Source organism: Musca domestica, unplaced genomic scaffold, assembly GCF_030504385.1.
Source record: "Musca domestica strain aabys unplaced genomic scaffold, Musca_domestica.polishedcontigs.V.1.1 10, whole genome shotgun sequence".
In the NCBI taxonomy this organism is placed as follows: domain Eukaryota; kingdom Metazoa; phylum Arthropoda; class Insecta; order Diptera; family Muscidae; genus Musca; species Musca domestica.
Window position 1 is genome coordinate 13,094,101 of NW_026712115.1, and position 58,710 is coordinate 13,152,810.

General features: G+C 34.2%; 5 protein-coding genes across 10 annotated transcripts; 2 read left to right on the top strand and 3 right to left on the bottom strand.

The window, feature by feature from the left end:
• The first annotated feature begins 16,061 nt into the window (after positions 1-16,061).
• Positions 16,062-22,003, top strand: LOC101892702 (ragulator complex protein LAMTOR2 homolog). Of its 4 annotated transcripts, XM_059126776.1 has the most exons (4): positions 16,275-17,208; positions 17,270-17,362; positions 21,370-21,562; positions 21,792-22,003. In XM_059126776.1, exons 2-4 carry the CDS (start codon positions 17,343-17,345, stop codon positions 21,915-21,917), a joined length of 339 nt encoding a protein of 112 aa, XP_058982759.1. In that variant the 5' UTR covers positions 16,275-17,208; positions 17,270-17,342; the 3' UTR covers positions 21,918-22,003. The 4 variants fall into 4 exon arrangements, with proteins under 4 accessions (XP_005191674.2, XP_058982746.1, XP_058982740.1 ...); XM_005191617.4 differs by lacking the exons at positions 16,275-17,208; positions 17,270-17,362 and adding an exon at positions 16,062-16,225; XM_059126763.1 differs by lacking the exon at positions 21,792-22,003 and having other exon boundaries at positions 16,232-17,208; positions 17,439-21,442.
• Positions 22,004-24,221: 2,218 nt separating this feature from the next.
• LOC101892021 (pre-mRNA-processing factor 19) lies at positions 24,222-57,528 on the bottom strand. Its single transcript, XM_005191613.4, has 4 exons — positions 57,345-57,528; positions 56,238-57,253; positions 55,836-56,176; positions 24,222-24,505 (listed from the first exon to the last, which is right to left on the bottom strand). The coding sequence occupies exons 1-4, from the start codon at positions 57,361-57,363 to the stop codon at positions 24,361-24,363; spliced, it is 1,521 nt and encodes a 506-aa protein (XP_005191670.1). The 5' UTR covers positions 57,364-57,528; the 3' UTR covers positions 24,222-24,360.
• LOC131804225 (eukaryotic translation initiation factor 3 subunit L-like) lies at positions 27,053-29,003 on the bottom strand. Its single transcript, XM_059126787.1, is given in 2 exon segments — positions 27,053-28,473; positions 28,476-29,003. Coding segments are annotated over 2 exon segments (1,497 nt in total). The 5' UTR covers positions 28,711-29,003; the 3' UTR covers positions 27,053-27,211.
• On the top strand, positions 32,343-46,175 carry LOC101892529 (uncharacterized). 3 transcript variants are annotated; one of them, XM_020039657.2, is made up of 10 exons: positions 32,343-32,493; positions 32,758-32,834; positions 43,987-44,096; positions 44,392-44,524; positions 44,576-44,767; positions 44,824-45,036; positions 45,092-45,190; positions 45,377-45,510; positions 45,575-45,794; positions 45,847-46,175. In XM_020039657.2, exons 1-10 carry the CDS (start codon positions 32,448-32,450, stop codon positions 46,024-46,026), a joined length of 1,404 nt encoding a protein of 467 aa, XP_019895216.1. In that variant the 5' UTR covers positions 32,343-32,447; the 3' UTR covers positions 46,027-46,175. The 3 variants fall into 3 exon arrangements, with proteins under 3 accessions (XP_019895216.1, XP_058982784.1, XP_058982776.1); XM_059126801.1 differs by having other exon boundaries at positions 45,871-46,175; XM_059126793.1 differs by having other exon boundaries at positions 44,600-44,767.
• LOC105261977 (zinc finger BED domain-containing protein 4) lies at positions 49,707-52,558 on the bottom strand. Its single transcript, XM_059126741.1, has 4 exons — positions 51,776-52,558; positions 50,215-51,721; positions 50,008-50,157; positions 49,707-49,939 (listed from the first exon to the last, which is right to left on the bottom strand). Exons 1-4 carry the CDS (start codon positions 52,087-52,089, stop codon positions 49,745-49,747), a joined length of 2,166 nt encoding a protein of 721 aa, XP_058982724.1. The 5' UTR covers positions 52,090-52,558; the 3' UTR covers positions 49,707-49,744.
• Positions 57,529-58,710: the final 1,182 nt, after the last annotated feature.

The following is a 58,710-nucleotide window of genomic DNA, read 5'->3' on the forward strand; positions in this document are numbered from 1 at the left end:
GCTTGTGATTTTGTACGGGCACATCTAAATTTTTGCTCAAAACATGTTTGTATTAGATTTGAAGCACAGTCATTCGAACGAAAACTGTGGTTTTCTTGCACTGTGTGGTACGCCCACGCATCCTCCGCTGCAGCTATATCCAAGTCTTTGGAAGTCGCCAAATTTGTTCTTTTAAAAAAAGAAAGCATTGACGAGCTTGAAGCGGCAGCTTGATCAGAAAGCTTATGTTTTTCCGATTTTAAATGCTTCTCAATATCACTGGCACCACCATGTCCAACACTAAAATCAGTACGACATTTTTCACACGTAACGTCTGATTCACCACTTCTTTGTTTTATAAATGGATACTTATTTTGCAAAGAAATGTTAAAAGTACACTTGCGTTTAGGCATTATTGTAATGTTACAATCACTAACATTGAAAATAAATAGTTTGACTTTGCTCGCCTTCTCCGACTCTGCGATGAAAAGATACCAGAACAATTTAGAGCGTCTATGCTTAGGGTACTGACAGAGTGACAGAAACTTTTTCTGTTTTTATAAGCATTTTTAATTTGGTGATTTCCCTTGTTATGCTGGAGTTAATGTCAACGCCGTCGACGACGCCGAAAAAGTTGAAACAGATTAAACTTTTTCGGCGTCGAATTTCTTACGGCGTTAAGATTAACAGCTCTCATAAAATTTCATACGCTTCAATTTTTTTGACATTTGACGCCGTCGACGACGTCGGCATTAACTCCAGCATTAGCATTACAAAATCTTTCGAGTTAATTTTAATGTTAATGTTGCTTGAAAAAAACTATGCAAATAAATTATATGTTCACGGGGAAAAAATAACTGATGTATTTTTCATCAATATCAATATCCAGTATTTTCGAAAGCGGGACATTTTTGCTCTCGGTGGGGACAGCGGGACAGAGAACCTCAAAGCGGGACGTATGGTCACGTTAGTATTTGGCCATTTAAATCCACTGGGTTTACTAAATACGGTGAACTGTAAACGTACTATTAGTTAAAGTTGTGTTTTGTTATATACAAGGTGCGATAAGGAGGTAGAACAGTTTTGAAAAACTACAGCAATATAGCTCCGAGGCTATGCCCGCTTGCTGTCAGAATTCAAATCATTTTTCAAATAAGTTAAATAGCGCGAAAGATGAATGAAATGGCCGAATTTTCTTTCAGAAATATGATCCCAACTTTTTAATCTTTCAATTACATTGCAAAACTGGTTAATACGCGCCCTGCAATATATACATCTTCCACTCATGGTTTTGAAAATATTTTATTTTTGTTTTTCAAAACAAAATTAATAGAAGTCGGGCACACTTAGAAAAAATTTGAAATCATTTATTTATATGAATGTTGCCGAAATACGTCGGGCGTATGAAATTTCAAATTTTTTCATTTTCAACATTGGAAGAAATAACTTTTCTTTTTTTGTGTGTTGTAAATGACAACAAATAAAAGAAAATATGAGAATGTTTGTAATTTGAAAATATTATTTTTCATATATTTTTCAGTAAGGCTGTTTCAAATAAATTATTGTGAAAAAATGTATTTCATTTTTTATTTATTTATTTATTTATTTAATCTATTAGTCTATGGATAATTCCTTACAGACTATATATGTACATAACTAATAATTGTATAATTAAAATTAAGAATTTAAAAACATTATTATTTTACTTTTTATAGTATTAATATCCATTGTAAAATCGATAAAATTATAAAACGCGTTAAAATCTTTTAAAATTCTTGTTAAAGCATCAGCATTTGCATAGTTCATCCTGGAGAATTGAATTGCTAGTGGTGCATAGTGGCGGGTAGTACGTTGAGGAACATTGAAATTTATGTTGTTAACAAGAAAACCAGCAGAAATATCACCCATAATCACATTATAAAGAAATGAGACATTTAGCAATTTTCTACGGCTTTCCAGAGTTGGCAGCTTGATCAGTGAGAGTCTATCAGTGTATGGTGGAAGATTATCATATGAAAAGTTCAAACTTCGTAGACAGATAAGTAGGAATTGTTTTTGAACAGACTCGATGCGGTCGCTGTGTGTTTTATAAATTGGATCCCATATGACCGAAGAGTATTCCAAAATTGGGCGAACAATTGACATGTATAAATTTTTTGAAACATAAGGATCTTTAAACTCTTTACTCCAACGTTTCACAAAACTAAGAACTGATTTTGCTTTGTTTATAGAAACAGAAATATGAGATTTAAAGTTAAGTTTACAATCCAATACAACTCCAAGATCAACGAATGTATCAACTTTTTCCAGAGAATAGTCACCGAGGGTGTAACAAGTATCCAATAATTTTTTTCTTGTGAATCTCATAAGTTTGCATTTCGAATAATTAATTTCCATAAGATTAATGTTGCACCAGTTAACAAACGAATTCAAATCATTTTGAAGCAACTGATTCTTACATATCTCCGAAATGCTAAGAAATATTTTCACATCGTCGGCATACATCAAAATATTTGAAAATTTTATAGATGAAGGTAGATCATTTATAAATAAAGAAAATAGGATTGGTCCTAGATGACTTCCTTGTGGGACTCCAGAAGAAACCATAATACTCTTCGAAATGGCATTTTTAAAACATACTTTTTGTGTTCTATTTTGTAGATATGAAAAATCCATTCGGAACTTCTATTTGTAAATCCAATGTTTTTAAGTTTTAATCGTAATAATTTATGATTAACTTTATCGAATGCCTTGCTGAAATCTGTGTAAATTACATCAGTTTGCTTTCCTTGAAGAAATCCTCGATTTATAACTGTAGTGAACTGAATGTTCATATGTTAGCATGTGATTATCTTATATAATTTTGCAATGATAAATGTGCAAGTACATAAAGAACTGTTTACTAGTTTAATTCATCGGCTGGCTTCTTCGTAAAAGAACTATTTGCATCTTCCAGTACCTGTAAGAATCTACTAGTTTTGCAATCATTGTCGATATCATAGTAAACTCTTTTACGTTCTTGCCGTTCTGGTTTTTGGAGGCTACTTTGGAGTTACTGAGAGCTTTTGATCATATATCTTAAATTTATTGTATTTGGTCAATTATCAAAGTAAATTCGGTTAGATATTTTGTATGTAAACGTACTTTAATGGCTCAATAAGAAAGGTTGACCAATTTCAAAGAAGCTAGGAAAATGCAACTTTGTACCGGAGTCTTAGTATTCTACATTTTGAAATTTTGGGAAACATGAAATATACAACTATATAACCTAGGATTCCGTAACCGCGAAAAAAGTTTCCACACCAACGCCGTTAGCGTTTTGATAGGTATAATAGAGAATTTTTCTATTATTAGGCAAAACTATGTTTACATTGCCCTGCAGTGATTTGATAACAAAAAATATATACCTATTGTATTTTCATGGTATAATGTAATAAAGGTATCCTGATTTTAGCATTAGCATTAGAAAATTAGCATTCCCAGCTCTGCATTTTCTGTAATTCACCTTGTCAAATTTTAAGGCGTAAAAAACAGTTCCCATCTCTGATGTTTTTGTATATACAATGGATTTATGAATATAGATTTTAGCAATTAGATGTTGTCAAATGTATAAATTTGAAAAAAAAAAAATTAAAACATATCATTACATGACTTTACCTTCTTAGTTCTACCATGTGTATATCAAGAAATGGAATTAAATCACAAAACGTCATATCATATTTGAAAATAGGATTACGATAGAGACAAAGAAGCTGGGTATAATTATGCTACCATTGTATCATTGCTTATCTCTTATAAAGTCTATATGTCCCAGATAATTGAATCGCAATATATCGAACTACATAAAACATACTTTAAATTTATTGTGATTGATAAATCCGGATTGAGATTTTGTATGTGAACGTACTTTACTTTTTAATTCATAGGTAGTTTTTCTTTGTACCCAAGGTACAATAAGGAGGTAGAACAGCGTCGTAAAACTACAGAAATACAGCCCTGATTCACTGCCCGCTTTCTGTCAGAATCATTCTTTGTGCAATAATTTTTTATTTATTTGGTAATTTTCCTCATTTCTAAAATCAGTTAAATAGTGCTACAAATGAATGAAGTGCTGCGATTTTCTGTAAACAATATGATCCATACTGCTCAATCTATCAATTCCATGACAAAACATGTTAATGCTCGCCCCGCGTTGTACGTTTTTTATAATCACTGATTTAGAAAATATTTTGTTTCCATACCCCTCAACCATACATAGTATGGAGGGTATATGAAGTTCGTCATTCCGTTTGTAACTCATCAATTTTAGCCAAATGTTTCAATGGACTTGTCTTAACATCCACAAACGGAGTTCCGTGTGAGTACATTACCCCCTGGAAGAGAATTGTCTACATAGGTCCACGATATCGTATAGCCCACATATAACGGTACCACCCAATATTCGGTACTTTGATGATTTCAGCCAAATTTTTAATGGAATTGTCTTAAAATCCTCACAAAGGGTTCCCCCTGAGTACTTTTACTCCCAGAAGAGAATTATCTAAATAGTTCCATGTTTAAGTATAGCGCCTATAGCGCCATAACGGTACCCCCAGATTTTCGGTATTTTCATGATTTTTATGACATTATTCACTGGAATTGTTTCAAATTTCGTATATAAAGTTTGGAACAGTTACTACAGCCCATGGTACAATGAAGAGAAGGTAGGCCAACTTTGAAAAAATTGCAAGTATAGAGGTCTACCTGTTTGGCTTGTAATGTCAAAATTAGTATCAAAACAATAAAAAATCAAACAACTTGTTGCATTTATTTTGAATAAATAATTGAAAACCGCGATAACTGAATGAAAAGTCAACACTTCTTTTCAAAATCATGTACTATATATCTCTTAAGGATTATTTCGCTACAAAAACTCTAGATTTTGTCGATGCATACGTTGAAATAATTATTTTGAAAAATCCGAATTTGAATATTTTCTGAACAATTTTTTTGTTATTGAAAAGAAAACACATACATAAACAAATAAAGATAACATATTAAGAAAATAAAAAAAATTAAAATCATATGGTATCATAGCCCTACCTTGATATCATTGTACCATGCTACAGCCTATGACACAAATTACATATGCAGGACTATGTCTTCGTATATCCTGCATATAACGGTTTTCATTTGAGCGGTATTTTTCGACGGCAGTTTTTTAAATTGTTGAAGTTTATTTCTTAGCTGATTTTTTACTTATTACAAACCATGGCAGAAGAACACTAGCATACTTATGCTAAGTTCACATGGCACGTGATTCGCTCTCTATACCATGGTAGAAGAATATAGGTAGATGCATCAACGCTTGGAAACATTGATATGTCAAAGTTATTAAAATGTGTATTTTTATTTTTATATTTAGTATATTTTTAAATATTTTCTTATACGACACAAGTCGGTGTTTGTTATAATATGAATTTTTCAACAATTTTCATACGGCACAATTCGTTATTCATAGTAAAAAAATTCTTTTTTTAAAAAATTTTAATGGGCATTTATACGAAAATAAATGAAATTCTCAATAATATGAATAGAAGAAATTTTTGTTTTTCTCCCAAGGATTTATTTTATAATTAGTTTTACAAATTTCATTCACTTTTTGTGTAAAAATTTACATTTTGAACAATTTTTTTTAATTTTTCTATTTTTAAATTCTACTGGAGAGACACTTGTCAAACATTTTTTCTGCTGATACATACATTTTGAAAATATGGCCTCTTTTGTTTGCAGTTTCTGCGGAAATTTCAACTCGTGGACAAAATGCGCACCTCGGATGAGAGAGAATACAAAATTTACTTTCGTTTGAATGTACATACGCCATTCAACATTGTAGTTTTCATTCAAAATTTTCAGTCTTCCAAAAATTTTAAAATTTCATTAAATTTTTCTATTTTGAATTTTTAAATGTCATAATTTGTTTTTCGATAAATGCTTCTGAGAGTGATTTGAATGGAACAAAGAACAAAAATCTTCGTTCGCTCAGCAAATTTTGTGTGGGGAATTAAGTAGATATTTCTTATGTGGCGTTTCCACTGCACTTGATTCGCTCTCTATTCGTTGTTTGACCCTTAACTATGAAAAAACTAATTAATTATTCACACAAAATTTCTGAGCAAACACTCATATTTGTACATTATTCAAATCAAACCACTCTTAGAACAACGAAAAAATATGTCCCATCCCTAACAAATGAGAGCATTTATCGAAAAAATAAATTATGACATTTAAAAATTAAAAACTGAAAAATTTAATGAAATTTTAAAAATTTTTGGGAAGACTGAAAATTATGAATAAAAACTACAATGTTGAATGGCGTATGTACATTCAAACGAAAGTAAATTTAGTTTTCTTTCTCATTCGAGGTACGTATTTTGTCGACGAATTGAAATTTCTACAGAAAACTGTAAACAAAATAGGCAATATTTTCAAAATGTTTGTATCGGCAAAAAAATGTTTGACAAGTGTCTCTCCAGCAGAGTTTAAAAATAGAAAATACAAAAATATGTTCAAAATGTCAACATTTACGCAAAAAGTTGAAAAAGTGAATGAAAATTGTAAAATTAATGATATAATAAATCTTTGGGAGAAAAACAATAATTTCTTCTATTCATATTAGTGAGAATATCATGTATTTTCATATAAATTTCCATTAAAATCAACAAACAAAATTTTTGAAATAAGGAATTTTTGAAATGAGAACATAGCATTAATTAATGGTCGAAAAAGCGTACCATGTGAACTTAGCATAAGAAATACCTGCTTACATGGTAGAAGATACAGGTAGTCGAATCGACACTGCTGCTGGGACAATGAACTATTAAACCAATTTTGGAATTGAAAATGAATGAAAAGTTATTGAAAAAACTATAAAAAATTGTTGAGAAATGCTTATTATAACAACATCTCATTTGCATCGTATAAGGAAACATGTAAAAATATACTTTCTTTTGACAAAACATTTTAAAAATTTTGACACATCAAGCGTTGATGCATCTACCTATACTTTTCTACCACGCCTACTTAATTCCCACACAAAATTACAATGTTGAATGGCGTATGTACATTCAAACGAAAATAAATTTTGTTTTCTCTCTCATCCGAGGTGCGCATTTTGTCCACGAATTGAAATTTCCACAGAAAACTGGAAATTAAAGAGGCAATATTTACAAAATGTTTGTATCAGCAGAAAAAATGTTTGACAAGTGTCTCTCCAGCAGGATTTAATAATAGAAAAATATAAAAATTTGTTCAAAATGTCAACTTTAACACAAAAATTAAAAACATGAATGAAAATTGTAAAATTAATTATAAAATAAGTCCTTGGGAAAAAAATAATAATTTTTTCTATTCATATTAGTGAGAATTTCATGTATTTTTGTATAAATGCCCATTAAAATCAACAAACAGAATTTTTGAAAAAAAAAAAAAAGATTATTTTACTATGAAGCACGAATTGCGCCGTATGACCGGGTTAATTCGTGTACCCAATTCTGAGAACCATTGTAGAAGAATACAGGTAGATGCATCAACGCTTAGAAACATTAATATGTCAAAAAAATTTAAATGTCTTTTCAAATATAAGTAGATTTCTATATGTTTTCTTATATGACGTCACTCGGAGGTTATTATAATACGCGTTTTTCAACAATTTTTACAAATTTAAATAATTTTTTCATTCAATATTTTTAATTCCAAAATTGGTTTGACAGTTTATTGTCCCAGCAGCTGTGTCGATGCGTCTACCTATATTCTTCTACCATGCTGAGAACATAGCATTACAATGAGAGCATAGTATTACCTTCTTATTGTACCAAGGTTGTACCAATGGTGACAATATGGGCGAAATCATTATTGTTGTAATGTTACAATCACTAACATTGAAAATAAATAGTTTGACTTTGCTCGCCTTCTCCGACTCTGCGATGAAAAGATACCAGAACAATTTAGAGCGTCTATGCTTAGGGTACTGACAGAGTGACAGAAACTTTTTCTGTTTTTATAAGCATTTTTAATTTGGTGATTTCCCTTGTTATGCTGGAGTTAATGTCAACGCCGTCGACGACGCCGAAAAAGTTGAAACAGATTAAACTTTTTCGGCGTCGAATTTCTTACGGCGTTAAGATTAACAGCTCTCATAAAATTTCATACGCTTCAATTTTTTTGACATTTGACGCCGTCGACGACGTCGGCATTAACTCCAGCATTAGCATTACAAAATCTTTCGAGTTAATTTTAATGTTAATGTTGCTTGAAAAAAACTATGCAAATAAATTATATGTTCACGGGGAAAAAATAACTGATGTATTTTTCATCAATATCAATATCCAGTATTTTCGAAAGCGGGACATTTTTGCTCTCGGTGGGGACAGCGGGACAGAGAACCTCAAAGCGGGACGTATGGTCACGTTAGTATTTGGCCATTTAAATCCACTGGGTTTACTAAATACGGTGAACTGTAAACGTACTATTAGTTAAAGTTGTGTTTTGTTATATACAAGGTACGATAAGGAGGTAGAACAGTTTTGAAAAACTACAGCAATATAGCTCCGAGGCTATACCCGCTTGCTGTCAGAATTCAAATCATTTTTCAAATAAGTTAAATAGCGCGAAAGATGAATGAAATGGCCGAATTTTCTTTCAGAAATATGATCCCAACTTTTTAATCTTTCAATTACATTGCAAAACTGGTTAATACGCGCCCTGCAATATATACATCTTCCACTCATGGTTTTGAAAATATTTTATTTTTGTTTTTCAAAACAAAATTAATAGAAGTCGGGCACACTTAGAAAAAATTTGAAATCATTTATTTATATGAATGTTGCCGAAATACGTCGGGCGTATGAAATTTCAAATTTTTTCATTTTCAACATTGGAAGAAATAACTTTTCTTTTTTTGTGTGTTGTAAATGACAACAAATAAAAGAAAATATGAGAATGTTTGTAATTTGAAAATATTATTTTTCATATATTTTTCAGTAAGGCTGTTTCAAATAAATTATTGTGAAAAAATGTATTTCATTTTTTATTTATTTATTTAATCTATTAGTCTATGGATAATTCCTTACAGACTATATATGTACATAACTAATAATTGTATAATTAAAATTAAGAATTTAAAAACATTATTATTTTACTTTTTATAGTATTAATATCCATTGTAAAATCGATAAAATTATAAAACGCGTTAAAATCTTTTAAAATTCTTGTTAAAGCATCAGCATTTGCATAGTTCATCCTGGAGAATTGAATTGCTAGTGGTGCATAGTGGCGGGTAGTACGTTGAGGAACATTGAAATTTATGTTGTTAACAAGAAAACCAGCAGAAATATCACCCATAATCACATTATAAAGAAATGAGACATTTAGCAATTTTCTACGGCTTTCCAGAGTTGGCAGCTTGATCAGTGAGAGTCTATCAGTGTATGGTGGAAGATTATCATATGAAAAGTTCAAACTTCGTAGACAGATAAGTAGGAATTGTTTTTGAACAGACTCGATGCGGTCGCTGTGTGTTTTATAAATTGGATCCCATATGACCGAAGAGTATTCCAAAATTGGGCGAACAATTGACATGTATAAATTTTTTGAAACATAAGGATCTTTAAACTCTTTACTCCAACGTTTCACAAAACTAAGAACTGATTTTGCTTTGTTTATAGAAACAGAAATATGAGATTTAAAGTTAAGTTTACAATCCAATACAACTCCAAGATCAACGAATGTATCAACTTTTTCCAGAGAATAGTCACCGAGGGTGTAACAAGTATCCAATAATTTTTTTCTTGTGAATCTCATAAGTTTGCATTTCGAATAATTAATTTCCATAAGATTAATGTTGCATCAGTTAACAAACGAATTCAAATCATTTTGAAGCAACTGATTCTTACATATCTCCGAAATGCTAAGAAATATTTTCACATCGTCGGCATACATCAAAATATTTGAAAATTTTATAGATGAAGGTAGATCATTTATAAATAAAGAAAATAGGATTGGTCCTAGATGACTTCCTTGTGGGACTCCAGAAGAAACCATAATACTCTTCGAAATGGCATTTTTAAAACATACTTTTTGTGTTCTATTTTGTAGATATGAAAAATCCATTCGGAACTTCTATTTGTAAATCCAATGTTTTTAAGTTTTAATCGTAATAATTTATGATTAACTTTATCGAATGCCTTGCTGAAATCTGTGTAAATTACATCAGTTTGCTTTCCTTGAAGAAATCCTCGATTTATAACTGTAGTGAACTGAATGTTCATATGTTAGCATGTGATTATCTTATATAATTTTGCAATGATAAATGTGCAAGTACATAAAGAACTGTTTACTAGTTTAATTCATCGGCTGGCTTCTTCGTAAAAGAACTATTTGCATCTTCCAGTACCTGTAAGAATCTACTAGTTTTGCAATCATTGTCGATATCATAGTAAACTCTTTTACGGTTCTGGTTTTTGGAGGCTACTTTGGAGTTACTGAGAGCTTTTGATCATATATCTTAAATTTATTGTATTTGGTCAATTATCAAAGTAAATTCGGTTAGATATTTTGTATGTAAACGTACTTTAATGGCTCAATAAGAAAGGTTGACCAATTTCAAAGAAGCTAGGAAAATGCAACTTTGTACCGGAGTCTTAGTATTCTACATTTTGAAATTTTGGGAAACATGAAATATACAACTATATTACCTAGGATTCCGTAACCGCGAAAAAAGTTTCCACACCAACGCCGTTAGCGTTTTGATAGGTATAATAGAGAATTTTTCTATTATTAGGCAAAACTATGTTTACATTGCCCTGCAGTGATTTGATAACTAAAAATATATACCTATTGTATTTTCATGGTATAATGTAATAAAGGTATCCTGATTTTAGCATTAGCATTAGAAAATTAGCATTCCCAGCTCTGCATTTTCTGTAATTCACCTTGTCAAATTTTAAGGCGTAAAAAACAGTTCCCATCTCTGATGTTTTTGTATATACAATGGATTTATGAATATAGATTTTAGCAATTAGATGTTGTCAAATGTATAAATTTGAAAAAAAAAAATTAAAACATATCATTACATGACTTTACCTTCTTAGTTCTACCATGTGTATATCAAGAAATGGAATTAAATCACAAAACGTCATATCATATTTGAAAATAGGATTACGATAGAGACAAAGAAGCTGGGTATAATTATGCTACCATTGTATCATTGCTTATCTCTTATAAAGTCTATATGTCCCAGATAATTGAATCGCAATATATCGAACTACATAAAACATACTTTAAATTTATTGTGATTGATAAATCCGGATTGAGATTTTGTATGTGAACGTACTTTACTTTTTAATTCATAGGTAGTTTTTCTTTGTACCCAAGGTACAATAAGGAGGTAGAACAGCGTCGTAAAACTACAGAAATACAGCCCTGATTCACTGCCCGCTTTCTGTCAGAATCATTCTTTGTGCAATAATTTTTTATTTATTTGGTAATTTTCCTCATTTCTAAAATCAGTTAAATAGTGCTACAAATGAATGAAGTGCTGCGATTTTCTGTAAACAATATGATCCATACTGCTCAATCTATCAATTCCATGACAAAACATGTTAATGCTCGCCCCGCGTTGTACGTTTTTTATAATCACTGATTTAGAAAATATTTTGTTTCCATACCCCTCAACCATACATAGTATGGAGGGTATATGAAGTTCGTCATTCCGTTTGTAACTCATCAATTTTAGCCAAATGTTTCAATGGACTTGTCTTAACATCCACAAACGGAGTTCCGTGTGAGTACATTACCCCCTGGAAGAGAATTGTCTACATAGGTCCACGATATCGTATAGCCCACATATAACGGTACCACCCAATATTCGGTACTTTGACGATTTCAGCCAAATTTTTAATGGAATTGTCTTAAAATCCTCACAAAGGGTTCCCCCTGAGTACTTTTACTCCCAGAAGAGAATTATCTAAATAGTTCCATGTTTAAGTATAGCGCCTATAGCGCCATAACGGTACCCCCAGATTTTCGGTATTTTCATGATTTTTATGACATTATTCACTGGAATTGTTTCAAATTTCGTATATAAAGTTTGGAACGGTTACTACAGCCCATGGTACAATGAAGAGAAGGTAGGCCAACTTTGAAAAAATTGCAAGTATAGAGGTCTACCTGTTTGGCTTGTAATGTCAAAATTAGTATCAAAACAATAAAAAATCAAACAACTTGTTGCATTTATTTTGAATAAATAATTGAAAACCGCGATAACTGAATGAAAAGTCAACACTTCTTTTCAAAATCATGTACTATATATCTCTTAAGGATTATTTCGCTACAAAAACTCTAGATTTTGTCGATGCATACGTTGAAATAATCATTTTGAAAAATCCGAATTTGAATATTTTCTGAACAATTTTTTTGTTATTGAAAAGAAAACACATACATAAACAAATAAAGATAACATATTAAGAAAATAAAAAAAATTAAAATCATATGGTATCATAGCCCTACCTTGATATCATTGTACCATGCTACAGCCTATGACACAAATTACATATGCAGGACTATGTCTTCGTATATCCTGCATATAACGGTTTTCATTTAAGCGGTATTTTTCGACGGCAGTTTTTTAAATTGTTGAAGTTTATTTCTTAGCTGATTTTTTACTTATTACAAACCATGGCAGAAGAACACTAGCATACTTATGCTAAGTTCACATGGCACGTGATTCGCTCTCTATACCATGGTAGAAGAATATAGGTAGATGCATCAACGCTTGGAAACATTGATATGTCAAAGTTATTAAAATGTGTATTTTTATTTTTATATTTAGTATATTTTTAAATATTTTCTTATACGACACAAGTCGGTGTTTGTTATAATATGAATTTTTCAACAATTTTCATACGGCACAATTCGTTATTCATAGTAAAAAAATTCTTTTTTTAAAAAATTTTAATGGGCATTTATACGAAAATAAATGAAATTCTCAATAATATGAATAGAAGAAATTTTTGTTTTTCTCCCAAGGATTTATTTTATAATTAGTTTTACAAATTTCATTCACTTTTTGTGTAAAAATTTACATTTTGAACAATTTTTTTTAATTTTTCTATTTTTAAATTCTACTGGAGAGACACTTGTCAAACATTTTTTCTGCTGATACATACATTTTGAAAATATGGCCTCTTTTGTTTGCAGTTTCTGCGGAAATTTCAACTCGTGGACAAAATGCGCACCTCGGATGAGAGAGAATACAAAATTTACTTTCGTTTGAATGTACATACGCCATTCAACATTGTAGTTTTCATTCAAAATTTTCAGTCTTCCAAAAATTTTAAAATTTCATTAAATTTTTCTATTTTGAATTTTTAAATGTCATAATTTGTTTTTCGATAAATGCTTCTGAGAGTGATTTGAATGGAACAAAGAACAAAAATCTTCGTTCGCTCAGCAAATTTTGTGTGGGGAATTAAGTAGATATTTCTTATGTGGCGTTTCCACTGCACTTGATTCGCTCTCTATTCGTTGTTTGACCCTTAACTATGAAAAAACTAATTAATTATTCACACAAAATTTCTGAGCAAACACTCATATTTGTACATTATTCAAATCAAACCACTCTTAGAACAACGAAAAAATATGTCCCATCCCTAACAAATGAGAGCATTTATCGAAAAAATAAATTATGACATTTAAAAATTAAAAACTGAAAAATTTAATGAAATTTTAAAAATTTTTGGGAAGACTGAAAATTATGAATAAAAACTACAATGTTGAATGGCGTATGTACATTCAAACGAAAGTAAATTTAGTTTTCTTTCTCATTCGAGGTACGTATTTTGTCGACGAATTGAAATTTCCACAGAAAACTGTAAACAAAATAGGCAATATTTTCAAAATGTTTGTATCGGCAAAAAAATGTTTGACAAGTGTCTCTCCAGCAGAGTTTAAAAATAGAAAATACAAAAATATGTTCAAAATGTCAACATTTACGCAAAAAGTTGAAAAAGTGAATGAAAATTGTAAAATTAATGATATAATAAATCTTTGGGAGAAAAACAATAATTTCTTCTATTCATATTAGTGAGAATATCATGTATTTTCATATAAATTTCCATTAAAATCAACAAACAAAATTTTTGAAATAAGGAATTTTTGAAATGAGATCATAGCATTAATTAATGGTCGAAAAAGCGTACCATGTGAACTTAGCATAAGAAATACCTGCTTACATGGTAGAAGATACAGGTAGTCGAATCGACACTGCTGCTGGGACAATGAACTATTAAACCAATTTTGGAATTGAAAATGATGAATGAAAAGTTATTGAAAAAACTATAAAAAATTGTTGAGAAATGCTTATTATAACAACATCTCATTTGCATCGTATAAGGAAACATGTAAAAATATACTTTCTTTTGACAAAACATTTTAAAAATTTTGACACATCAAGCGTTGATGCATCTACCTATACTTTTCTACCACGCCTACTTAATTCCCACACAAAATTACAATGTTGAATGGCGTATGTACATTCAAACGAAAATAAATTTTGTTTTCTCTCTCATCCGAGGTGCGCATTTTGTCCACGAATTGAAATTTCCACAGAAAACTGGAAATTAAAGAGGCAATATTTACAAAATGTTTGTATCAGCAGAAAAAATGTTTGACAAGTGTCTCTCCAGCAGGATTTAATAATAGAAAAATATAAAAATTTGTTCAAAATGTCAACTTTAACACAAAAATTAAAAACATGAATGAAAATTGTAAAATTAATTATAAAATAAGTCCTTGGGAAAAAAATAATAATTTTTTCTATTCATATTAGTGAGAATTTCATGTATTTTTGTATAAATGCCCATTAAAATCAACAAACAGAATTTTTGAAAAAAAAAAAGATTATTTTACTATGAAGCACGAATTGCGCCGTATGACCGGGTTAATTCGTGTACCCAATTCTGAGAACCATTGTAGAAGAATACAGGTAGATGCATCAACGCTTAGAAACATTAATATGTCAAAAAAATTTAAATGTCTTTTCAAATATAAGTAGATTTCTATATGTTTTCTTATATGACGTCACTCGGAGGTTATTATAATACGCGTTTTTCAACAATTTTTACAAATTTAAATAATTTTTTCATTCAATATTTTTAATTCCAAAATTGGTTTGACAGTTTATTGTCCCAGCAGCTGTGTCGATGCGTCTACCTATATTCTTCTACCATGCTGAGAACATAGCATTACAATGAGAGCATAGTATTACCTTCTTATTGTACCAAGGTTGTACCAATGGTGACAATATGGGCGAAATCAGCTGGTGCTATCGGATGACCTGATAGATATGCCATGAGCTGGGCCAAGATAGATGTACTAGGTAATCGCATCAGCCCAGCTGACGGTACCATTAAATGTCAAAACAAATTGTTGTAATGAAGAATTCGCCCTAAATGAATGCAACAACAAATTTGTTTATGTTGTCTTCCCTAAAAGTACCGTTTTATAATATTTCAAATAATTTAAGAGCAAGTTAAGAGTGAAACCAGTAAAAAAAATTAAAAGAAAATGAAGGAAGGAGGTTAGAATGGAGTGCAGCTTTAAGAAATAAGTTAGCCTCAACATCTAATATTCCCGAAGCACATCACGGGAAGTAGTGCAAGAAATCGACTCTTGTCATTTGCAGTTCCGAAAAACTTTCGGTTTAAACCAGTAAAATATAGTCATTATAAGTTTCTTGGTTTAAAAAATATCGCAATACTACAATTAATACTTATGTTACTCTTATTTGTTTTACAATAAAAACTTTTATTGCGACGTTCGTTTACGACGAGAGGCACACAAAATAAAATGTAAAAAAAAAACATCGTTTCTGATTGGTTAAAACAAATTTGCCACAACCTTTAAATGTCATGGCGAATCTATGTTTTTCGCCTTAGATGCCAATTTTGACATTTGAGGGGACCCCAAAAGTTGCTTTGTTGTAGCAATTCGCCGATGCGGTTACCTGTTAGATCTACCTTGAGCTGGGCCTAGTTCCGATAGTTCCTGTTCTGCTTTGAACTGTTTTGTTTTGGTTCGGCATAAGTCTACTGTTGGTATAAATATTCTCTTTGTAACATTACTTATTATTTTAACAAGAAATGCTTAAACCTAAAGCCCTAACGCAAGTTCTGAGCCAGGCCTGTTCAGGAGGTGTTCAAAATACCTTGTAAGTAGACTGATATGAGTGGGAATATTAGTCCATTTGTTGTTGTGTATTAACAAAGAGTCGACTAAATCCATTGTTGATCAGTTATATATCCATTTTTAATGTTGTTGCTCCAGCTAAATTGTCTAGCCATCCCACGACAATGGGTTGGTGGATTCCGGGAGCGGCATTCTTTTATGTTGCGTTTCTTTTATAGCAGTGTCAGTACGAGTGCAATTTTGACCAGTCTAAACCAATAGGTTCTGAAACGAAAATATTTTTAGCAGCTTTCAAACGCGATTCCAGATATCATTTGATGGCATTTACTGGGGCGTGGTTCGCATACCTATATTTTGGATGAATTTATTTAAATATTTTTGACAATGTCTAAAGCTACAAAAAAGTTTTCGACTTAACTCTATTTTAGTAAAAACTCTTTGGTTTATTTGTATCACATGAAAATATTGATCCAATAAGTGGTCATATGATGTGCTTATTGAAAACGGTTCGGGAATCATAGTAAAATGATCGATTTTTTGGCCTGGATGTTTGTAGAGCCCCCAGATATTTATGGAGCCCCATAGGAAACCACAGGTCCCAAAAATCAATTATTCGGACACAACACCCAAAACGCATTAATAACTCGTTGGATAGGTTTTCATTAGCTTTCGAACTATACCTATTTTCCGGAAGGTCGATAAAACCCCATACAAATATGCATATTTTGTCCCTTTACGAAGAAGCCAGCCGATGACTTAAGCCAGTCTAAAAAAGTCGTTTCGTCGTTTATTTCTTGAGCAAAAAAATAATTATCACAAGAAGAGATTTTTCGACATCAAATGGCGAAATGTAGTACGAAAACGACATACAAATAATTGAATTAAGTAATTCTTGTCCCTTTTATGGATAATAATGATAATATGGCTTATATGAACAACTCTACATCCACTCACTCCTGTAAAAGCAATATAGCTCTAGAGAGAAATATTGTTTTTTATTAATGGGTAAATGTATTATTTAACTTAAGCTTACGTTGACTACATGTAAAATTTTTCTAAATTGCAGTAGGAGTCACAAGCCACTGGATTCAATGCTGTTTCATTAAGAATGAATAGAACAAAAGAATTTTATCATTTTAATGGTTTTTAAATGTTTCAGGTAAACAAACTACTATATTCCTGTTTTATTTTTTAATTTATCTTTCGAGACGAGATTAACGATATGACATTTGCAGTGAAAAGGAGTGCCAGAGAGACACCATCACACACTTACCACTATGTAAAACTTTTTGCTGTTGGTTAAACGGCTCATCAGGCATATTTGATGTAGATCATCAGAAACATATAATATTTGTCTTAACAAGGCAAAACTCAAGAATTAAAATATTAGAACATTTGAAAATGAAAACGTTTACGTTAAGGGAATTTAGGAAAATATAATTTCTTCACTAAGACGGATAAGCACTCTATAGTCAATCCCACGGCAGCGGGTTCTACGATACCGGATTGACCCGAAACAACAAGATTCCAGTTTCGGCCAGCGGCTGCCAACCCAGTATGTACATGTTTGTGTTTGTTTATTTTTCTGCATTGGGAGCAGCATATCCCGGAATGCTTGCTCCGGATTTTATTGGTCCGTGCCGGGATTGAGGAAAACCCCGGACCTTGGTTCTGCTCGGTTTGTCAGAACGTCATCCACCACAGATCTGTCTCGGTGCGATGTAATGGATGCAGAGAGTGGGTGCACTTCAAGAACTGTTCCGGATTTAGGCGTTTGCGAGACTACAGCGAAAGGGACTATGTTGCGACTTGCTGCAGTAACGTAGTCCCCAGCGAGTCCTCTTCTTCGTCGTCCTCGTCAGAGACGTCGTCGGAGTATGGCACTCCACCGCAGTCTCCAGAACAGCAACCAACACCGCAGCACCTAACGCCACATGTTGCTGTTCCAACTCCGGATTGTGCATCATTCTTGCAATTCAATTGCAACGGACTTCGAGGCAAAATAGATGAGATAGTGGAATTTATGAGTCGGAGGAATATTAAGATCGCAGCGGTGCAGGAAACCAAGCTGAATGAAAATTGCAGCCTACAACGTTGTTATGGTTACAACGTACTAAGGAAGGATCGCACCAGAAGTGGAGGTGGGGGATTAACGTTCCTGTTACACCATTCTGTTCAGTACAGACCTATCTCGCTTGAGCTAGTCTCTAGTGACCCATACATGGAATGTGTGGGGGTAGCAGTCAAGTGTGGAACTGCCGAGGTAGAGGTGCTTAATGTGTATATCCCGCCGATTAATAGCTGTGAACCACGTTATTTGCCTGATATTAGCCCATTATTGGTAGGCAATAACCGCCTGGTACTAGGGGATTTTAATGCCCACCATGAGTTGTGGCATTCCGTCCTAGGTAATGACCAGAGGGGATCAGCGCTGGCAGAGCAGATTGACTGCTCCACATTCTGCACGGTTAACGAGGATGCCCCCACCCGAATAAGAGGAGAGTGTCACAGTTCGCCAGATTTAACCATAGTGTCACCCGGTCTGATAAATGACGTGACTTGGCAACCCGTCATTTCTCTTGGCTCAGACCATCTCCCGATAATCGTCTCCATAAGCAGGTCGCCCGATTTCATAACCTCTGAACGCCGCACTTTCCTTAACCATGGGAAAGCTCACTGGCCAGAGTTCAGAGAATTCACCAACCGCCGCTTCAGAGAACTGCCCAACCCTTCTGATGTTCGGGTAGCAGAAAGGATTTTCCGAAACATCATCAGAGCTGCAGCCGCTCGCTATATACCTGCTGGTCGAATACCCGAGATAAGACCAAACTTCCCAGCAGAGGCAGCGGGATTAGCAAACGAGCGTGATGATCTCCGTCGTACCAACCCTACTGATCCTAGAATCAGTGATTTGACAGTGGAAGTCAACCGGTTGGTACAGGAGCATAAGAGGAAAAAGTGGCTAGACCATCTGAAGTGCTGCAACATTGGAACCGATATGAGTAAGCTGTGGGTAACGGTTAAGTCGCTCTCGAACCCTGGAAAAAAGGATGATAGGACCTCAGTCACTTTTAACGACGTAACGGTGACTGATCCGAAGAGGTGCGCGGAATATTTTAACCGACAATTTGTCGAGCACCCCGAGAGTGATAGGGCGAAGCGAAGAGTACTACGTCGTATCAGATCTCTTCCCGCCGAGGAGGAACCACCACAGTTTACGATGGGTGATGTTGCAAATGTCATCCGTAACGCTAAGTCATCCAAAGCGTTGGGCCCGGACGGAATCTCAATGGTAATGTTGAAGCAGCTGGATACGCCGGGAGTCGAGTACTTAACAAAAGTTCTCAATTTGTCGCTAGCCACCCACATAGTGCCCGAAATCTGGAAAATGGGCCGGGTGGTCCCGCTACTGAAGCCAGGCAAGGATGCCAGTAAAGGCGAATCGTACAGGCCGATTTCGCTTTTGTCGCCAGTAGCAAAGACTCTTGAGGCTTTACTCCTCCCCAGCATTAGAGGAAGCTATGCAGTTGCCAACCACCAGCATGGATTCCGTCCACAACATAGTACCACAACAGCATTACACGCCATTTCCACACATATTAGTAGAGGACTAAACCAGAACAGGCCGTGTGACAGAACAGTGTTGGTAGCCCTTGACCTATCAAAGGCATTTGATACGGTCAATCATGCCACACTGTCAGAGAACTACCCTCCGGCCAAGTTTGAAACGTTGGATAATCAACTATATGTGTGGACGCCAGTCGTACGTGGAATTCCGGAACAAGAAGTCCAAAGCCCGTAGAGTGAAACAGGGAGTTCCCCAAGGTGGGGTGATATCTCCGGAACTGTTTAACCTCTACCTTTCCGGAATTCCTCGCCCTCCAGACGGCATTGAGATCGTAACGTATGCGGATGATTGTACGATCATGGCGTCGGGTCCAGTGGTCGATGACATATGCGAAAGGTTGAACCCCTATCTCGCGGAGCTTGCCGCATACTTCCACGCGAGGAATATGAAAATATCCGCCACGAAATCAACGGCCACACTCTTTATCACATGGTCTGCGGAGATGAGAACACAGCTGAATGTTCAGGTCGAGGGGAATTTAATACCGACCACGAACTACCCCAAGATTCTTGGGGTAACGTTCGACAGCATGTTCAAGTCGTCCGCGCAAGCCACAGCTATCTGCGACAAGATGAAAAGTAGGAACAAGGTCCTCAAGGCGCTAGCCGGCAGCTCTTGGGGTGCGGACAAAGAAACCTTGTTGACCTCTTATAACGCGATAGGTCGGTCTGTGGTCAACTATGCGGCTCCAGTGTGGTCTGCGAATACTAGTGCTACGCAGTGGAAGAATATCCAGACCTGCCAGAACGCTGCCCTGAGAACTGCGACAGGGTGCCTCCTCATGACACCAGTGGACCATCTACATGAGGAGGCGAAAGTCCTTCCCTTACGTCAGCATAATCATATGCTTTCGTTGCAGTACCTGCTTGGGTGTTACCGTGAGAGCCATCCCAACCATCACATGGTGGATAACTCTCCCCCACCCAGGCGTGTCAGGAAGGACATACATGATCTAGAGAGGGAGGTCCAGCGCTACAAGAGAGAGCCTCTAGATCAAGAAGCCTATCAGGCAGGTCTGAGTGGCATTCACACCGATGCAGTCGCGGATGCTATTAGCAGTTATAAAGTGAATGCCGTCCTCGGAGTCCACCCCCCATCCATTGCAGCCGAAGAACGTCAGCTGCCTAGACAAACCAGAGTAGTTTTGGCGCAATTACGTTCAGGATGGTGTAGTCGCCTCAATTCGTATTGGGCACGAATTGATGAAGATGTGCGTGACGCCTGCCCGGCGTGTGATACAGGCCCGCACAATACGCTACACCTTTTTAATTGCTCAGCCAAACCTACCCAACTCACTCCAGAGGATCTCTGGCTACAGCCCGTTAAAGTAGCCGAATTTCTAAACCTGGAGCTGGAACCAGATTAGCAGAACACAAACACACACACATGTACTACTGCTACAACAACAACAACAACAGCACTCTATAGTACTTTCAGTATATTTAAGTCTGATTTTCCAAAACAACATCATCATAAAAATTTTGAAACTTATATGAAAAACTTGTTAAAAACTCAAGTCACCTTTTTATTTATTAAAGGCTTCTTAGCCAGGAAGGAGCGTTACTTGCTTATTCTGGTTATGGCGATAAAGACAAAGATGCAAGAGTTACAGCAGCCATTGCAAGTAATATCTGGGCTGCATATGAAAAACATGGACGTAATGCGTTTCGGGAGGATCGTCTACAATTTGTTTTGCTTGACTGCGAATGTGGACACGTTGCAATCACAAAAGTAAGTTGTATTTTTAAGGAATTGCACAATTTGGTAAGAATGTTAAATAAAATATTCATATGGCTGGGGCCATACTCATTCTTATTATTGTTAATTTTTATTTGTCTATTCTATCATAGTTTAGCACTATTTTTAAGTTAATCTTCCAATGCATGTATAATTGGCCTTCAGTGGCTTTCTTTGTATTGAATGTAAATAAACAAAATAAAATAATATTAACCTTTTCCAGGTCGCCAGTATCTTGTTATGTCTGTATGCAAAAGAACAGGTGGGATTGGGATTACTAAAGCAGAAAGCAATGGCACTGGCCTCATATCTAGAAGGTCCATTAAAGCAAATAGCAGCAGCATCTTAATGAAAATGTATTAATGTATAGCTTACCATTTAGATGTATATAAAAAATAGTGAGAGTAATTTTGGAAATAAAAATGTAAAAATTAATGTGTGTGTTTGCTTTTAATTAATTTTGAAAAATAGCATATTACAACTGAGTAAAAATATTTTTGTAATATACATTTAAAGTTAATTGCCATTTTTTAAATTGTATACAATTCTTTCAATTCGACTAATTATATTGTAAAGCTTTTTGAATTTTAATTTAAAGATTGCAGAAAATCATAATGGGCACAATTTATGGTAAACGTTTAGCCGAAATGGTACTGTTTAGCTCAAAGGGGAGTAATGAGTCTAGCAGTGGACCGTAGGGTTATGCAAATATGAGTAGAAATAAAAAACAAGAGTTTTTCTTAATACACATGCAACTATTTATTGCTAGGTTGATTGGTTGGTGGTAACGATATTACCTGTAGCAACAATATGCCTTTCATGCACAACGATATGTGCTTGCAAACGATATTGCGGGTTTTGTCTGTCCGAATGACAGCGAAATACTGCTTGATGTCTAAAGGAGGCGGCAACTCAAGTTCAAGTGTGTTGGCAACTGGAGAGTCTTAGCTACTGGCGACAAAAGCGAAATCGGCCTGTGCGATTCGCCTTTGCTTCAGTAGCGAGACCACCCGGCCCATTTCCAGGCTTCGGGAACTATGTGGGTGGCTAGCGACAGGTTGAACATTCATTAGGTACTCGATTCCCGGCGTATCCAGCTGTTTCAGCATTGTCATTGAGATTCATTCTCGGTCCAACGCTTTGGATGACTTTGCGTTCCGGATGGCATTCGCAACATCACCTATGGTAAACTGTGGTGGTTCCTACTAAAGGGCTGCAAATGTGACAATTTTCTCTATTTATGCCATGGAGAGAAAATGCTCGTTAGGTTGTGCCTTGTTTGATCAAACGCATAACAGTACGTGACATCCAACCAAATGCTCGATGTCTCGTCATGTCGGTCACACTCAAACCCATCGTCATAACATGTAATAACCAATAAAAGGGAATGTTGAATAGTGTGGCATACAAAAATGTTCTATGTGATGAAGGCAATGCGCGATCGCTACCTGCTTTTCCGATATGTGAAAATATAAAATTTTTGTAATAAAGAATTTTTTGACGAATACTAAAATATTAAAGGTACTTCTAATTGGTCCACACAAAATTTTCACATTTCGTAGTCATTGACGAAACAATCTAAAATGTTAATCCTTATTAAAAAACAATAATCCCCTGAAAAATATCATAAATGTTTGCCTCCGGTAGTGAGGTGTAAATGAGAATGAGTGCTACTGTAACTCAAATAACAACACTATATACTTGTTCAATTCTGTGCGTATTCTGTTATTGAATGAGAGTCAAATCTCTGCCCACAAACTTTAATTTTAAAAGAACACTATATTAAGATAGAATACAGGCAAACAATATTTACCTCTTTTTTGTGGCCAACATGATAATCACCAATAAATTGGAATTGTTCAGTATATATTTCATTTTTTTCTATTCATTTGTTGATGTCTATGCACATTTTGTTATTGAACTCAATTTTATATTTACGCGGTGTTTGTTACTTTAAAATTGCAGCACACACAAAAGCACATCCTCACCGTCGAAAGTAACACACACACCCTCTCAATTAAAGCACACGTACACAAATGACACACAATTTGACGATGACACGGTTCGATGTCATCGTTGACACCCTGCATTTATGGAGAAAACCATGCAAATATTCGAGTCAGCCATGCCACGATCCAACCTTCGACAATGGCACACATGAATCAAAATGGGGAATGTTGTGGTTGTCATTGCCCATCATAATACATAACGCATGACTGAGTAGACAAAGTCAGTGTGTCGAAAAAAGCATAATTCATACAATTCGTCTTGTGCAGGGGGTGGATTCTTGTTCTATGAAAATATGAAATGAAAAATATTTCCTTTATAAAATTTTTCATTTGACATTTCTATCCTTTATAAAGTTTTCATTTCACATTTTCATAGAAAAAGAATTGAGGCCCAGGTCTTTAGTTCCTACTCTTCGCTTCGCCCTGTCACTTTCGGGGTGCTCGACAAATTGTCGGTTAAAATACTCTTAGTAACTACTTTAGTTTCGTCTAATACCGACAAATTTCGTCAAATATCAAAAACATAACAAATGAAAAAATGCATTTATCAATAAATATCATCAATTCTGTTGTTTAATTAAAAAGGGTTTTTAGCACACACATTTTGGGTGACAGCGTTATGTTATGACTGAATAAAACTATCGTTGAACTTTTTATAAGTTTATTATGAATGTAAATTTTAAGTGGGTTTTTGCTTCTGGAAAAGTTAAGAATCAATATTATATTCAAATTAAATGACATTTATTACTTATTATTTAAAGAAACTTAATAAAAAAACGAAATTTATTCTATGGCGTACAATTTTAACGTACGGTCCATACTCGTCGATGCAATATACTGAGCATGTTTTCCGAAACGAACACCTGTGGCAAGTGCTGTGTGGTCATTGAATATTTTCAAATCCTGCCATTGTTTACACAGATATATCCTGAAAGAAGAAGAAATGTATACAATATATATTAAAAATAATTTGAAATTCACGCATAAATAAAATTTAGGTTTAAATGTTAAATATTATTTCAATGTTTCCCTTTCGAGCTTAACGATCTAAATACAATGATAAGAAAAGCCAAAATTTCCAAGACAGAGCACATTACAGTATAATAATTATAGGTAGCAACAAACTTCAGCTTATTTTACTCTATAGTAATACTAGTGTCAAATTCGATATGACGTTTTGTAATTTGATTCCATTGGGCCTCTTTATGTACTTGCAAAAATTGTACTGAATATGAACTTAGTATCGAGAAATGTTATGAGACGTTAAATTAATATATAATACAAAAGTAGTTCAAATAAGTCATCAAGGATAACATGTGAGTTGATGAGTTTGAAGAACTTGAAGAACCAGTTTTTCCGTGAATTTAAAAAATCGGAATCTGACATTGACTACGCTAATAACTCTATTTCAAGGTCGAAGTACACACTTGAGTCTCCTTGATTGTATAACGATTACCTTGATAGAATTAAAAAAACATTCGATAAAAAAATCCAAAATCAATTTATTAATAAATTTAAAAAGAAAGACTTCAATCAAAATTTAAAAATTCAAAAACAAAGATTATTTTAATGATAGCGAGATCGCTCAATACTTTGCAAGTTTCTTTTCGTCAGTTTATTCAACTAAAGGTTCTTAATCAATTGATCATTATCCCTATGACTTGTGTCAACTTGGACAGGTAAATATTTCACATTTTCTTGATACAGATATATCTGATGGTTTGCGCAATTTAAAACCAATTAAGAGCGCAGGTCCTGATGGTGTTCCTAGCATTATACTAAAATATTGTTATACCACCTTAGCTACCCCATTAACACTATTGTTTAATAATTCTTTAAAATTTACATACGTTCCCTCTCTCTGGAAGAAATTTTGTTTAATTCCATCAGATAGCTTATCTGACGCACCCAATTATAGGGGTATTGCAAAATTAAGTACAATTCCAAAACTATTCGAAAAATTAATAGCTGATATATGCTGTGTTCCAGTACCCGCAACTAGTTTTACAATTTTTTCGATATCATAAAGGGAAAATCAGTTATCGAAGTAAAAACTTTTACATTCTAGCAGTTCTGGAACAGACCAATAATTTCACATAAAGTTGAGCCTTTTTTAGGTCCTTACCAACATCGTTTTCGGGCGGGGTTTTCGACTATCACAAATCTTACCCAATTTACCTCCATAATTGTAAAGGGATTTATTAATGGTATGCAAACTGATACAATCTATACAGATTTTAGTAATGCGTTTGATACAGATGATTTAAAGATATTTTTTACACAAAAGTCCAGTGGACAGTCAGATTTATTCAATATGACCTCAATAACTTGTTTTCATGGTGCTATTTAAATTTCATGGACTTAAATTTAAAAAAAAAAATGTAAATCTACTCCTTTATCAACTCTATATAAAATTAACGAGAACATTTTAACACCCGGGGAATCCTTTGTTTATCTTGGCCTCCAAATTGAAACCAAATTATCTTTTAATAATCATATTTTATCAATTGTTAATAAAGCAAATGCTGTTTTAGGATTCATAAAACAATGGGCTAAAGAATTCTCTGATCCGTATGTTACCAAGCAATTATTTGTACCACTTGTTCGGTCCATACTAGAATATGCTAATTATGCCATCTATTCCGATAAAATTGAATCGGTGCGAAAACAATTTCTGCTTTTTGCATTACACCCTATACTAGCAGACTAAAATTAATTCGATTTTTTGCATTAAAAAGTAGACGTATATTTTGCAATACCACAATGACGTCTAAAATCTTTAATGATGTCGTGCCTTCGGACTCTCTTATTTCTTCTTTCAGAATTAATTTCCCATTTAGATTATCAGTTTTTAAATACTGATTTTCACTGAACTAATTACTCTATGGATGAACCTCTATGGATGTGCCTAGACTTCAATTCTTTGTATGATATCGTAGATTTTGAATGCCATCTAATTTTCCACCATGGTTCGGATCATGGTGAGTATGCGATCCCTACGTAATGCCAAATAACAACGTTTTAAAAATTGATACTTTATTAAATTCACCCCATTGTAATATTTTCCAATAACAAACATTTAAATTTTTATGTTTATATTTTCAACGCACAAAAAATAAATTGCTCAATTGTCAGTGTTGAAATTCTTCAATTTTAGAATTTCGTACGCCCGACGTATTTGGATAACTCTCACATAACTACATGTGTTTAAATTGTGATGCTATGTTCTCATTACACTTTCAATCACGTTGTTCGCTCTCAGAATTAGGCACACAAATTAACCCGTTCATACGGCACGATTCGTAATTCATAGTAAAATAATTCCTTTTTTCAAAAATTTTGTTTGTTGATTTTAATGGGAATTTATACGAAAATACGAAAAAGAAGAAATTATTGTTTTTCTCCCAAAGATTTATTATATCATTAATTTTACAATTTTCGTTCACGTTTTCAACTTTTTGTGTAAATGTTGACATTTTTTTTTATTTTTCTTCTGGGCATATAGAATGCCTTATTTCTTTTATTTCTTGTAATCTTGGTCGAGAATCCATGGAAAAAGTCATCGTTTACACACTACAATGTTAATAAAAATAATTGGATGCTACTTTATGTGAATTAATATTAAAATATAAATTTAAATGTTAATATTTTTCAATTTACGATTCAATTCATTGAACTTCAGAATTTTTCGCACAAAGAAATCACCATAACGATGGGAAACCTTAGTATCGGCAATGTGAATCATGTCGTCATCAATGTAGAAGCCCAACTCTGAACCAGATTTAAATGTGCCTTCCAAACCACTGGAACCCTTGGACCAAACCAAATTGCGCATTTTATGCTTGAAACACAAGAGACGAATCAACAATTTCGATACATCATCTTCGCTGGCTTGAGGATCAATGAATGAAGCCAATTTAGCCAGTGGCAGGGTGGTGTACAATTTCAAGTATGAACGTGTGGTTGGTAGATCAGCTTGTTGTCGTACTTCATCCATGAATACCATCAGTTGATGTTCCATTGGATCTTTGACATAATCTTCAACGGGAGCATCAGCAGCAGGACGACAGGGACTAACAAAACGTGGGCAGGCAAAGAGGAAGAACGATTTGAATACATCCAAGTCACCACATTGCATCTTGAACATGGCATCGTGATAGTTCTTTTCACGCAACACCTGCTGTATAGACTCATCAATACACTGTGGATGCAAGACCAAACAAATGGCCAACAAATGATACATTTGTTCAGCTTGTTTGTTGATCTGATCATTTTGGTATGAACGTGTACTGTACAATTGCTTGGTACGTTGGATGTACAACAGAATTTCGGAGAATGTGCGAATAGCATCAGCATAACGGCGCATCATCATGTAGGCAAATCCAACATAGTATGATGTAGAAATCTGGCATGCAGGGATGTGGGAATATTGGGATTTCTTGTGAATTTCAATTGGTTCCAAGACCTTGATGGCTTGATAGCAGTCACCCAATAGGGAATGGACACGCAACAATCCAAACAATGAGAAGTAACCCAACATTTTGTAGAATGATAATTCACCAAATTCTCCGGCAACAGCCTGGGGATCGTTACCCTGAGAGATGGCTTCCAATTGTTTTTTAATATTGGAGATATCTACCAAGGAATGTAAGACGTTGAGGATGCACAAAATACTCCAGACATTGCTGTGGTTAACACACAATTCATGGATTTCTTCTTGGGTTTTGTCGGTCAGACGAGCTCTGTATTGAGCGAAATTCTGGAACTGATAAACAAACTCATCAACCAATTCCCACAACCAAATGTCGGGTAGTTCGAACAAAACTGGACTTTGTGAAGAGATAATTAAATTGAAGAAATCACAATAGTTGAAGAACGAATTGATGCGTTGTTCCAACCAGGAATGCGTGCATGGATGTGACGATAGTACAATTCCTTGTAAAGAATCAAGAACAAATTGTCATTGTCAACCAAGGCGGCTACTTGTTCCTCATCAGGCCAGGCAGACTTATCAAAGTGATGATCACTAATTTGTGGAAAGGTATTCTCGTACATGTTCTGGATGTCAAACAAGACGCCGTCTTTCACAGCTTGGCAAAAGTTGAGCAGGAAATATTTCACATTTTCCGGCATGCGATAGTAGTTATTGCGTTCATAGGCCAGATCCAATTGTGGATCTCCAGTATGGGCGTACTCATCATAGTATTCCACATTGCCATAATCTTCTCCAGCATACTGTTACGTTCTTGGATTTTACTTAATCCCGTGTAGACGTTGTTTTATTTCCCAATACAGCTCGTACCAAATAAAACGCGGGTTCTTTCGGATTACGATTATTACAATGATTTTATTCACACAACTTTACTTTGCACTTTACTTTACTCGACGGTTTCAATTCGCGATCTGATTCACAACTGACTAACTGCCTTTCCATTTCCCCTATTTATATGAGCCTCGCCCGTCGCTACAGAAGTTTCTAGACGATCTGGTAACGCCTAGATTACGAACAATCTACCAATGCAACGAACACATACAAACTTACATTGAGTGAACAATAACAACAACACATACACAGGCGAGGGGGTAAGAAAGAGGAATTAAGCGATCATCAATGATGACGTTTAACAAGAATTGTACGTCAGCAACAAAATAGAAAATGAAAGAGGAAATGGAAGGATGTAGAAAAATCTATACAGTAGTTGTTGTTGTGAAGTTATTCAAATAAACTGCGTAGTAGAAATTTACGTTACAATTCAAATTCTTAAATTAACGGAATTCATCTAAATTAACTTAAATCTAAAGTTATATTCGTAACAATACATTTTGAAGTTATTTATAATATTTACTGCAAATTTTATAGAAATTCCACGCAAATGACAGTAACACACCAACAATGATTTCTGAACATATTTTTGTATATTTCAATTTTTAAATTCTGCTGAAGAGACATTTGTCAAACATTTTCTCTGACGATACTAACATTTTGGAAATATTGCCTCTTTTGTTTGCAGTTTTATGTGGAAATTTCAACTCGTGGACAAAATGCGTACCTCGAATGAGAGAGAAAACAAAATGTTATTTCATTTGAATGTACATACGCCATTCAACATTGTAGTTTTCATTCATAATTTTCAGTCTTCCCAAAAATGTTTAAAATTTCATTAAATTTTTTTATTTTTAATTTTTAAATGTCATAATTTATTTTTTCGATAAAAGCTCTCATTTGTTATGGATGGGACATATTTTTTCGTTGTTTTGAGAGTAATTTGATTTGAACAGTGTACAAATATGAGTGTTCGCCCAGGAAATTTTGTGTGAAGAATTAGGTAGTTTATTCATAGTTAAGGGTCAAACAACGAATAGAGAGCGAATCAAGTGCAGTGAAAACGCCACATGAGGTGAAAAACGTCGACTGAGTACGTCGAATTTTAGGTAGCATGTAACTCATTTTTGAGTTACCGAAAAAAGTCGGTAAAATTAAAATTCGGATAATTTGGCGATTAACGAAATTTGTCGAGTAGTTAGCGAGAAAATCAAAGTAGTAGCTAAGACCAACCGATAGATACCAATGTTGTCAACTTTTACTTATTTTCTATAACAAAATTTTGGGTTTCAATGTTACTGATTTTTGTCGGTAACTCAAATAATGAGTTAGAATATCCAATCCCACTACTGAATACATTTTTTTCCATTTGGTAGTTCTGTAATGTCAAAACATACATATAATTTTAAAAATGTTCAAATTCTGTTGAATTTTAAATTCATTTTACAGCTTTTGTGGAGAACAAATGCTTCCGTTTCGGGAAGAAAAAGAATTACCATCGTATTATGAATCCAATGTTGTGAAAATTCCACATCATTCCATTAGTTTTTCACGAGTTTCCCTTATATAAAAATATTGCAAAAAAAGTGTCAAATAAAATACAAGTTTGTTGCATTTGTGATTGGTAAATTTGAAATTTCAAGACTCTAGCTTGTAGGGAGACAGGTTGATGGCTTCGAACGTTGAGACGACAACATTTAGTTGGCTGCACTAAGGTCCGTGGCTCATTTTTGTCGTATTATGAAACGAATCTATTGATTTCGTTGTATCACGAAGAAGCGTTGGAATAAAGCTAATTGTGTATGTACTATTAAGTTCCCCTTATATTAGAGAAAAAAAAAAATAGTAAGCAATATGGTACCCGTTTTTATACCCTCCACCATTCTATAGAGGGTATATTAGCGTTGGCATTCCGTTTTTTACTCCTCGAAATACTCATGGTAGACCCTACAAAGTATATATACTCTAAGTCGATTTAGCGATGTCCGTCTGTCTGTTGTAATTATGCTATCTTTCGAACGAATTGAATATCGAATATCGGTCCACGTTTTCGTATAGTCCCCATATAACAGTACATCCCGATATTAGGTATTTTCATAATTTTAGCGACATTGTAAACCGTAATTGTTTCAAATTTCGTATACAAATTATTAATAAGCCGTTAAAAAAGTATTAAATAAATAAATGAAATGAAATAAAAAATCGTATGCTTTTCCACGACTTCGTATAGCTCCTATGACAAAAATTCTGATTCCTGGAATGTACGTACATTTGTAATGTTTTATATTACATGACATTTTTTCATTATGACTTACAATTTTTAATGTACTTTTGTAGTGTTTTTGTTTTTAATTCTAATGCGATGGCAGTTGTGATTTTTTTTGGTAGTGTAAAGCAGCATCTGACAAAATGTTTTATAAGTCGAGAACTGCTGCACTGATTTTGACAATTCACACCATTTAGTCTCTTGACAGAAAAGGAAAAAATCGCGTAAAAATACGCTAATAAAAATGTGAATATTTTTTTACATTTTGTCCGTAACATAAGGGTATATTAACTTTATATATATATATATATATATATATATATATATATATATATATATATATATATATATATATATATATATATATATATATATATATATATATATATATATATATATATATATATATATATATATATATATTCTCTTGATCAACATAATATTCTATGCCGATTAAGCGCCTGTCTGTCTGTTTGTCCGTCCGTTTGTGGAAACCACTCTAGCTTCCGAACGATATGAAGTAGGTTGATAAAATTTTACTCAGATGTGTGTTTGTTCAGCAGGACTTTTGGTATTGAATATGGTCCACAAAGAGGTATAGCCTCTTTATAACCGTTACGACAGATTTATTGTTTTTTGGAAAGTGTGATTAGGTCCTTCCATATATATCATTCATAGTGAGCCTCTGAGAGGTTCAAAAGACTATAGCACGTTATTTTTGTAGCTGAAATGTCGGATTGTTTTAAATAGTTAATAATAAATTACAGCTATTGAGTCAATTATAGAGCATGAAAGTTGTACCAACGGTTGTATCGTGTGTGGCTTGCATTATATTGGTAATTTCGAAAAGTAAATATCGAATTGACAATTGAGCAGGCATTTCATTGAATGGGGAAAATATAAGATTCTTGGATTAAAGTTTTAGAGCCAGATTTGGATATAGGATCAGTGAAAATCAGTTAGACATATCTATAGGTACATGCATGTTCTGCTGATTTATAAATAATGGTGGATTTTTTAGAGACATATGATAAGATGTTTATTTGTCTGTTTTTACTAAAACATAATGGACAAAATAGAGACATATATCAAATCAGGAAGTTGTGGATAAAACCACAAAATAAAAATACAATTTATTCTATGTCTCTATGGCAACTCTGCCCATAAGAGGACAAGACTTAAACACAACACATTTTGTTCATAATATTTTGCAACCACGGCAACGGTTTCACATTTTGCTCAGAGGATAACTGCATTACATTACTTGTAGTGTTGGTCCGAATGTTGAAATTAAAGAGGAAAAACAAAATTTATTCAAAATATGAAGGTATAATTTAAGAATTTTTTCAACGACTTAAGAAACGCCTTTTTGTCATCTGAGATTTTACATTAATCTGCCATTTGATAATAATAACGGTCAATTCTCACAATTATTCAGGAAAAAGAAATTAAGTTAACACATTAGGTTAACTTCTAAAGCAGCTTTGGTATAAAAACGTGCAAAATATGGCCTTTTAATGCTATGTGTTTTAAACTATTCCTCTTGAATGCTAATTTGTGCAAACATTTTCATATCCTTTTATTGTTACAGATATGTTTAACCCCACTGATTTGAAAGATCCAGACAAAGCACAGAGGATAAATTTAACTATTGAAGACTTTGATGCGGTAAGATATAAATTGCACTACTTCACATCATCATATCTTAATAATGTAATTGTTTTAAATTACATTCCGTAATTTATATTGCAATAACCATCTCTATATTCTCGTAAAAAGGTTATTAATCAATAAAATCACCCGAAAATACCTCGAGCGTACGACATTTCAAAGTTAAGCGATTTTAACATTGAGAAAACTTACTTGTGATCTTTTGTGTGTTGAATACAGAAACGAATAAAGGAGGAAATGTCATGTTTATAATTGGAAAATAACATATTACAATCAATTATCGTATCAATTATCAATACAATGTTATTATTTGGAAATTTTAAGATATTGACTTGATATTGACTTGGACGGACCTACAAAACATTTTGCTATAGTAGAGAAGTTTGATATTTGGGTAAGCTACGTTGAATTTTAGGCAACTCTGCAATATTTAGGAGTAAACATGAATAACTACTTGTGCAGTGGAAAATGTTTATAACTCGCGACGATATAAAATAGCAATATACAAAAAGATTTTCAATGATATAGTAGGGAATCCTATGATAGGGTTTCCATTCTGGCTCCACGAAAGTGTGAAATTAAAAACTATGGAAAAGCAATTTAAACCAATCACTTCAAGTCTATTTTAGCACACTGGTGGGATTTCAAACCTTTTTTGCCTTTCATGTAAAATGTGAAATAAAACTTTACAACATAATTTCTATCGTAAAGATCTAGCGACTACTTTCTTTTTATCTATGGAAATCATCTATGGAAATCGTGACATCAATCTTCATCAAATAAATAGTGTGAGCAATTTCAATGATAGAATTCTCGATATAGCGTTTCTAAATGTAAGTTAGCACTTTGAAAAATCTGGAATTCCATCGATTTTCAGTTCAGAAGATATGCATCATCCAACCTTATGTGTTTACATGATACACATTAATGTAATTGACGAAATAAAGTCCGTTTCATTTAAAACTGTTAGTGATTATAAAAAAACTTAATGTCCTTATAAAGTCTCCGTATAGAGTCTCATAGGTTGTATAATCTTTCCCCTAACAAGAATAATTTTAAATTCAATCCTAAATCCTTTTATGATTTTGTTAATCTAAAATGAAATGTTTCGTCAAAGCCCTCAATATTAAAATTTAACAATAAAGAATTTGTTACGGCGTTTATATTGCTAGATATTTTGCTACAGCCTCTTCATGAACACCTTAAAAATAAAAGATTCTTATCCCTCTAAATTGTCGCAGACTTATCAAATGTGTATGCAATGTAACAGTTTACGTAGTTGAACATCAATTAAAAGTCCAGGCCCTGTTGACATGACTAATATAATTCGCAAGTATTGACACATTAGCACTCCATTGTCTAACTATTCACTAAAATTTGGCCACTTTTTTCATATTTTATCAACTGTGGAATCATTTGTCGACCTTGGTCTTTTGAAGGATCCAAAATTAAATTTTAATAGTTTAATGTAATAACAATGGTAAATAAAGCAAATGGAGTTTTTGATTTTTTGTAACACGATGATATTACAATTAATGTTCGTTTTAGATCTAGAATATATCATTAATTTTTATATACCGATTTTCACCGCACAAACTATTCAATGGGTAGTAAGATGTGTGTTGATAGATTTTAGTATGAGTTTGAAATTATTAAATCTAGAATAATTTTATTTTAATGCGGCCAATATATGTATGTTGTATTAGTTGTTAAACTAGCTAATGAAGTAGATTCTGTAGCTTATTTTCGATTTCCTACTTAATTCCCATAATGATGCACACGAAAGGGAACGTTCGAATAGCTTGACTCGAATAAACAACAAACGCATAAATAATTTACATATGATTAACCCGTATTAGTACAGAGCACTATTAAAGGTGTATGCATTGGAAGCATTGTAGTGTTGTGGACAAAAATGCACCACTACGAAAACCAGTTTGACTATGCTAACTTAAGTCGAACTTGGAGGGTTTCTGGTATTTAATTTGCTTATGCTTAATCATTAAAAACTAAATTCCAAAGAACGGCGTCACATAGTGGTGATTGTGTGATAGTGTCTATCTGGCTTTTCTTTTCACTGTAAATTTTATAAACATATGTTCTTCGCCTTAACAAGGAAAAACCCAAAAAAATCATATTAATTTATCAAAATCATAAAATTTATGAGATAAAAAAACTGCCACAAACTTCAGACTGCTGTCATTTCTAAGTCACTTGTCCGAAAGCTGTTAAAACTATTCCAGTGACAGCTTATTATATTGTTTACAAGCGAGCAAAAGCATTTTGGTGAAAATTTTCCAGACAAAAAGTTATTCGTGATGGAATTCAGGTATGATAGTGTGATTTCTTTATATTTGGCTGGAAAACCACAAGTGGCTATCGTTAGGGCACTCCAGCATTTAAATGTGAATAAACTTTTTGTGTTTCGTACCATCGATCGTTACCGTGATACTGGTAGCGTAGCCCGACGTCAAGGAAGTGGACGGAAGAAAACAGCAACATCAGCAGAAATGGCTCGAAAAGTAAAAAAAGCGACTTGATCAAAACCCGCGTCGCAGTTGCCGAAAATGGCTCGTGAGCTGAACGTATCGCAATATTCCATTCGACAAATAGTGCAAGAACTTAACCCACAGAAAGAAGGAAAATAGAAACAAAAGAGCTAAAGAGTTGCTTCGCTTGGCCGAAAGTGGTGAACTGCTGAATTTGGTTTTCTCCGATGAGAAAACATTCGTTGTCCAGCAAAATCAAAATAATCGTGTTTACTTGCCAAAGAGGTCAGATGAAAATGTGCACCTTCGGTTGGCCACCAGAACTGAAGCGCCGGCCATGGTGATGGTGTGGGCCGCCATAAGAGCCGATGGTCCCTCTCCACTCGTATTAATCGACTGCTGGGCACAAAAACATTTTGGCCGCAGACCTTGGACATTCCAACAGGACTCAGCACCGTCGCACTCAGCACGCGCCACCCAAGAATGGTTACAAAATGAGGTTCCTCGCTTCATTTCCAGCGCACAATGGCCACCAAAATCTCCGGGTACCAATCCTTTTGACTATTCTATCTGGAGTATTTTGAAAATCAATTATGGCGCGTAACTTTGTTGCAGTTTTTTATCTCACCCTGTATACACGAATAATTTCAGTTTTTTTAATTTTATTTATTTTTTGAAAAAAGATATAAAATACATCTTCCATTGGTTAGGTAACTTGCAGTAGTCACGGGCGACACCCCAAGCCTTCAAATTCCAACCTAGTTACCTCCCTCTATCTCTATGCCACAAACTTTTAAGAACCGTATCGAAAAAATCAAGTATCAAATCGATAAGAATACTTTTTGAAATTTGGCCAACGTTAATTGAGTCTTATATAAGAAGCATATAAATAAAATTGAAATCCAAGATGGCGGCCGCTACCAAATGGCTGATAACAATTTTTTATCAATTCCACCAATATACATTATATTCCACCAATACATTATACTATACAAGTTCAATATTTAAGATGGCGCAGCCACTAAATGGCGTATAATAATAAGATTTAAATTAAGAAATTGCATCTGAAATTCTGGTATCTGATTAATCCAGCCGGATTCCACCCCTCAAGTCAAGATTTTGTATCGTGTTAAGAATTGTGTGTGCGTTAGGGTGGCTAAAATTGTCAACCGTTTAAATGCCCATTACTCGTACGAACAAAATGTTACAATATAAAATATGAATTAAACAGAATGCAAAAAAAAACTAAAAACTAGAAAATAAAAAATAGGTAAAAACTTTTTAAGTTAAAAGGTTTTATGTTAAACATACATGATGTTTAAGATAAATGTACTAAAAACCAAAAAATAAGAAAAATAGATACAGTCGCGGGAATTATAAACATATGCATAGACTTGACTAAAATAAAACCGTGGGGCACGTCAATTCTCTACAATATGCATATGCAATTGAAGTGCCCCTCGGTTTTATTTTAGTCATAATTAAACAATTTCGTTTTATGTGTGTTGAAAATACAAAAAAATGTTGTTGTGAATGTAATTGGAAAAATATAACATTTGGGTGAAAATTATCAATTTTTATAACATTATTAGTTGGTAGATTTTAAGCTGCTGGTAACACCAGCGAACGAAGATAAACTATTGGAACCGTTTGCAATCGTTTCGTTCTGTATTGTCTCGAAGTACGAAACAAAACAAAACCGATATTAAGATAACGGGACTTGTTTCTTATTTTGTACTGTTTGTGTAGATGTGTGGAAACAAAACCAAAACTGAAATGTACTCTCCTGGATGACGCAACATTGGAAACGAAACAGTACAATACTCAATACAAACGTATGCAAACGTTTCCCTGCATATTAAATCAATACAAACAAGTAAAAAAGCTGTATGTTCGGCCGGGCCGAACTTTTAATACCCTCCACCATTTGGTACAAATTTGGCAATTTCCAAAAAATAAAATCCGTTAAAAATTTTGTTAAAATCTTAAAAATACCGAATGCTTATACGACGACGTGGGTCTGCATAGGCAACTTTTGTCATAAGTTATTACAATATTTAAATGCGAAACTTGAAGAAAAATCTGTTTATAATGTAGCTTTTTTCGATCGATTTAAACCAAGGAAAATAATTAAAATTCAAAATTTGAAGTTTGTGCAGTAGTAATTGGCTATTAGTATTTTGGAAACTATTTTTGGAGTTCCTTGCCATTCACTGTTGTTGGAGTTACGTGTTAATTGCAGCTTTTCTGGAGTGCCACAACAAAATATTTCTGCTGCTTTGTCTTGCTGGTAGATGCGTATAGTTGCACATATTTAAAATGCCGTCACAATTGATCTGCAATGAACATATTGCAAAATCTAAGTACAAAATTGGATGCACTGGTTGTGTGAATTTTTTTCATTTGGATTGTGTGGGTGTGTCTGAAGCTGAGGCTAGAGTTAATAAGGCTCTTAGATACACTTGTAGTGCCTGTGTGCGGTCTGCTGGTGGTGATGGCGTGTCTGGTGTAGTTGATCGTGGCAATCTTATTAATTCGGTGCCGAATATGTCCCCGGCTGCTTGTGCCTCTGTTGTTGATGATGTTGTTGTTGGCAGTTCTGACACTGTGCGCCGTTGGCAAGATGACTTGCTTTTGACCATGAAGAAACAGATGGATATCTACATGGACCAGTGTGTACGTGAATTCAAGGCCAAAGCTGATGCACTGTTTGAGTTGTATAGTGTTCAAATTTCTGAGGTAAAAAGCAGTTTGAGTGTAATCAGCAGATCAGTGGATGAACTGAAGTCAGCTGTTAGTGAGGTAAAGAGCAATGCTGCGAGTATGGAGGAAAGACTGTTGGGTAGAATTCGAGATTTGGAATTGTTTAATTCTATGCTCCAGCGCAGACTGAACCGTTCAGATGTAATTATCAGAGGCCTGCCTAATAATGTTAAAGACCTTAGAGCGCAAGTTGTTAATATTGCCAAGGTTTGTGGATTGCATCTGGGGCCTCGTGACTTGCATCATTGCTGCTACATCTCTGATCGTAGAGCGGTTCTTGTTAAATTTAACTCCATTCAGGACAGAGATGCTTTGATGAGAAATTTTGCCCAAAGGGGGCGTATACTTTTGAAGGAAGTAATGGAGGATTGTCTTCTTGAATCCCGGGTGTACATAAATGATCACCTGATTAAGTCAACTTCGAAGCTGGTGTTTGTTTGTCGTGGTTTGCTGAGGACCAGCCTTTAGTTGAAGTGGTTCTCCCTGATGGAGTGAAAACAATGTTTGAGCAGTGTGAGCTTTTTGAATTGGCCAATTGATCTCAGTGTGCAGTAAGTGGCGTACAGCTGAATTCTGCTCCTGGTTTGCTGCTTGGTGATGGTAATGCTGTATAATAGTTGTTTGCTTAGATATTTAAGGTATGCTAGTGTTGTTGATCTCACTATTTTTTGATATTTTTTCTTATTTTTCTTGGGCTAAGTGAATTGTTAATTTAACAAATTTTGCCTTTATTTTTGCTTTATTATAAATTTATTTTATTATATTTTTATTTTATTGTATTTATTCTTATTTTATTGTTTTCTATGATTTTTCTAACTTCTATAATTATGCTCCCCAGCCTTTTTTTTTTTTTGATTTCTATGTCCCTTGATGGGAATCTCGGACCCGTGATCAGGGATGCTCAATTTTTCAGGCATGTCTCTTCTTGCTTCCATGGTAAATTTACGTATGGTCACTTGAATTGTCAAAGTTTGCGACCATCTAGATATAATCATAAGGTTAATGAGTTGAAATGTCTGCTTGTTGGTAGTGATATTGATGTTTTTGCAGTGACTGAGTCTTGGCTTAACCCTGCAGTTTCTTCGAGGTCGTTGATGGTTCCGGGGTACAAGGTTCTGCGTAATGACACTGTTGGCCGCGTTGGTGGAGGTGTAATGCTATATGTACGTGATAATTTGTCATATAAGGTGGTGTACCGATCGGAGAATTATGGTGTGTGTGAATCTTTGTCTGCTGAGCTTTTTCTGAGCGGCACTACAGTGCTCTTTACTGTCGTCTACTTACCTCGTGGGGATGTAGACACATTTAGTCTTATCCATGAGGGTATTTTTGATTCATATGCTAACATTGTTGTCTGCGGCGATTTTAACTATAATTTGTTTAAACCGTTGAATTCTTTATCAATGCGAAGACTGTGCAGATCTCTTGGGCTTTCTGTTGTTCACAATTCCAGTCCGACTCACCTTGATGTTGCTCGTAGTACTACCTCATTAATTGACTTTTGCCTGGTCTCTGATGCCTTGACTGTGAATTTTTCTTCGCAGGGGCAGTGCCCTGGTATTTCCCACCATGCATTAATTTTTGGAGGGGTTGAACTCCCAGTTCTTGCTGAAGAAAAGGTTATTGAGTTCCTGGATTTTCGTAGGACTGACTGGCGGGGTGTGGAAGATTATGTTTGCAATTTTGATTTTAGTCCTCTGTATCTTACAAGTGATGTGGACCAACAGTTGGCTTTGTTTGATTTGTTGTTTCAAAATTTGTTGTCTTTTGTACCTACTGCTACCAGCTGTTCTCGCCCAAAAAATGATGCTTGGTTGGGGTTGGATGTGGTAAAATCGCCCTGTTACGTTAGGGATCAGGCTTATCTGGAGTGGCGTAGGCGTCCTACGGTTCGCAACAGGCAGATATTTTGTATGTATAGAAACCGCTGTAAGGCTGTCATGCGTAATGAAAGAAGGAAATTTTATGAGGAAATGTTTGGTCGTATGAGTAGTGTGCAGATATGGAAGTCATTAAAGTCGTTTGGTTGTCTTGATGATGGTTGTGATGTCCCAATTATTGATGTCAATGCTGTTAATAATTACTTTTGTAGTGTTGGTAATTTAGATTCATCTCGTGATTTTGTTGTTAGTGAGGCCAATGATTTTGATTCTTTTAGATTTGACTGTGTGTACATGGATGATTTGTTTCGTAGGTGTTGATGGCATACCTATTAAGTTCTTCAAATGCGTATTCCCTTACATTTGTAGTCACTTTCTGCATTTTGTAAATTGTATTTTTATGACGTCAATCTTTCCACTTGCGTGGAAGGTTGCTCGTGTGGTGCCTGTGCCGAAGAAGAGGAGTTCTTATCATCAGACGAATCTTCGACCAATAAGCATTCTGCCGGCTATGTCGAAATTGGTTGAACATGTTATTAAGGATGCGATTGTTGATTTTCTGGATGACCATAAGTATTTGAGTAGTTCCCAGTTTGGGTTTCGGCGTGGTTCTAGCACCACGGTTCATCTTTTAGCCCTCACTGATGTCACTCGTGATGTGTTCAATAGTTCTGATGTTGGTTTGCTTGTTGGCCTTGATTTGTCTAAGGCCTTTGATTCTGTGGATCATACGCTTCTGCTCTGTAAGCTGAGAGACAAGTTTTGTTTCTCTCCTTCTTCGTGTAGATTGATATCGTCGTATTTGAGTGGAAGATCTCAGTTTGTTGTGCACAGGGGTGTTCAGTCTGATGTTTGTGCTGTGCGGTGTGGTGTCCCACAAGGATCTGTGCTTGGCCCTCTGCTTTTTATTATGTTCATTAATGACATTGTGGGGTCTGTGTCTAATTCCAGTTGTGAAGTTTTCATATATGCGGATGACATTCATGTCTTCTTTAAAAGTGCAGATCTCTTTGAGTTGGAAAATGTGGCAAACGCTACTTTGAGATTGCTTTCTATGTGGATCTCCTCGAATGGTTTGTCTGTAAATTGGAATAAAACAGAAGCTGTTCTGTTTAATAGTCCTCGTTATGTTCCTACGCCGTGCATCTGTGTTGGCTCCTTTGTGGTTAATGTTGTGGACGAGATGAGATGTTTAGGTGTAGTCATTGACACCAAGCTTAATTTTTCAACGTATGTTGATTCGTTGCTGTCTCGTGTGCGTTTTCAGATGCGGAGGCTATATAGTCTTCAAGCTCATTTGCCTCTTAGTGTTAGGATGATGGCTGCCAGATCTTTATTAATGTCTCATGTCAACTATTGTTTGGAAGTCATCTCTGGGGCGAATGCTTCCCTAATTCTGCGCGTACGCAAACTTGTTAACTCTATTGTTAGATATGTATTTGGGTTGCGCCGTAGTGATCGTGTAACACAGTATGTTATTAAGTTTCTTGGACTGTCATTTGACAGATATGTTGAATATCGCCTTCTTTTGTGTCATTACAGAATTATGAGGAATGTTAATTCTCCTTTGTATAATAAGTTTGTGTTTTGTAGATCATCTCGAAATCCGCAATTGCTGTTTCCAAGATTTTCGTCTGTAGTTGGTGAGAAGGCGTTTGTTGTGAGAGTTGCGAGATTGTGGAATCAGCTCCCTCTGGCCCTGCGTAATTTTACCTGTTCTTTTGATATGTACAAGAAGAGGTGTTTTGAATATTTGTCTGTTCATTGAGTTTCTGGTTGCGGGTTATATTTTGTTATTTCTTTTTAGTTATTGGCTGGGGGGCCATTTTTATGGTTGTTTATTTTCCATGTAGTACATAATTTTATTGATTTTTTCTTTTTTGAGGTTTTTTTTTTTGCTATACTTGTAGTAGCTACATTCGCTCGGTTGAAACGAGTGATGATTAGCGCTTAAGTGTATTGATGCCTCTTGCCTTTTTCCTCTCTACCTTGCTAAACTGTTGTTCAGCTTGGTAAAGGAGTTTTGTCTGAGGGTCTAATTGCTACTAAATTTAAATTATTATTATTATTTTTTGTATATATTTTACTATTCGTTGATAATTTTTGTTATTTAGTTTTTTTAGGATTAATTTGGTTATAGACTGTTTTTATACTGTTGTATGTTAATATAAGATTTTGGCCATGTTGGCTTATTTATATTGAATTGTATGAAATAAATGAAATGAAATCATCAAAATACCGAATATGGGGGGTACCGTTATATGGGGGCTACATGAAGACGTGGACATGCACAGACAATTTTCTGGTATGGGCTGAAGTATCCATTACGAACTTCACATGCGAAATGTGAAACAATCCCGGTAAATAATGTCGCTAAAATCATCAAAATACCGAATATCGGGGGGTACCGTTATATAGGGGCTATATGAAGACGTGGACCTACATGGCTCATTTTTTGACTTAGTATGTAGTATCCATTACGAACTTCAAATACCAAATTTAAAACGATTCCGGTAAACAATGTCTCTAAAATCATCAAAATACCGAATATCGGGGGGTACCGTTTTATAGGGGCTATATGAAGACGTGGACCTACATGGCTCATTTTCTGTTTTATGCTGCAGTATCTATTACGAACTTCAAATAACAAACTTGGAACGATTCCGCTAAATAATGTCGCTAAAATCATCAAAATACCGAATATCGGGGGTACCGTTATATGGGGGCTATATGAAGAAGTGGACCTACATGGCTCATTTTTTGACTTAGTATGTAGTATCCATTACGAACTTCAAATACCAAATTTGAAACGATTCCGCTAAACAATGTCGCTAAAATCATCAAAATGCCGAATATCGGGGGGTACCGTTATATAGGGGCTATATGAAGACGTGGACCTACATGGCTCATTTTTTGACTTAGTATGTAGTATCCATTACGAACTTCAAATACCAAATTTAAAACGATTCCGGTAAACAATGTCGCTAAAATCATCAAAATACCGAATATCGGGGGGTACCGTTATATGGGGGCTACACGAAGACGTGGACCTACATGGCTCATTTTTTGACTTAGTATGTAGTATCCATTACGAACTTCAAATACCAAATTTGAAACGATTCCGGTAAACAATGTCGCTAAAATTATCAAAATACGGAATAACGGGAGGTACCGTTATATGTGGGCTATATGATAACTTGGACCTACATGGCCCATTTACGAACTTAACCTGCCTACTGGCAAAATATACATGTGTGCAAAATTTTAGCCTTCTATCTCAATTTGTTCGAAAGATAGCGTGATTACAACAGACAGACAGACGGACAGGCAGACAGACAGACACACAGTCAGACATGGCTAAATCGTCTTAGAATTTTACGCTGATCAAGAATATATATATACTTTGTTGGGTCTGACATGAGTATTTCGAGGACTTACAAACGGAATGACAAAATTAATATACCCTCCATAGTATGGTGGAGGGTATAAAAATGTACAAACTAATTATAAGTTAAAATTATTCCTTTTTATTCATTTATTTGACCATCATACGATGTAACAAAGTGCAAAAAACAATACTAAGAATAACAAATCTCAATCTACCAGTCATCATTTCGCACAGCAAACGTTTCCCCGTGATTTGTTCGCAAGCGATACAGCTCGGCAACTCACAGCCGAAGTACATTAAGCCAATCGTATTGTTTGTGTACTTCTGGCATTGAAATTTATTTATTTTTGAAGTTGTGTCTTCGTGAGAGGGGTACGTTAATTGTTTCGTTTGTTTTCGTTCGCTGGTTTAAAATGTTTAAATTGTGTGGTGAGTACGCCGAATAAATAATTGTAACCATGCTGTTTGGCCTTAGTTGATAGTGAAACATGCTTTAACTTTTAATTAAAAATACAACACTCAGCAACACCTCGTTCAGTTATTGTAGAACCTTTTCTAAAATTTAACATACATTATTTAATGTGTTATCTATACTAGCTAATTATAAAAATATAATTTTAATTTTACAGAAAGGACATGTGGCAAATCCACGAGCACCTTGCGTTGTTACCACGATAGATCCCGACTACACAAAAAACTCGGCTTTGCAGAGAAAAACACAAAAATTTCGAATGAAAACGTAAGATATTGTACGAAATAAACCCAACACCTATTAAAAAGTTGCTCTGTTCCAGAACCTTAGTGTTCTATTTTTTGCTTATAAATTTGAAAAGTTTTACAGGGTCTATTGTTCGGCACATCTTATCTTGTACGTTTTTTTTAAATTATTAAAAAAATTAAAAAAAAAAAAAATAATTTAATATTCGAGGCTCCGGTAAACTTAAAAATGATAAAAATCTAAAGAGAAGAGTCGTATATGGGCTGATAAATAAAATAATTCTCTTTACGGCTTAAATATATTAATTTCATTCTAGAGATATTTTAAGATTGCGGGAAATAACGCGAAAAAAATTCGTTATATACGCTACACAACAAAAATATTTGGAAAAGCAAAGAGAAGAAGCTTTTCAAGACGAAGCTTATCAACGTATAACGGAGTTCCAAGAGGTATAATGTATATAAAACATCAGAGCCATTTTCAATAATGACGTAAATCAGTTTGCTCTTAATGCTCTTTGCAAGATAGAATCGAGTGCTTTTGCTGGGATGCAACAAATGCAAAAACAACTGCAAGATTTACAAAGGATGAATATAAACGAGGAACTTAGAAATATAGTAGCAGATCATCAGCGAATTCTCATGGAAGTGCAAGAGGTGTACGCCAGGTTTCTTTTCCTTTTGAAAGTTATTGTAAGTCAACGCATCCAATTCTAGGAGATTTAATGTTTTACAGTTCTTTCTTGCAGAGTTATTTTGACGAAATAATATCACCCGAAGACATAGAGAACGGCCAGGAGAAAAGAAAACTTACGCTTCCAAAAAATGTTGTAGAATTGGAAATTAATGAAAAACATCCAGTTGGCCAACGCGAAGTCTCTGACATTATAGCTTACATGGACAATGTCATAAGACCATATTTAGCCAAAAGAAGCCATCTTAATTCTGATATATGGATCAAGGTGATATATATGCTTGCTTAAATGTTATCCATTAATTGTTTTTATTTTGTTACAGGGGTACGAACGTACAAGGCATAAGATTTTCAATTTTAACCGAAGATTTGCACAGGTGGCTTTGCTGAATCATTTGGTGTTTGTGATTCATGACAAATCGGTAATAAGTTTATTTCGTTGTTTCAAAAGAGTCATGCTATGAAAAGGTTCTGATTAGGGGAATATTTTTAAAATTTTGTTGCTCTAATAAATCGATCTATTTTTTATGAGAACAACAATAATGACACTACGCCTGACAATTTTGAATCAACGAAAAAAACTTTTTGGCAATAATAAATTTGTTTAGGAAAAGGTATACACTCGGAGAGTGGTCCGACCTATTTTGTTAGCAGGCACTGGATTTCTTAAGACACGTATTGATTCTTTAAAGCAGCATTCTTTCATCATTTTCAACGAGTTTGAAAAACTTCAGAAAAAAGAGTAATTTTTTATTTAAATGAATTCTACACGTCAATGAATGCTAACTACATATGTATTATTTCAGTAAACTTCTTATGAAATTGAATGCAATCGTATCAGTTATACTTCACCGAATTGAGGACAAAATATCAAAATGCAATGATTTTCCAGGGGCTTTAATAACTGCCAAATCGAAAAATAGCCCCCCGGAGAAAAGTAAAAAATCATCGAGTGTAGTAGTCTCAACAACTGAACGAGATATTTATGCTTTGGAGAGAATTGAAAAAATGCATTGGTATCTGCAGGTAATTATGGCAATTTTACGTTTGTCGAGAAAACTATATTTTTCAATTGCAGAATCTTTTACATGATTTGGAAAAGTATTCCCCAGACAAATGCAGACAAATTGAAATTAATGTTCGAAAACGTTTGGAAATGCAGAAAGACTTCTCTCGACGAGCACTAATACAAAAAAATCGTCTTCACAATTGGATGGATCATTATAAAAAACATGATATTTTACGACAAAGTAAATAAATAATATTCTATGTATAATGAGATCCAACAAAATAACTATAGACTCAGGATCAGTATATCGAATTTGTTTATATTTTGTCCCATATTAGATTCATTGTAAAATGTATCAAATAAACCAAAATAACCTATTTGAAATGTTAAAAAGTTAATTTGAAAAATGTCTATTTATTAAATTATACTTCTTTTTTATGTTAAAATTATTAAAAACACGGCAAAAGGAGTGACCATAAGAAATATTATTTGAGACAGAATCTTGAAGAATTTGTGTTATTTGACTTAAGCTTGCAAAAAGGAAAAAATGACACCATATGAAGTAATTCGAGCTTTTTCTTATTGTATAATGACATAAGTGCCGAGCCACTGTATTTCACAAATTACAGAAGTAGTAATTTTGTAAACATAAACAACCCTTAACATTACGTTTAAATATAGTTGTTTATAATATTATGAATTATGTTTAATAAAATCGACTTTGTTATGATCATTAAAGCATATACTGACTTATTTTAAAGTAGTCGTGTACATGAGTATCCACTGATGTCGCTTCCCAAAAAATAGATCATTTAAGAGAAAATACGATTTTTTTATATTTAACGATTCCTTTAAATTGAAATATTCATTAAAACGAGTACTGAGTACTTGTTTACTTAACAAGTAAAAAAACATTAAGTTCGGCCGGGCCAAACTTTTAATACCCTCCACCTTAGGGTAAAAGAAACATTAGAAGAAATGTGGCAAAAACCATTAAAATGCCGAATATCGGGAGGCCCCGTTATATGGGGGCTACACCAAAACGTGGACCTATAATTACAATGTTTCGCCACACAAACTAGGACCCATTAGGACCCACAAATACCAATTTTTAGACAAAGCAGTGAAAAAATGTTACAAAATACCGAATATCGGGATGTACCGTTATATGGGGGCTATATCAAATCATGGACCCATGCATGCAATGTTTCGCCACCGAAGCTGGAACCCATTATGACCAACAAATACCAATGTGGCAAAAAATATGGCACAAATCATCAAATTACCGATTATCGGTACCGTTATATGGGGGCTATACCAAAACGTGGACCTTTAATTACAATGTTTCGGTACACGAACTAGGACCCATTATGACCCACAAATACCAATTTTTAGACAAATCAGTGAAAAAATGTTTCAAAAACCATAAAAATACCGAATATCAGGAGGTACTGTTATATGGGGGCTATACCAAAACATGGACCCATACATGCAATGTTTCGCCACCGGAGCTGGAAACCATTATGACCCACAAATACCAATTTTTAGACAAATCCGTGAAAAAATGTGGTAAAAAAAACTAAAATACCGAATATCGTGAGGTACTGTTATATGGGGGCTATACCACAACGTGGACCTATACATGCAATGTTTTGCCACACGCTCAGGGACCCGTTATGACCTACAAATACAAATTTCCAGACAAATCCGTGAAAAAATGTGGCATAAATCATTAAAATACCGAATATCGGGAGGTACCGTTTTATGGGGACTATACCAGAACGTGGACCGATATATCTCATTTTCAATACCAACAATCCTAGACACAATGCAAATAGCTCTGCTAAATTTTGGCGCTCTACGTCAAATAATGTGGGCTGTATCGTGATTTCAACAGACAGACAGACAGACAGACGGACATCGTTAAATCGACTTAGAATTTTATGCTGATTATGAATATATATACTTTATGGGGTCTACGACGAATATTTAAGGATGTTACAAACGGAATGACAAAGTTAATATACCCTCCTTTCCAAGGTGGAGGGTATAAAAACTATAGAAATAACAACTCTTATATGATTTGAACAATGCCTTTCATCGACGTAGCTAGGGTGGGCTCCTTCCATAATAGTACATTTTTAGAAAATTTTCGGGAATTTTGCTTAAAATCTTACAACAAAAAAATTAACTTTTCAAGTTTTTTTATGAAATCTACTAAACAATTCTATTTTTAATGACTTCAACGGAGAGAAAATTTAATTTTCGTTTGAATTCTAGGATCATATTGTGTTTCTTGTATCTCCTCTTCTTGAAGTTCTCTCAATATTGGAGATTTGGTGGCCTCTATAGTATTTTGTTGCACCCATTGAATACACATTTCAAAAAGCTTCGAAACATCGCCATGCTTAATTCTCGGTTGTTCTTCAGAAGGAAAGTTGTCTCCACCATTAATATTAGTCTCAGCTTTTAACAAAACACAACATCGATGGGGACACCAAATTTTCACTCCGTCGCTGAGTAGACATCAACATCGCATCGCTCACTCTGTCATTCAATGATCTACCCTAATTTTAGTTTTTGTTCGTGATATCGAGTACAAATACTTTTAGTTTAATATAAGGTCCTCAATGTAGAGTTACGGTTCGTTAAAACGGAAAACTACTGTCAAAAGTGAGAGGGTGGAAAAAGTATGCCTCGGTAAAACATTAAACATGACATTAGACAAGTGCACCTCGGTATATAAGATCGACTTTACTTTTTTCTTATGATCGTTTGGCCAATTTGCTTATAAAATGTCTTTAAACCCACATACGAAAACTTGCAACCATATAAACAACAGAAGGGGTTGGTACCTATTGCAAACTTAAATACCTTCTTAAAATCACCCACAGATTGAGAATGTTACAAAGGGGTCTTACGAAAACTATTTGACCTATCTTTGAAGCTGACATGTTTGCAGACCTAAGACACATTTGTACAACAAAATTTCACTTTCCTATTTGAAAAAATGCGAGAAGTTCCAAGCGATTCAGAATTGGTTACTTCGTAACGGAAAATCAAGAGCAACTAAACTCCACTCAAAAGGCACCTAATAAGTATGTTTAAGCCAAACAACATGAGAACCCAAACGTAAAAAACAAAGTTAGTCTTCTACGCCAACTTTCATCAAAAAAGAAGGCAAGGAGGTAAATCCATGGAAGAATATATCACAGAATTCATTTTTCTTAATGAGGAAATTGTCGAACACACTACTGTGGCATTTCTTGCTTGGAAGCCTGCCGGATGAATACAGTCCGTTGATTACTCGTCGGAAATGCGTACGGAAAAGGATTTAACAGACGAACGGATTTCGGTAGTTGCTGCAGTGGCTGATACGATTTTCAAAACGCAAATGTAAAAGTAAAGCCTTAATGTTTTCTCATGTGGCAAGTTAGGACTCATTATGAAAAATTGTCGGATGGAATAAAAAACGGAAATCAAGCTAATGTTGCGAAGAAAAAATAATATCTAAATCAATAAATTGACGCTACGTCGAAAAAAGGAGCATGATTTTTTCATAGACTCTGGTGCTCTGTGAGTTTGATAAGGCAACCAAGTGATTCAATATATTTGGAAGTGGTGAGTGTCGTTTGATTTGCCAAAACAAGGAAATAGGTTATGAGATGTTTTGTATGTTCCGGCAGAGGGCGAAGCCGATGTAAAATTCTCGGCGGCGGCGGCTAAGCATAAAAAAGTCGGCGGCGGCTAAAAGTCGACTGCAGCCGAAAGAAAATCGGCGGCGGCGGCTAAAGCAATATACGGCCGGCGGCGGCTAAAAGTCGGCTACAGACGACGACTTTAACGTGAACAAATAATTTCGGTTGTTTTAATAACTGTCAATTCATTTAATTTAAAATAAAAATGAAAATATAAGTTTATATGCACATTTGTTGCTTATAGCACATTAAAAATTAATAAAAATACTTTAATTTGATAAAAATGGTTCGACGACTGCCTTGTTATCGTGAACAAACAATTGTTTCTTTACTGTTGCCGGATGCAGGCTGCTTCTCTTTGCATTTACACAATTCCCGGCATATGAAAATGCTTGCTCTGAAGATGCTGATGTGGCTGGAATTCCAAAGCACATATTTGCTACAGCAGCAACATTTGGAAAGATCTATAAAAAGTAAATGGTCAAAACGTAACCTGCTTAAAATAAGTTTAAGATGTGAATCTTTAACGTACTTGTTTGTTCTGTCGCCACCAATCTAGAGGCTCAACCGCCTCGACTTTCATTTCCAAATATTTTCTTATTTCTAACTCTACGTTATTTTGTACATTAGAAGGCGATGGTCCCATAAATTCCAACATTCTTTGACGACTAGCTGATATTTTCTGCAAGTAAAATATACATTAGTTAAGTTTACCTTTACATTTATTAAAACATAATACCTGTTTTTTTGCATTTGGTTCAGTGCTCGTTGATGGCTCATTTAATAATGTGTCATCGATTTCCTTTAATTTTTCAATTTCTTCCATAATCAAGTTCTCCTTGGAAATTGGAGACAGAACATCATGCACAAGTTCCAAGGAGTTTGGCGATTGTTTGGGTATCTGTAGTATATATTTATCTAAAACAGGCCAGTTTTTTTGGCATGGGTCCATAAGCGCAGCTACAACATACATTCTATATACTTTGAATCGCTTCGTAAAGTTTTGCACAGCGAAATTGCATAAATTGATTGTTAGTTCAAAAGACGCTTTTTCTTCTTCTTTCTTCAATGAGGACATAATGGATTCCTGAAAATAAATACACGAAGATATCGTCGGATAATCTTGGCCTTGAAGGTGTTTTGTGGCGTCCTCAAAAATTTTTAAAAACGTGCCAAATTCCGTTATAATTTGCATTTCCATTGTCCCAATCACTAACAGTTCCTTTTTAGCTTTAACTAATGCTACATTTATAGTGGATATATTATTCGTATAGCTTTGAATCATTGCAAGCAGAGAGTTCCAACGTGTTGCAACGGAATTTTTCAAAGAGGTGTGGTGCTTGACGTTTAAAGTTGCTTCATATTGTTCAGTAAAATAGTCATCTCCATGTGGAAATTGTTCGCAACTATCCAAACTCTCCAAAATTATTTCAACCTCTGTAAATATTTTTACTAAATCGTTTTGTTCCTCCATATTTTGAATATTTGATATTTCTTCATAGCTATACATTAAGCTGCCATAAATTTTTTTTAATTTTGATATTATGTTATTAATATTTTCAAATGACTTGTTGTTTAGTATATCTTCCATCAAAAATCTGTGTAAAACATGAGCCATACAACCATATCTTGGTATATTTTTAATTTTTAAAGCTGAAACGATGTTGCTTCCACCATCAGTAACAGCACATATGTTTTTTTCCAACAGATTAAATTCACATAAAGCTTCTTCAATTTTTTCTACAACTGCTAGTCCAGTGTGAGGTCGTGGAAAGATCTCTGTCTTGAGCGTTACAATTTGCATTTGAAAATTTTGGCAGAAATGCACTTTTATGTTTATGTAAGACAAATGCTTATGTTTATCTGACCACATATCCAATACAAGTGTAACATTTTCGGGCGACTCTTTAAGGCTTGTTTTTACGTGGTCCAAATATATGTTATAAACATCGTTTAAAGCCGTTGTAGCTATTGTCCTATCTGTGGGGAATATAGCCTTTGGGTTTAAGAAAGATACCAATTTCTTAAATCCTGGCCTTTCAACAATTTTAAACGGTTGCAAATCCCAACAGCACATTTCGGCGACCCGGCGAGCATTTTGTTGTTTGTTGTTACAACTTGTTGAGGATTTCAATGCATTTTGTGTCATTGTTGAACTTTTCAGGTTATTTAAAGATTTCACGTCCAAGTTATGTACAGCTCGTAGATGGTTCATATAATTTGTGGTTGATGTTGATTTTCCAAAACTAAAATCATAAACAATTACACACATGCGAATGGAAAAAATTAGAAATTCTTACCTTTTTAAATTGGTCTTTTCATCCAAACACAATTTGCAAAATTTATATTTTTGAAGTATATGCCTCTTTTTAAAATAGAGATCACCAAAATATTTCCAACACAATGATATACCACCTTCATTTACAACAACCTTTGCCAAATTTTTAAATTCATTTTTCTTTTTAAAAAGATCTTCATATTGAGATACATCTGCATATGGAGAAATATTGATTTCAGTATCAACAGATTCGTCAGAATCTGATTCTGATTTAGTCAAAACTGCTTGACCCTTTCGGTTAGCGGAAAAATAATTTTTAATATTCCTTTGGCACATTTTGCATTCTTTTCTTTGAACAAGCAAAAACACAACGAATCTTTGGCAAACAATATGGTTGCCACTCCATCAAAATTCGTAAGTTACAAAAGGTTGCCAAAGGTTTTGTGATAAAAAAAAACAAATCTACAAAGACATAATACCCTTACCACTATGTGCTGTAGGGTATAATTAATATAAATAGCCTACACGTTTTTGCCTCTCGAAGACGAGTGCACAATGTAAATTATCGTCCAATAATGAGCATTATAATATGTTAATTTATCGATAAGATTAAAAGACATATTTATACAAATTTGCTGTATAAATTTATATTTTTCAACGGCTTAGCCGACTCAGTCGGCTAAAAATTTGAGCCGATGAGAGCCGCATACATCAGCGGCGGCTCAGATCACTTAAAAAAAGTCGGCGGCGGCTGCACGCCGACTGCGAGCCGATCGGCTTCGTGCTCTGTGTTCCGGAACTTGATGAAAGTTTATAATCCGTAAGAAAATTGACAAACGAATGTTACCGTTAACATTTTCATTCGGACAGATGCTCAATATTGAAGGAAGGTCAAAATTGCTTTATGGAAAATCTAAAGAACAATCTTTATATCCTCAGTAGTGGCAAACTATAATAATATTGAAGCGAAACATATATGCTCTCTTTCAGTAGCTACAATAGTCTACTAGTTTTGCAATTTTCTTCGATATCATAAAGGGAAAATCGGTTATAGTAGTAAAATATTTTACATTCTTGCAGTTCTAGTACAGACCAATAGATATAAAGACAGCTTTCATAAATTGCGAGATATGCGGAAACCAGAAGGTTTCATAGAAAATGGCAAAGAAAATTTGGTACGTCACAAGGATTTGGATGAATTTTTCAATTTATCTCAAAAATATAAATAATCATCATAATCATCCATATTATACCTTGCAAATAATACGCGTCCGGATATTGTTTCGAAAAGCGAGTTTTTATATATTTGAAAGGCAGTCAAATTTCAAAATTGTGTGTTGGTTCTAAAGCAAGTTTGCTGTTGCTGACTGGCCATGTAAGTAGAAAACAAACGAATTTAACTTTGTCATTAACGTAAGTAGAATTGGTTGTATACATAACTACTTTGGAACAGCGTTCGAAAATAAACAGTATGGTACTGTACCGTAGTGTTCTGTACCGTTCCGAGGAGGAGTGGTACACTAACATAATGTACCGTACCGGAGCACAACCCTTAAAAAATATTTTAGTGATACTGTACGGAGCACAACGAGAATCGTACTGTACTGCAGTCGGAGCACTAAAAAACGTAGTGTACCGCAGTCGAAGCACTACGAAATCGTAGTGTTCCGCAGTCGGAGCACTACAAAATCGTAGTGTACCACATGGCGGAACATTAAAAAAATAATGTACCGGTAGTGTACCACATATTTGTTGTTTACGGTTTGTGAGAAAAATTAGATGTTTGATGGTTTTGATAATGCAAAAATTACTGATACAATTTAATTTTATGAAAATAAAAGCTGAATATAATTTATTTGTAATGTGTGTTTAGATTGGTTGCGAAATTGAAAAAAGTAGAAAAATATGGGAATAGGTAGAAAGAATAAAAAGGACCAAATCTGAAGTGATAATAATTTGTATTTAACAATTGAAGGGTATTTTAGTGGTTGCATTGTAATGGGTTATTATGCATTGTAATGGGTTATTATGCAAATAATTTACCTGTTATTTTGTGGTACCGAAAAATCAATGAATGTAGGTGTAAAAAACTAAATATTTTACAAAGTATGGCTGAGTGTTCAAAGTCAGTTTTATGATTTCGATTTTTTTAATGTTGTGCATGTGGTACACTACGATTTTTTATGCTCCGATTGCGGAACACTACGTTTTTTTAGTGCTCCGACTGCTGTACACTATGATCATCGTTGTGTTTGTGTACAGTATCACTAAAATATTTTTTAGTGGTAGTGTACCGGTACAGTACCGCTAAAATTTTTTCAGTGATACTGTACCGGTACAGTGCACTATGTTAGTGTACTGTTTATTTTCGAACGCTGCTTTGGAAAGGAAAGATGCGTTAAACTATCGAACAAAAATGTACATTAGATCAGCTTGTTCTGCAAATAACAGCTATTTAATCCCTCTCGCCAATCGGATGTTTGCAACATATTTTTGGAATGGTCTCATTTTAGGATTGAGCAAAAGCACTAAACTAAAAATTGTTAAAGGGTTTCGGAGAAAATGGAGCAAAAGCTATGCTCAGATCAAATAATTTTTGTTCTAGAGCTTGTAAGTAATTTTTATAACAAGTTTAAAATGCCCGATTGTTTATATCTGATCCACATAATGCACCAGAAGATCGGCACTTGTTTTAAGTTTTAAGTTTTAAGACACCAGGTAAATTTTAAGATATTAAAATATTAATAAAATATATATCTATACAGAAATCCCACGACTGCATTTTAAAACCTACGAGTATTATTAGATTTTTGCCCAATCGTGCATCTGGACAGCCTTGGAAATCGGGCCAGATAAAAAATAAGAATATATTATTCAAGAAGTAATAAGAAATGGGCACCTCTATTTATTTCTCGAGCTACTTTATTGTACGATCTGCATATAATATTGAAAATAAAATGACTTACAAAAAGTAAATCTTAAAATTGAAAAACAAATTACTACGGAATTCAAAGGACTTTTATGATTTCATAAATTTAAAATACCAATTATAAAAAACGACTCTTTAACAGTTTCTGCTAGTATTTACTACGATTTTCGGCACATTTTCGTAGTTTGTTCTTTTCACGAATTCTTAACGGTTTAATATCTGAAGGCAAAAAACCAGGAAGATGTGTTTACAATTTTGAATCTTCGTGGCAAGATCTACAAAATTGCCTTAGAGAATAATTAATAAACTCATAACGATTTGAAGATATAAGGCTATCAAAATAAACGTTATTTGACACAATTTATTTATGTTAATTAGCTTCTATTTTTTTATTTTCTCTAAAAGTACTTATTGTCCTAATGGTATGTTTTTTCTTTTGCCTTCGCAATAGTCCCGTAATTATTCTGGCAATATAGACTTATTATACCAAAAGATTGACAACATTTAAACTTTTATAGACTAGGGTCAAATGACAACGTCGGAAAAACTAAACGACCAACTAAAACATCTTGAATATTGGCAGAAAAATAGAGGATATAGGTAATTTGCAAACTAGTGTATGCACGCCAATTTTGTTCCGCGCAGTGAAATTTGCTCTACCGTAAAAAAAAAATAAATACACAATTCACGAAAAAAAATAATTTAAAATATCTCGGAAAGTATCTGGACTGAAGACTTATATGGATACAATATATCGATGCAGAACTCACGCAAATAAAATTTGGAATGGCTAATTGGCATAAAATTTTTCTAAAATAATACCAACTCCTACTGCATGATACTGTAATTAAGGCCATTTTGAAGTATGGCATTCGGCACAAGTAAAGCTTATAAAAAATCCACAAGGACCTCAACATACCTATAACTGTACCTAAAAATATAAAATAATAATATTACATCCATAAGACTATTCCTGTAGTCTAATAAAATCTTAATTCTTCTTTCTTAAGAAGAATAAAATATGAAAGATTTGAGTAATAAATATATAAAAAATTAAATCAAATTGGAAGCACTGAAATTTTTAGATATTTCGTTGGTATTGTCTTTTCATATGCAAATGATAACGAAAAACTACAAATATTTTCAAACTTACCTAACATCGGATCCTGCAATAGCCAAATATGTACCACTCTGGTCGAAACACAAGTCTTTAACAGTATAAAAATCATCGAGTTGAATTGTTTTGAAATTTTTCAATTTTCGTAAATCCCACAATTTTACACAAGCGTCATCAGCGGCGGTTGCCAAGTAATAACCATTCTCAGAAAACGATATAGCTGAAATAGGACCAGTGTGACCGGGAAAATTTGCGACATTACTTTGTTCTTTTAGATCCCAAATTTTCACTTGGGAGTCATCAGTACCAGTACCAAAAATTAAGCCATCAGGGTGGAATTGTGCAGTTGTTAAACCAACTTCGGCTGTATCAATAACCTAATGATTTGAAAACGTAAGTATCCGTAACGAAAATATATATATAATAATTTGCTCAAACCTTCGTCAACAATCTTCCGGTTCTTATGTCCGAGAAAGCCCAATGTTTATCGGATGATGTAGATAGTACATAGTCTCCTGTAGGATGAAGAGACAACCCCGTAACCGGTCCATCGTGACATCTTAGCAACAGTTGTGTTTGTGAAGATGGCACATTCCAAATACGAATGGTCATATCGGGAGAGCCCGTGATGACTGTATCCTCATCAGGATGATATATGACTTTGGTAATTTTTTTTGTGTGCCCCTTTAAAATTGCAACAACTTGCTCTGTATCTTTGTTAAAAACTGTTGCGTTTTTGTCATTCCCTCCTGTTAAGATTTTGCTATGGTCCGCAGAACTAATGTCGAGAGCTAAGATGCCAGGTATTGAAGCAGAATGTAAACCGGGATGAGATGCAGTAGTTAAAAAAGTTTTTATCTGTTCTTGAGTAACCAGCTCCTCGGGAACTGTACGACCACGTTTTTTTCTTTCTTGTGTTAAAATTGTTGCTTTATCCTGTAATTTTTGTATAACGTCAGCGCTCATACCCGCCTGCTCGATAGGTTGAGTAGCAACACCGGCTGCTTCCGAGGCAATTGCAGGCTGTGGTATGGAAGTGGGAGCAGCAGATCCTATTCCAGCCTGTGGCTTCAACGTAGCAAGTGCTTCACGTGCCGCAGCCACCTCTTTGTTTAGACGAGCAATTACACGACATGCAGCATCGTGTTGATACAATGCGTGCGAAAGCTCTTGACGGGTTGTTTGCAATTGCTGTCTTTGTGTAAAAGAATGCAACATTAGAGCATCCCATTCATCCTGAAGTGTTTTTAATGTGGCCGGTATACTTGTGGCGCTAGGTGGTTTTGGTTTAACTATTGGTGGCGTCTTCACTTCTATTAGTTCTTCGGCCTTCATCTCTTGACCCGTGATTGGGTCGCAACCATTCTCCAATAGATATTTCTCTATTATACGCTTTTCAAAAATTGCTCCAGAGTAAGGAGAAATCACGGGAGTATCTGGAACTTCATTGGTAACTAAAACGGAATAAAATTAAATTATATTGGACATTTGGAGTATATGTTTGCCGATAAAATGCCGGTTAATGCCCATTTAATATTTACTTACTTGCACAAATCAATGACATTTTATCGTATTTATGTGTTGACTATTTAAAATCTTCACGAGTTAGAATGAAAACGTATATATTTTAATACAATATACAGAAATTCGAGAAATAGGGAAATATTTAACAATATAATTCCACTATGCCGCCTCGTTATGCTTAGGGATACGTAAGTCGACTTTCGATTTATCGACTAATCGAATTTGAGTACTCAAAGTTCTGAAACTCGAACTCGACTATGGACTTGTGTGAAAACTGAGTACTCGACTATTCATAGTCGATTGTTCAACTTATGCTATGTTCTCATTGCAATTTCCATCACGTTGTTCGCTCTCAAAATTAGGAACACGAAATAATACGATTTGTAAATCATAGTAATATATTTCCTTTTTTCAAACTTTTTGTTTGTTGATTCTTATAGAAATTTGTACGAGTGTACATGCAATTAGCATTAATAATAATAGAATAAACTATTGCTTTTCTTCCAAAGATTTGTTTTATCTTCCATTTTACAATTTTCATTCACGAATGATTTAAGACTTTTTCTTATTGGGCTCATTCATGTTTGAACTTTTTGTATAAATGTTGACATTTTACATATATTTTACTGTTTTTAAATTCGGTTGGAGATTGACTTGTCAAAAAAATTTCGAAAATATTACCTTTTTTGTTTACAAATTTCTGTTGAAATTCCAACTCGTGGACAAAAAGTGTACCTCGAATGAGAGAAGAAACAAAAGTTACTTTCGTTTGAATGCACATACCCCATTCAAGATTATATCGTTCATTCATAATCTTCAGTCTTTCTTAAAAATTTCATAATTTCATTTTTCTATTTTGAATTTTTAACTGTCATATTTTTTTTTTTTTTTGCCTGCAGTGCTCTCTTTTATAAGAGATGGCACACATTTCATTGTAGTTGAGAGTGATTTGAATTGAACAAAGAATAAAAATCTTTTTTTTTTTTTTGTGGGGAATCAAGTAGATATTTCATAATTAATGGTCGAACAACGAATAAAGAGCGAATCACGTGGCATGTGAACTTAGCATTACTTCACTCACTGTTTTTCAAATCCATGGTAGAAGAATATAGGTAGACGCGTCGACACAGCTGCTGGGACAATGAACTGTCAACCCAATTTTGGAATTGAAAATGTCATAAATTATAAAAATTATATAAATTTGGAAAAATTGTTGAAAAACACGGATTATAATAACATCCGGATGATGTCGAATAAGAAAACATATAAAAATCTACTTATATTTGAAAAAACATTTACATTTTTTGACATATAAATGCTCCCAAGCGTTGATGCATCTACCTGTATTCTTCTGCCATGTTTAAATCTAAAACTCCTTTGTTCCTCT

Bases quoted from the DNA above. Each gene is read 5' to 3' on its own strand.
- LOC101892702 (XM_059126757.1), top strand. From the start codon at position 18,227: ATGAGTCGGAGGAATATTAAGATCGCAGCGGTGCAGGAAACCAAGCTG.
- LOC101892529 (XM_020039657.2), top strand. From the start codon at position 32,448: ATGTTGAAATTAAAGAGGAAAAACAAAATTTATTCAAAATATGAAG. The intron at 32,835-43,986 runs GTAAGATATAAA...TTAATTTTACAG, and splicing joins CTATTGAAGACTTTGATGCG to AAAGGACATGTGGCAAATCC. The intron at 44,097-44,391 runs GTAAGATATTGT...ATTTCATTCTAG, and splicing joins CAAAAATTTCGAATGAAAAC to AGATATTTTAAGATTGCGGG.
- LOC105261977 (XM_059126741.1), bottom strand. From the start codon at position 52,089: ATGTGCCAAAGGAATATTAAAAATTATTTTTCCGCTAACCGAAAGGGT. The intron at 51,722-51,775 runs GTAAGAATTTCT...TTATGATTTTAG, and splicing joins GAAAAGACCAATTTAAAAAG to TTTTGGAAAATCAACATCAA. The intron at 49,940-50,007 runs GTACGTTAAAGA...TACTTTTTATAG, and splicing joins GGTGGCGACAGAACAAACAA to ATCTTTCCAAATGTTGCTGC.
- LOC101892021 (XM_005191613.4), bottom strand. The intron at 56,177-56,237 runs GTTTGAGCAAAT...TCAAATCATTAG, and splicing joins CCGGAAGATTGTTGACGAAG to GTTATTGATACAGCCGAAGT. The intron at 24,506-55,835 runs GTAAGTTTGAAA...TTCTTCTTTCAG, and splicing joins ATTGCAGGATCCGATGTTAG to GATATATCTGTGTAAACAAT.